Below are 70228 nucleotides of genomic sequence, written 5' to 3'. Positions count from 1 at the left end.
TTTAAATAGAAGGGTTGTGTTACGCACTATGGCATCTCCGACACCCATCCCACCAAATGTTTTGGATGCATGCACCACTTTCCACCTGACCAATGCCATACCATTCCTGCCATCCTCCTTACTCCATAGAAATCTTCTCTGTAAGGAAATCAGTTTATTTGCAATAGCCTTTGACATCTTATATAGACTTAAATAATATACAGGGAGGCTATTTAATACAGATTTAATGAGCACCAACTTACCGGCCTTATTGAGAACCTTGACTTTCCAGTTTTCATATGCTAAGTTTTTTCTCCACTTTGTCTATAATTAGTTTTCAAGTCCTCATCAATATCGGATTAGCTCCTAACAAGATTCCTAAATATTTAACTGAAAAAGAGGCCTCCTTACAGCCCAACACACTGCACATACGTTGTACCCACTAATCATCACAGTTAATTGGAATCAAACTAGATTATTAAAGTTAATACTTAACACCGACATCAATTCAAAACAACGAAGAATTCTCCTGTAATTCTTAACGGTTTCTTCCTCTAGAGGGTAGAATAGAATAGTATCATCCGCAAACTGAAGATGCGATAGCTCAATATGATCTCTACCAACCAGTAGCGGAGATATGCGCCCGTTTCTAACCGCCTCCCCAAATATCCTATGTAGAACATCAATGACAAGTACAAACAGAAATGGAGATAGTGGATCGCCTTGTCGTAGGCCCCTTTCCATCTTAAACGGTTTAGATGGCGAACCGTTTATTAATACTGACATAGAACACGAACTGACACACTCCATAACCCACCCCCTTCATCTTCGTCCAAACCTCATCTTCTATAACACCAGGTCCACAAACCTTCACTTGACTCTATCATATGCTTTCTGAAAGTCTAACTTTATTATCACCATTTTCTTCTTCCTCAGTTTAATCCATTGAACAGTTTCGCACGCAATAAGAGTCTCATCATGGATTAATATTAATTTATATATGCTTTTTTATTATATATTAATATAAATTTATAAAAAATAGTATCATTAAAATAAAAATAATAATATTTATTCTCAATATATATGGGTTCATTATTTATTTATTTATTTATTTATTTATTTATTTATTATTATTATTATTATTATTATTATTATTATTAGTGTACTAATTCATTCTTTTATTTTATTGTGTATTAAACTAATTAAGATGATAAGTAACTTATAATTTAATTAAAGGGTCATAGATTATTTAAGTATTGCAAATAGCAAAAAAATAATTTTTTTTATGAATTATATATATAATAAAGGATATTTTAGAAAAAAATCGGACACCAATTCATTTTACATTTTCATTATTATTATTATTATTATTATTATTATTATAAATCCAATTAATAGAAATAAAATTTATATTATTAGATATTAGATATTAATTTGAAGATTATTCTATGAGATGCCAACAATGCTTATAATGCCTGTAGAGTTGACTGTTCAAGCTAAGACATGTGGCAAAAAGGATTAGTGTTAATCATTTTTTCTGATATTCTAATTAAATGATATAGTAATATAAAAGAATGTGACCACATCCAATTATGAACAAGACAACTATAAAATGAAAAAGAAAATGGATAAAAGAAGAACTCTGGACCTGAAAATTGTGGTGAGAAACATGCGCAGTGCTATGGTGCGGAAAAGGTTTTTTTTCAGCAGGTGCTGAAGAGACGTGGTGAAAGCTGAATTTTACGCGTGTTAAGTTGATTGTCTTATGCCCAGACATATTCTGTGAAAGAGCAGAGATGCGACAGAAATGGTCTAATATATAGAAGTCATTATGTTAAATTAGTTGAAAAATTAATGTAGTGATTAGTTGTTGAACTTTTTTGGAGTTGACCAATAAATTTTTGGAAACGTTAATGGTTGGGTTGGGTTCTAAAGGTAGCCATAACTAGTCCATTTAATAATAATAATAATAATAATAATAATAATAATAATAATAATAATAGAAGCAAGTGGAAGGGTAATATTAATTGATGCGCCTGAGAGAGAGACATAGGGGTTTTTATCAAATTATTAATAATTTCGACTTCTAAAATTCATTCTGTTGCATTTGTTTATTTCAAATTCTGTATTTTTACACTAATAAATATTAGGCTTATTTTTCATTGCTTTTATGTATTTATAAAACTTTTTAAAATAAAAATAAAAATATTTTCATAAAATCAAATTAATTTACAAATTCTAAATCTTTAAAATTCTAAATTCTCAAGAATATATACTAAATATTTGTCAATCTTAAATTAATATTCATTAATTTTAAATTTATAAACTAATTTAAAAAATAAATAAATATACCTCACTAAATTTTAAATACTAAACTAAAAATCCTACACCTTTAACCTTTAAATCCTAACTTTTAAATACTAAACTTTCGAAAACATACCCTAAACCCAAATCCCAAAATATCCCAATCTTAATCTAATCCTAAAATATAACTCTAAATTACAAACTCTAAACACTCAATCCAAAATAAAAAATAATACTAAATAAATAACCCTTAAACCTTAGTAGTCCTTTTGTTTAACTTGTTTATTTAGAATTACTTATTTTAAAATATATCATGCAACGTTAATTACTAATAATTTTAAATTTAAGAATTTTAAATTAATTTTTTTCAAATTTTTATTAATTTCAAATTCTAAAATTCATTCTACTAGTTTTGTTTATTTCAATTTTTATAATTTTACACACCCTCCTAAATTATTTCTTCCTGGATTATTTTTTTTCTTTAAGTTCAAATTCGGTTTATTTAGTTTATGAGCTCAATTTCATACTTAAGTTCAGTTCATCAGCTCACGAGTTCAGCTTATCAAGTTTAGAATGAAAGTGTAATAACCTAAAAGCCTTTAATTAAATAAATGAGTTGTTTTTTGTAGCAAAGGAAGAAGAAAATTTGATATGCTAGGATTTACATGGTATATTTTAGATTTTTGAATTTACAATATAGGGTATACAATTTAGGTTGGGAATGTTAGTTGTGTAGGGTTTAGTAATTAGGTGCATTAGGATTTACAGTTTAAATTTGAGGGTTTATGGTTAAATTATTAAAGTTTTAGGATTTAAATTTAAAGGTTTATGGTTAAATTATTAAGATTTTAGGATTCGTGGTGAGAATTTAGTGTTTATGGCGTATGATTTAAAATAAAGGATAAAGGATTGTTTACAAAATTATAATTTTCGTTTTAATAACAAATGAGATGGAAAAAAATTTTCAGCAATATTAAAATTTAGTATCATAAATATTTTTGAATTAATTTAAAAAATAGAAACTCTAATATTTATTGATAAAAAAGCTTAAAAATTATTATTATTAAAATTTATAATGGATGAAGTCGGAATAGGACTTTATCACACTTTTGGAAAATAAAAACTCTAATACTTTTGAATTAATTTGAAAAATAAAAACCCTAATATTTATTAATAAAAAAATCTTAAAAATTATTGTTAAAATTTATAATGAATGAGTTAGTCGGAATAGAATTTATCACATTTTTGGAAAAATAATTATTTATGTTCACACAATGTAAACGTATGTCTAAATGAACGTTCAGCCAAATTTATATTAAACTGATCACTCAACCAATTCAAATTAGTTTATTATTATTATTATTATTATTATTATTATTATTATTATTTGAACTTTAAGTTTTTGATGGCCTAAAAATCTATTTACTAAATAATACAAAAATTTGCAATCAGTCCCATTATTACACCAAAAAGCGTCAATAGATAGAAAAAATTTCAACAAGATAATTATCACCATTAACCGAAAATTAATCTAATGTCGTTAAGTTATTTTTTAAAGACAAATTCTGCAAAATCTACTTTACCGCAGAATTTGTTTATCCATGTCCAATCAACATTAACACGTGTAGAGTCCATCCTTCACCACGTCTCTTCAGTACCTGCGGAAAAAAAAACTCTTCCGCACCATAGCACTGCCCGAGAAACATTCAACTTATTGTTGTAAGTTGCAACATGTAATAGACATGGAGAAAAATAGAAAGAAAATCATACATTTTATGCCATTTGGAGAAGTAATAATAAAAAAGAAACAATGATACTTGAATTTGAAGAGACAACAAAAAGAATAAGAGAGTTGTTTAGTTAAAGACACTTAAAATAATTTTTTTAAGATGTTTGATTTTTTTTTAATTAAAATTTCACATATATAACTGATTAAATTGTATTATTTTTGTTAAATTTGGATCGGATAAATCGATTTGATAGAAGAATTGATGGTGAACCAGATTTTGAATCAGTCTAAATTAGTATTTTCTTAGAAAATAATTACAATACTCTTATTATAAAAAATGATTAAAATATTCCTATATATTATATATATTATATTGAGTAAATAACTATTAAAGATTTGACTGTTGACAAAACTAACAAACTACAAAAAAAAATTCAATTGTCGTTGTACCCATAAAAGATTAGTATCGTTTGACAAAAATATCGAATCGTTAATTTAAAATTGACTCTATTAAAAATACCTTTTTTATCACCTTCTCCATTTTCACTACTATTCAACCACTTGTTAGAACAAGAACTAAAATCAAAACCAAAATCCACCTTAATAATTAAACATCATCAACAAATTAAATTAAACTAAGTTAGTAGCATTTCCTACCTACTTACTTGTGTCGTTGTGGTAGTCGTGGTGGAGGCATAATCGAATCCATCAATTGAATCCCATCAAAGAGTATAGAGCTGATTGATAATGAATTTTCAGTTTATGAGTCGTATTCACCATAACTGTTGTTATGGAAATTTGATTCTGATTATGATTCTAATTATTCTAATCGCACATCAATCGAATGTGAATGACTGTATCCATGAGTACTTGAAGGAGCACTTCACCGACCACTCCAGTGCTTTCTTCTTCCACGACGCGGCAGTGAGACCCTCTTCGCCTCCTTGTCCTCTTCGTCCACATATCACGGTGGTGATTGCTTTGAAGATATGAGAGATGGCAGTTTGGTACTTCGAGTATGCCCATTTGAATGCCATCGGAAGCAGGCCCATGGGGATTACATTGTGGGCCGTATAAGCTTGAGCACTGTGAAAAAGGCAGTGTCGTGGCTTCCACTGCTGATTGTGTCGATGGGGTATGGTGTCATGAGCTCGAAGTCGAGGATGATGATTGTTGTTGTACTTTACATTGTGGACTCCGAGGCTCTTCTTCTTATCGAGCATTTGAGCAACATTAACGACTTTTTCGGCAATGCTAAGCTTCTTTCTTGTGCTCTCTGTTGTTTGCCTTGATTCCTGCTTTATTTTCTGGATCTTCTCTTCTTTGTCCAACACCCTCGCGAAGCTACAGGTAATGTATTGGTTATTTTTAATTGCTAGATTTCAATTCTTATTCTAAAATATAGTTGAAGAATAGTGGAGATGGAGAAGGTGAGAAAAAAGATATTCTAGAAATTTCATAAAATTTTTAATGGAGTCAATTTTAAATTTAATGATTGAATATTTTTGTCAAATAATACTAATCTTTCATGGGTACAACATCAATTTAATTTTTTCATGGTTAGTTTTATCAGCGGTCAAATATTTGATGGTAAGAATATCTATTTACTCATAGGACCGATGCCAACTCATCTGCGCTTGAGCCTTTTCTTTGATCTAAACGCTTCTTCAGTCCCTTCAGGATGAATTTGTTCGCTGCCTATGCTTGTCCGTTACTCTGAGAGTATTCTACAGAGGAGAACTTTTTCTTGATGCAAAGGCCTGATAGAAACTCCACAAAATTCTTATCGAAGAACTGCGTTCTATTATCCAATATCACGACCTTAGGAGTTCCAAACCTTGGACCACCTGCCTCTATAAGAATTTTCGGTAGTTTACGAACGATATACTTGTCAAAGGCTCAGCTTCTACCCATTTGGTATAGTAGTCAATGGACATAATTAAGTATTTGACTTGTTTTGGAGCCATCAGGTTGTCCTTAATTGTGTTGTTCTAGGAAAAGGCATAAGTGGTAAGAATTGTTTATTTTGAAAAATGAATTGTTACACTAGTAGTTTATGAAGTGCATGCATTATGTTTGGTCTCATGTTCGCTGATTGATTTTTGCAGATGGCAAAATATTTCAATGAGAAATCAGGCTTAACTAGGAAAATTCCAAATGGAAGCTTCAATTCTATGTTCAATTTTAGTGGCTCTTACATAGTTGATGCAGCAGCTACAAACTACAAACTCCCTTGCCTGAGGGTATCAGTGTATTTATAATAGAATAGATACCTATATTTTAGAGTAGTTCTACCTTTGAGGGTGGGTGATCGTTCCTTTTTTGTAGGAAAGTTATTGAGATCTCTGATGCGTGATCATCTTTCCTATCTTTTCCTAGTGAATTTGCATTTAATTTATTGAGTTTAATCAAGAATTAATTATCTTTTAGCCACTATGGATGCTAATTTGAGTCTTGTGTATTTCTGTTTATTTTAGGTAGCGTTTAGTTGGATTTGATGGAGCTTCTACAGAAGAAGAGAAGAAGTCCATATAGTGCAGGAATGACTTAAAGGATAGAGAGAAAGCTTGTACAAATGGAATCAGCACAAGAATTAAAGAAGATAACAGCGATGGGCGACGCGTGCACGTACCTGACGCGTACGCGTGAAAAGCAAAGTTGCACAGCGACGCGTGCGCGTACCTGATGCGTACGCATGACACGTGAAGAAGACCATCGACGCGTATGTGTGAATGACGCGTACGCGTGACATGTGCCACATGCAGAAAACGCAGAAAACGCTGATGCCTATTAATTCTGATTTAAACTTTATTTTATTTAAAAATAGGAAAAGATATTATTTAGTTTTAGAAAATAGATTTTAAATTAATTAGGATTAGATATAAAAGAGAAAAGAAACTTCTCTTCTGGGGGGATTCCAACATTAGTTCACTTTTCATTCCACCTCAGTCCAATTTATAATCCTAGTTTTTCACTCTAAACCATGAGCAACTAAACCTCCACTGTTAAGGTTAGGAGCTCTGTCTATTGTATGGATTGATACTATTATTTTTCCATTTTAATTCATGTACTGATTTATATTTCAAGAATTGTTTTTGTTCTTTATTTTATGAATTTGGGTGGAACGAAAGTATGACCCTTTTTCTAATTGAGTTCTTGTATAACTTGGAAAAGCTCTTTACTTGAACAACAACTTGAAAATAATTTCTCCTAAATGTTAATTATCTGGACTTAACGGGATACGTAACATATAATCCTCTTATATTTGGGTAATTAGGATTTTTGTGGCATAATAACTAGAATTAAACTTCACCCCCTAATTGGAATTAATTAACCAAGGAATTGGTGGTTGATGAATTTTAGAGGAGACTAGAAAGGCCTAAGGAATTAGAGTCTAGTCACATATAGTTTGCCATGAATTAAATCTTGCATGATTAAAATAAATTAAGAAGAAAATTCAATCCGGAAAATAGATAACTCTAAAGCCTTAACTGCTTTCTCCATATTTTATTCCCAACTTATTTATTTGCCCGTCTTCTGTTTAATTTTTTTTGAACTCGCAAACACTATTTTTTGTTTGTCTAACTAAGTAAATCATTTAACCATTGTTTCTTAATCCATAAATCCTCGTGGGATCGACCCTCACTCACCTGAAGTATTACTTGGTACGACCCGGTGCACTTGCCGGTTAGTTTGTGGTTGTAAATTCTGCACTAAGTTTTTGGCGCCGTTGCCGGGGATTCATAGTGATTAACAACTATCAGTTGTTTGATTGCTTAGATTAGGCATTTTAGTTTTAATTTTACTTTAATTTTGCTTAGTATTTTTGAAAAAAAATTAAATAAATAAATAGCACTAATATTTTTCCTTAATTTCTGAAATTAAGTTTGGTGTCACCTAGTTAATTTTATTTTAATTTTCTCGTTTATTTTCCCTGTTAATTTTCAAAGTTTTTTTTGTTTTATTTATTTAGTATTTCTATTTTATTATTTTACACATTTACCTCACTGGGAGTTCTCTGCACTCTGACGTAGAGAATCCCATCTTTTCTCATTTTCTGTCTGTTTATGTGCAGGAACAGAGACAAGGAACCTCTTTTAGACTTTGATCCTAAACCTGAAAAGACTTTCAGGCGGCGTTTGCAACAAGCGAGACTTTACAAGGCTGCAGAATCCACTATGGATCCTAATAATGCTGTTAATGCCAATGTGGCAAATCCGAATGGGGATGATCAACAAAAGAGAGTGCTTGGCTCTTACTCTGCTCCTACTGCAGATCTTTATGAAAAAAGCATTGTGGTGCCTACTATAGCTGCGAACAACTTTGAGTTGAAGTCACAATTGGTCACCTTGGTGCAACAAAACTGCCAGTATCGTGGTCTTCTCCACGAAGACCCAAATCAATTTATTTCTAATTTTTTGCAGATTTGTGATACTGTGAAGACAAATGGAGTGAACCCAGAGGTGTACAAACTCATACTCTTCCCGTTTGCTCTGAGGGATGGAGCTAAGCTATGGCTAGATTCCCAATCCAAGGAGAGTTTGGATACGTGGGACAAGGTTGTTACTGAGTTTCTTACTAAATTTTTCCAACCAAAGAAGCTGACTAAGTTTAGGGTGGAGGTTCAGACCTTTAGGCAGAAGGATGGTGAAACTCTTTATGAAGTTTAGGAAAGGTACAAGCTACTGACTAGGCAATGCCCTCCGGACATGTTCTCCAAATGGACTCAACTAGATATCTTTTATGAAAGCTTGGGTGAAATGTCCAAGATGTGCTTAGATAATTCTGCAGGTGGTTCATTGTACAAGAAGAAGACACCGGAAGAGACTATTGAGCTGATTGAATTGGTTGCTAGCAACCAATATTTATACTCATCTAACAGGAATCCTGTGAACTCAAAGACTTCTCAGAAGAGAGGTGTGTTGGAAATGGAAGCTGTTAATGCTATTCTTGCTCATAACAAGCTTATGTCTTAGCAAATAAATCTACTTACTCAGCGGATGGATGGCATGCAAGTCTCAGCTATCAACATCCAAAATCCACCTCAAGAGGTCTCTTATGACATGACAGGTAATTTTGTGTAAAATGATAATTATGATTATGCTCAATCCTTTTCTGAACAGGTCAATTACATGGGGAGTGCTCCTAGAAATCTCAATAATGATCCCTATTCTCAGACCTACAATCAGGGGTGGAGAAATCACCCAAATTTTAGGTGGAGGGACCAACCGCAGAAACCTCAGAATTTCAACAATAATTCTCAGGGTGGCTTCCAACAGAACAATCATAATAACTGCCAATTTCAATCTCATCAACAACAACCACCTCCGCAGACTAATTCTAAATCCCAAGAGGATTCTAATTGGGAGATGATGAGGAGTTTTATGCAAGAAACCAGAGCAGCAATCAAGAATTTGGAGATTCAGATGGGTCAAATAGCCATAAGAGTTAATGAAATTGATTAGAGGACCACTAATAGCCTTCCGGGTAACACAATTCCAAATCCAAAAGAGGAATGCAAGGCTATTACCTTGATAAGTGGAAAAGTGGCAAGTATTAAAGCACAAGTTAATGAGGAGCCAGTTGAAAAAGAAGATTGCAAGGTTATTCAATTGAGAAGTGGTAAAGTAGCTGGCTCTGAGACCAAGGTCAATGGAGAGTTAGTTGAAAAAGAAGCTCCGAAAGAGAAGAAGGAAGAAGTAGAGCACGTCCCTCCAAAGCGTGCAGACAACCCATTCCCAGACTCTCTTAACACTTATCCTACATTGCCAAAGGCTGCTGAGTACAAGCCTAAAATACCATATCCTCAGAGACTTAAAAAGGAGACCAAGGACAAGCAGTTTTCAAAGTTCTTGGAAGTCTTCAGAAAGTTACAAATCAATATTCCTTTTGCTGAAGTATTGGAGCAAATGACTCTCTATGTCAAGTTCATAAAAGAGTTATTGTCGAAGAAGAAGCCTTTAAAGGGAGATGAGACAGTGGTCCTGACTAAAGAATGCAGTGCCATCATTCAGAATAACTTGCCAAGGAAGATGCCGGATCCAGGGAGCTTTCAAATTCCATGCACCATTGGGAGCACAACCTTTGAGAAAGCCCTATGTGATCTAGGGGCAAGCATAAATCTAATGCCCTTATCTGTGATGAAGAAGTTGCAAATCCAAGAGGCACAACTGGTGCAGAATTTATAACCCACAAACTTACCGGCAAGTGCACCGGGTCGTACCAAATAATACCTTACGTGAGTAATGGTCGATCCCACGATGATTGATGGATTAAGCAACAATAGTGTTTGATAGTATTAGTTAGACAAGCAGAAAATAGTGTTTGGAAGTTTAAAAGCATTAAAAAATAAAGAAGAGTTTGAAGACAGGCAGGTGAATAGATGAGGAATAAAATATGAAGAAACAGTTAAGGTTTCAGAGTTATCTATTTTCCGGATTGACTTTTCTTATTATTTTATTTTAATCATGTAAGATCTAATTTATGGCAACTATATGTGACTAGACCCTAATCCCTTAGACCTTTCTAGTCTCCTCTAAAATTCATTAACAGCCAATTCCTTGGTCAATTAATTCTAATTAGGGGGTGAAGTTCAATTCTAGTTATATGCCACAGAAATCCTAATTACCCAAACATAAAAGGATTATATGTCACGTATCCTATTAAATCTAGATAAATTAGAAATTTAGGAGAATATGTTTTCAAGCTGTTGTTCAAGTAAAGAGCTTTTCCAAGTTATACAAGAACGCATTTAGAAAGAGGGTCATACTTCCGTTCCACCCAAATTCATAAAATAAAGAACGCAAACAATTCTTAAATATAAATCAAAACATGAATTAAAATAGAAAAATAATAGTATCAATCCATACAATAGACAGAGCTTCTAACCTTAACAGTGGAGGTTTAGTTGCTCATGGTTCAAAAAAAATACGGATTGTAAATTGGGATGGAATGGGATCCTCCCCGGGACCTCTCCAAAGGAAGGAAAGTTTCTCCCTTTTATAACTAATCCTAATAAATTTAGAATCTAATTTTCAAAATTAAAATAATATCTTTTCCTAGAATTCAAATTTGAATTTAAATTCGAATTAATTTAAATAATCACGTCTTTAATGGATGGATGGGAATCACTTGTTTCGTCCATTCTGCAGCTTATAATCTGTATTTTCTGGGTTGAAAACTGGGTCAAAACAGCCCAGAAATTGCCCCCAGCATTTTTCAACGTTTCTTGCACGTGGCGCATGTCATGCGTACGTGTCAGTCACGCGTACGCGTCATTGGTCCTTTTCGCGAGTCATGCGGACGCGTCGGTCACGCGCTCGCGTTGCTGAGTAAATCTTCAATTCATGCGTACGCGTCGCTCCTCGCTGCCATCTCCTTTGATTCTTGTGCTGCAGAAACTCCATCAAATTCCACCGAATGCTACCTAAAATAAACAGTATTGCACAAAACTCAAAATAGCATCCATAGTGGCTAAAATATAATTAATTCTTAATTAAACTCAACAAATTACATGCAAATTCACTAGGAAAAGATAGGAAAGATGTTCACGCATCACAACACCAAACTTGAACTGTTGCTTGTCCTCAAGCAACCAAAACTAATATAAGCTTAGGAGGTGAATTTGCATGAGAATGAGAGTTCGATTAAGCCCATGTCTCTTCTTATAGTGGGGTTTACAACTGCAATCCTGAACAGTTTTGGCATCTCACTTTATCCTTTGAAGTCCATAATGATTGGCATCCATAGGAACTCAGAATTCAGATAGTGTTATTGATTCTCCTAGTTCAGTATGTTGATTTTTGAACACAGCTACTTTATGAGTCTTGGTCGTGACCCTAAGCATTTTGTTTTCCAGTATTACCACCGGATACATAAATGCCACAGACACATAACTGGGTGAACCTTTTCAGATTGTGACTCAGCTTTGCTAGAGTCCCCAGTTAGAGGTACCCAGAGTTCTTAAGCATACTCTTTTTGCTTTGGATCACAACTTTAACCGCTCAGTCTCAAGCTTTTCATTTGACACCTTCACGCCACAAGCACATGGTTAGGGACAGCTTGATTTAGCCGCTTAGGCCAGGATTTTATTCCTTTGGGCCCTCCTATCTATTAATGCTCAAAAGCCTTGGATCCTTTTTACCCTTTGCCTTTTAGTTTAAAGGGTTATTGGCTTTTTCTGCTTGCTCTCTCTCTCTTTTTTTTCTTTTTTCTTTATTTTATTTTTTTCTTTTCTCCATTTTTTTCGCAAGCTTTGTGTTTTTCACTGCTTTTTCTTGCTTCAAGAATCAATTTTATGATTTTTCAGATTATCAATAACATTTCTCTTTTTTTTCATCATTCTTTCAAGAGCCAACAATTTTAACATTCATAAACTTCACTATAAAAAATATGCAATGTTCATGTCATACATTCAGAATCACAGAAAATACCACCATATTTAAGTAAATAAGACTACTCTAAAAATTAAATTCAAATTCTTATGCACTACATCTGTTCTTCTTTCTTTTTTATTTCAAGCTTAGTGGGCAATACATGAGACATCTTTCAGAATTAAAGCACTTAACAGAAAAATTAAACTAGAACTTATGAATCTACTAATAAAGGATAATGCAGCAAACAAAGCAAAATAGCAGAAAACCGGAACATACATAATAAAAGCGGGAGGGAATAAAAATGAAAGAAACTCAACCACCTTAGTTATCTGAGCAGTCATTTTATTCTTCAGGTTGTGCTCCTCAGTGAAGATGATTCGCCTCCCTTTGGTGCCATAAGAATAAACAGAAAATCCTTAAACGAAGCGTCAACACCAAACTTAAAGGTTTGCTTGTCCTCAAGCAAATAAGAACTGAAAATAGAAGAGATAAATATTAAGATGAAAGAAAAATAAAAGGATAAGAGAATAAGAGAGAATTATGATTGGGAGAGAGAGAAAGAAAGAAAACTGGGCGGCGCAAGCGACGCGTTCGCATACGGCACGCGTTCGCGTGGGTCGCGAATTTTTCATAATGACGCGTAAGCGTTAGGCACGCGTCCGCGTGTTCTGGGTTTTGAGCGATTTGCGCGAAGCCAGCCACGCGCCTGCGCGACTTTCTGTCCGCATGGCTTGGGCACCAAATTTTCATTCGACGCGCGCGCGTCATGCACGCGTTCGCGTGGATGGCCATATGTGCAACTGATGCGAACGCGTCAGTCACGCGTCTGCGTGACCAAATTTATGCTTTTAGCACACTTCTTGCCCCAAGCCAGCACAACTCTCTGCTCAAACATTCTTTTACGTCGAATTTGTAGGTCACGCGTTCGCGTCGGTGATGCGCTCGCGTGAATGGCGAAAATAACAAACGACACAAATGCGTGGGATCATTTTTGCTAAAGGCATGAGTCCAGCGCCACTCCCGCGCAACTCTCTGTCAATTTTCATTTTTCAAGCACACATGATTGACGCGTTCGCGTCAATGACGCTTGCGCGTCGTGTGCCTCCCCTGCCTTCTTTTTTTTTTTTGAAATATAGCTTGAGGTGTTCAGTTCCTGGAAGAACATAGCTGCATGATCAGAAAATTAGTAAGAACTGAATAAAAATAAAATAACTAAGAAAACTACTACTACGAAAAATAGCTAAGGATGAAAAAGAACGATCATACCACGGTGGGTTGTCTCCCACCAAGCACTTTTAGTTAAAGTCCTTAAGTTGGACATGTGGTGAGCTCCTTGTCATGGTGGCTTGTGCTTGTACTGATCCAAGAGTCTCCACCAATGTTTGTTAATCAAATGGCCACTGGGATTCCAAACTAGGCGCATAACTCCTTCGAGCAAGTTGAAGCAAGTGACAAGGCCCCAATAGTGTTGATTGTGAGAATGAATTCCAGGGTCCCAAACCTTGCTTTTACACCCGTCTTCTTGTGGATCACCATTGTTCCCACCGGGTGGCAATTGATCTAAATTCTCACAAAGACATCCAAACAACCTTCTAGACCCATTCAATTGAGCTCTACACCAATTCTTGCACTTCAATTTGGAGCATGCAACCATATTGAACCTTGCTTGAAAACTCTTACCACTAACCATCTTCCTCTTACTCTTAATGCCACAAAGAGCTCTAAGTTGACCATCCGTCTCCAGTAGCCCATATTTTCAAGTGGAAACATAAAGGTTAAGGATAGGAATTTCACCCACTTGAATGTTGTATTGGATGGTGATGCTTTGGGAGAGGTCTTGCAAGCTCCACTCCCTTGTGTTCTTCTTTAAATTCTTCCACTTCTTTGCAAGCTTCCTCAATTTCAACCTCTTCCTCTTGGTAGTTGTCTTCTAATTCAATCTCTTCTTCATTGCTTACCAAGGGCATGTGAGGTTATGCATCTTTCTCCTTTGTGGGTGCATCTTCCTCCTTTGTTTTTGCATCTTTCTCTTCTTCTATGTGTGAGGATGGAAAGTTCTCTAGTTCACTGGAGTATAAACTCTTTTAATTGATTTCTTCACTTTCTTCTATAGGATCTTGTATTATATTTCTTGGGAAGGAATTTGCTTGCTCCTCTTCCTGTGACTTGATAATCGACTACACATGCTTCTCTATATTTTTGACATTTGTCTTTATATCCTGTAAGAATTCTTTCACGAGAGGCTCAAGATCTGATGGTATTTGAAATGAATAAAGAGGAGGTGATGGTTCTTGATAAGTGTAAAAAGATGATGGGTCTTGGTATGGATAGGGAGATAGTGGCTCCTGGTATGGGTAGAAAGATGATGGTTCTTGATATGGATAGAGAGGTGGTGGTTCTTGGTATGAATATGGAGATGGTGGTTTTTGATAGTTGGAATATGGAGCACTGAAGTTTCTTTGGTTTTGACTTTGCCAACCAAAATTTGGGTAGTTCCCCCATTCATAACGATATGAATCACTACTCGGGTGTGAGTAGTAACCATATGATCTCTCTCCATTATTTTTTCTTAGCACAAAACACTAAAAAAGATTAAACACACCATGTGGTAAACAGGAAAGCAAGGAAGAAAGAACAGAATTCTAAGAATTAAAATAAGAAAAAAAAAAAACTAACTAGGAAACAACAAATTTAATTTCAGAAATTAAGAAAAATATTAGTGCTATTTTATTTATTTAATTTTTTTTAAAATTTAAAGACAAAAATAAAACAAAACTAATAGAATATATAAAAAAATAAAAAAAAGTAATGGAAGGAAACGGAAAAAAAACAAAAATAAAATGGAAATAAAATAAAAATAGAATAAAATAAAAAAATAAAAACGGACTAAAAAAATAAAACTAAACAGGAGAGGGAACGAAAAAAAGAAAACAAGGAAATTTTTTTATTTTAAATTTTTTTATTTTTTTAAAATAAAATTTAAACAAAAATTAAAGCTAAAACGCTTAATCTAAGCAATCAAACAACTAATAGTTGTTAATCACAGTCAATCCCTGACAACGGCGACAAAAACTTGGTGCGAAATTTATAACCCACAAACTTACCAGCAAGTGCACCGAGTCGTACCAAGTAATAACTTACGTGAGTAAGGGTCAATCCCACGAGGATTGATGGATTAAGCAACAATAGTGTTTGATAGGATTAGTTAGACAAGCAGAAAATAGTGTTTGGAAGCTTAAAAGCATTAAAAAATAAAGAAGAGTTTGAAGACAGGCAGGTGAATAGGTGAGGAATAAAATATGAAGAAACATTTAAGGTTTCAGAGTTATCTATTTTCCGGATTGACTTTTCTTATTATTTTATTTTAATCATGTAAGATCTAATTTATGGCAACTATATGTGACTAGACCCTAATTCCTTAGACCTTTCTAGTCTCCTCTAAAATTCATTAATAGTCAATTCCTTGGTCAATTAATTCTAATTAGGGGGTGAAGTTCAATTCTAGTTATATGCCACAGAAATCCTAATTACCCAAACATAAAAGGATTATATGTCACGTATCCTATTAAATCCAGATAAATTAGAAATTTAGGAGAATATGTTTTCAAGCTGTTGTTCAAGTAAAGAGCTTTTCCAAGTTATACAAGAACGCATTTAGAAAGAGGATCATACTTCCGTTCCACCCAAATTCATAAAATAAAGAACAAAAACAATTCTTAAATATAAATCAAAATATGAATTAAAATAGAAAAATAATAGTATCAATCCATACAATAGACAGAGCTCCTAACCTTAACAGTGGAGGTTTAGTTGCTCATGGTTAAGAGAAAATACGGATTGTAAATTGGGATGGAATGGGATCCTCCCCGGGACCTCTCCAAAGGAAGGAAAGTTTCTCCCTTTTATAACTAATTCTAATAAATTTATAATCTAATTTTCAAAATTAAAATAATATCTTTTCCTAGAATTCAAATTTGAATTTAAATTCGAATTAATTTAAATAATCAAGTCTTCAATGGATGGATAGGGACCACTTGTTTCGTCCATTTTGCAGCTTCTAATCTGTATTTTCTAGGCTAAAAACTGGGTCAAAACAGCCCATAAATCGCCCCCAGCGTTTTTCTGCGTTTCTTGCACGTGGCGCATGTCACGCGTACGCGTCAGTCACGCGTACGCGTCGTTGGTCCTTTTCGCGAGTCATGCGGACACGTCAGTCACGCGCTCGCATCGCTGAGTAAATCTTCAATTCATGCGTACGCGTCGCTCCTTGCTGCCATCTCCTTTTATTCTTGTGCTGCAGAAACTCCATCAAATTTCGCCGAATGCTACCTAAAATAAACAGTATTGCACAAAACTCAAAATAGCATCCATAGTGGCTAAAATATAATTAATTCTTAATTAAACTCAACAAATTACATGCAAATTCACTAGGAAAAGATAGGAAAGATGCTCACATATCAACAACCCACAAAGATAACATTATAGATGGCAGACAAATCTATGAAGCCTGCATACGGATTAGTGGAGAATATCTTGATCAAAGTGGGTAAATTCTTCCTCCCAGCAGATTTTGTGATTCTTGACACAGGGAAGGATGAGAATGCCTCTATAATCCTAGGAAGACCTTTTCTAGCCATTGGGAGAGCTCTAATTGATGTAGAAGTGGGTGAATTAGTGCTTAGAGTGCATAATGAGCAACTGGACTTTCATGTCTTCAAATATATACATTCAGCAGGTGAAGAAGAGAGGTGCATGCAGACTGAGCTTATTGATCCAAACCTTCAAGAATCCCCTGATGACGGACAGCAGAATCTGCAGCTCAAATCTCCTTTGGTGACAATAAATAAAATTCCTCTTGACATCAAACCTAAGTTTGGTGTCGGGAATGCATCATCCACCAAGGAGGAGGTTCCCAAAAAGAAGAAAGTACCCAGATGATGGAGAAACAAAAAGATCTCCACTGAAGGTTTCTCCCCAGGAATGAAAGTGGTGTTGACTAGCAATCTAGTGTGGATTTATACAGTAAACAGAATCCTCTCTCTGGAGCATATTGAGCTACTTTATGGAGACACAGGAAAGAAGTTCAAAGTAAGGGGTGGAGAGCTGAGCCCCTATGATCCTTCTCCTTAGAGGAGCTAACCGTCAAGCTAGTGACGGTAAAGAAGTGCTTGTCGGGAGGCAACCCGATAATTTCGTATCCTTAGTTAATTTTCGTAGTAGTAATTTTCTTACTTATTTGATTTTTATTGAGTTTTTACTATTTTTCTGATCATACAGCTATTTTAGAACAGAAACCAAACACTTCGGAAAAAAAAAATGAGCACACAACGCGCAAGCGTCGCTGACGCGTACGCGTCATATGTGTGTGCGAGAAAAATAAAATTAAACAGAGAGTTGGGCAAGAGTGGTGCTGGTGGCGTGCCAAGTGCACAAGCGAGCTCACGCGTATGCGTCATTCATACGTGCGCGTCGCTTGCATTTTCACCAGTCCACGCGTACGCGTCCCCCACGCGTATGCGTGACCTTACCAATCGGCATAAATGAGTGTTTGGACAGAGAGTTATGATGGTGTGGGGCTGGAACTGTGCTGGGCGCACACGCCCCATCACACGTACGCGTCCCTGACGCATACGCGTCATTTTCTCATCCTAGCCATCCACGCGTACGCGTCGCATGCGACGCCCAAATTAAACCCCTCAGCGCCTGATTTCAAATCATCCACCCCCCAATCCTAATTCTCTCTTGTTCTTTTATCCTTTTATTCTTCTTTCAGCATACTATTTTTTTATGTCTTTTTTTATGCCCCTCTCTGTTTTCAGTTCTTCTTTGCTTGAGGATAAGCAAACCTTTAAGTTTGGTGTTGTCGCTTCGCTTATGGCTTTTCTATGGGACCAAAGGGAGGCAAATCATCTTTACGGAGGAGCACGACCACTAGGATAACTGAGGTGGTTGAATTCCTTTCATTCTATATTCCCTCCCGCTCTTACTATGTTATGTTCCGGTTTTATGCTATTTTGTCTCGTTTATTGCATGATCCTTTATTAGTTAGATTCATAGGTTCTAGTTTAGTTCTGTTATTTTCAAAATTTCTATTAGTTGCTTTAATTCTGAAAGATGTCTCATTTACCCACTGAGCTTGAAATAAATTAAAAAAGAAGAAAAATGGGATGTAATGCATGGGAAATTGAGTTTAATTTTTTTTAGAGTAGTCTCATTTATTCAAATGTGGTGGTATTTTCTGTGACTCTGAATGCATGACATGAATAGGGTATATTTAAATTTGAATCAAAGAATGTTGATGTATAAGGAACAGGAATTTATAGAATTATTATGACTTCTCTGAAATAAACAAAAATTTAATCTTTGAAGCAAAAGAAACAGCAAAAAAAAAAGGATACAAAAAGCAAGGTCCAAGGCTCTGAGCATCAATGACTAGGGAGGTCAGACATGATTAAAAGCTCAAAGAGTTGTTTCCCTAGTCATATGCTTGTGGTGTTCTTGTGTCAAGTAATCCTTGAGACAAAACATTTAGAGTCGAGATAAATTACAATTAGCAGAGTATGCCAAAGGCTTTGAGCACCACTGTCTAGGAGTAGCTGAAAGAAAAATCAAAACTTCAAAAGAGTTTCCCAGTTAAGTGCTTGTGGTGTTTCTGTGTCAAGTGAAGCTTGAGACAAAACATTTAAAGCCACGGCTAGGCTCAAGGTGCAAAGTACCAAAGAAAAGAGAATCAAAGAAAATTTGTTGTGTTCAAGGGTTAAATTGAGTCACAAAAGATCAGAGAATTCATAATATTATCTGGATTCTAATTCCGAATGACATTGACATTCCTCTGATTCAAAGGAGAGTGAGATGCCAAAACTATTCAAGATTGCAGCTGTAAACCCCACTATAAGAAGAGACATGAGCTTAATCGAACTCTCATTCTCATGCAAATTCACATCCTAAGCCTATATTAGTTTGGTTGCTTGAGGACAAGCAACAATTCAAGTTTGGTGTTGTGATGCGTGAGCATCTTTCCTATCTTTTTCTAGTGAATTTGCATTTAATTTATTGAGTTTAATCAAGAATTAATTATCTTTTAGCCACTATGGATGCTACTTTGAGTCTTGTATAATTCTGTTTATTTTAGGTAGCATTTAGTTGGATTTGATGGAGCTTCCACAGAAAAAGAGAAGAAGACCATATAGGGCAGGAATGGCTTAAAGGATGGAGAGGAAGCTTGCACAAATGGAATCAGCACAAGAATTAAAGGAGATGACAGCGAGGAGCGACGCGTGTGCGTACCTGACGCGTGCGCGTGATTTGGAGCTTTCCATGGTGACGCGTGCGCGTACCTGACGCATACGCGTGAAAAGCGAAGTTGCACAGCGACGCGTACGCGTGACATGCGCCACATGCAGAAAATGCAGAAAATGCTGATGCCTATTAATTCTGATTTAAATTTTATTTTATTTAAAAATAGGAAAAGATATTATTTAGTTTTAGAAAATAGATTTTAAATTAATTAGGATTAGATATAAAAGAGAAAAGAAACTTCTCTTCTGGGGGGATTCCAACATTAGTTCACTTTTCATTCTACCTCAACCCAATTTACAATCCTAGTTTTCCACTCTGAACCATGAGCAACTAAACCTCCACTGTTAAGGTTAGGAGCTCTGTCTATTGTATGGATTAATACTATTATTTTTCCATTTTAATTCATGTACTAATTTATATTTCACGAATTATTTTCGTTCTTTATTTTATGAATTTGGGTGGAACGGAAGTATGACCCTTTTTCTAATTAAGTTCTTGTATAACTTGGAAAAGCTCTTCACTGAACAACAGCTTGAAAACAATTTCTCCTAAATGTTAATTATCTGGACTTAACGGGATACGTGACACATAATCCTCTTATATTTGGGTAATTAGAATTTTTGTGGCATAATAACTAGAATTAAACTTCACCCCCTAATCGGAATTAATTGACCAAGGAATTGGTGGTTAATAAATTTTAGAGGAGACTAGAAAGGTCTAAGGAATTAGGGTCTAGTCACATATAGTTTGCCATGAATTAAATCTTGCATGATTAAAATAAATTAAGAAGAAAATTCAATCTGAAAATAGATAACTCTGAAGTCTTAACTGCTTTCTCCATATTTTATTCCCAACTTATTTATTTGTCTGTCTTCTGTTTAATGTTTTTTTGAACTCTCAAACACTATTTTCTGTTTGTCTAACTAAGTAAATCATTTAACCATTGTTGCTTAATCCATCAATCCTCATGGAATCGACCCTCACTCACCTGAGGTATTACTTGGTACGACCCGGTGCACTTGCCGGTTAGTTTGTGGTTGTAAATTCCGCACCAATCTCCTTTCTAAATGAGTAGGAGATATATCAGGGGTTAGTTATTTATAAAGATAAGTAGGGCTAGACTCACGTTGCCGTCCTGATCTCCAAAAGGTCGAGTAGGTGTATACTCTCTTCCTTTTGAACTCGAACATTTCCTACTTTATCGTAGAATATCATCCTTGGTGATTCTTCATTGACTTCTATAAAGATCGTGGCTTCTATGCTGTAAGCAAGTTGAAAAGGAGATTCTCTAGTTGTTGAGTGGGGAGTTATCCGATATACCCACAAGACTTGAGGGGGTTCTTTTGCCCATGCTCTCTTTGCATCTTGTAGTCGTCACTTCAATCCAGCCAATATGAATTTATTTGCAGCTTCTGCTTGTCTGTTGGCCTGAGAGTACTCTACCAACGTAAATCGGTTCTTAATTTTAAGATTTGCCACCAAACTTCGGAATCGTGAGTCGGTAAACTGAGTTCCATTTTCTGTGGTGATGGAATGTGGAATTCCAGACTAGGTGACGATGTTCTTGAAGAAATTCCGACTTCTTTGAGCTGTAATAGTTGCCAGAGGTTCTGCCTCGATCCACTTGGTGAAATAATCAATTTCTACTATAAGGTATTTTACTTGTCGTAGATGTGGGAATGGTCCGAGGAGGTCTAAACTCTATTTTGCAAATGGCTAAGGTGAAGTGATGCTAATGAGCTCTTTTGGAGGTGCCACATGAAAATTAGCATGCTTTTGGCGAGGCGAGCATTTTTTGACGTAGTTAGCTGCTTCCCTTCTGCTTCTCTTTATAAGATCGGTCAAATGAAGCCAGCTTTAATCACTTTCTTGGCTAGTGACCATGTTCTTAGGTGGTTTTCGCATATGCTGCTGTAGACTTCCTCTAAGATTTCATTAGTCATGGAGGTAGGGACGCACTTTAATAAAGGTGTAGATACTCCTCTTTTATATAAACATTGTGAACCAATGTGTAGTTTTGTGCTTCTCTTATAAGCCTCCTTACTTTCCTTTCTTCTTTTGGGATGATATCGAATTTGAGATATTCGATAATAGGGGCCATCCAACCTAAGTTTAGATTGGAGATAACCAGTGTGTCCGACTTATTGACTTTCTTGGCCACTGATAGTGCGTGGAGAGTTTCTTGGATGAAGCTCTTATTGTTGCTCCCTAACTTGGTGCTGGCCAATTTGGAGACGGCATCAGCTCGGATATTGGATTTTTGAACTATGTGTCGGACCTCTACATCTGGGAAATAAGTTAATTGTTCAAGTATTTCTTCTAAGTATTTTTTCATGTTAGGATCTTTAGCTTGGTAAGTCCCATTCACTTGAGAAGTTATTACTTAAGAATCACTGAACACTATTAATTTTACTACTCCGACTTCTTTGGCCAGCTTTAAGCTAGCAAGCATGGCTTCACACTCTACTTGATTATTGGAAGTCAGAAACTCAAATTTCAATGAAAGCTCTATCCAAGTTCCTTCTTCATTTTCCAGAATGATTCCTGCCTCACTTCCATCTTTGTTGAATGATCCATCTACATATAAGTTCTAAGCCGTAGGGTTCCCTAGTGCTTCCGTGTATTCTGCCAAAAATTTGGCCAGGTATTGGAATTTAATTGTCATTTGAGTTTCATACTTTAAGTCAAACTTGGACAACTCTATTTCCCGTTGTAGCATCCGACCTGCAATATCCGTCTTCTGGAGGATATGCTTCATGGGATGATTAGTTTGAACTTTTATGGTATGAGCCTGGAAATAAGCTCAGAGCCTTCTAGAGGTGAGGACAACCACATACGCGAACTTCTCTATCTTTTGATAGTTTAGCTATGTCCCTGCAGGATTTTGCTGAAAAAATAAATCGGTTGCTGTCTGTTTTCATCTTCTCGGACGAGAGCAAAATCTATAGCCTTACTTGCAACTGCCAAATACAATATGAGCTCTTCTCTTGGGACAGGGCGGGTGAGGATTGGCGGCTGACTCAGAAATTTTTTATAGTCTTGAAAGGCTTGCTCACACTCCTAAGTCTATTTAAATGACAACCTTTCTTGAGTATTGAGAATAGGGGTAGAGACTTTAGGGCCGACCCTGCCAAGGACCTGGATAAGGCTGCTAGCCTTCCATTTAATTATTGAACTTCTTTGAGACAAGTCAGGCTTTTCATCTCAAGTATTGTTTTGTATTTGTCCGGGTTTGCCTCAATGCCCTTTTGGGTGAGCCTGAAACTTGAGAGCTTTTCGGCTTTTACTGCGAAGGTGCACTTTGAGGGATTCAGTCTCATCCCGTGCTCTCTGATTGTGTTGAATACCTCAGCTAAGTCTGTCAAAAGGTGGACGTCCTCTTTGGTTTTGACAAGTACGTACACTTCCATTAATTTTTCAAGGTGAGAGAAAAATACCTTGTTCATCAACCGTTGATATGTAGCTCCAACATTTTTCAATCCAAAAGGCATCATCACATAGTAACAGTTGGCTTTTAGGGTGATGAAAGAGGTCTTCTCTTGGTTCGACTTCTACATCAGGATTTGGTTGTATCTCGAATACGCATCCATAAAGGACAAGTATTTGTAGCCTGAAGTTGAGTCTACCAGTGCATCAATGCTGGGCTTATTTTTTATGGGACGAGGAGATGGAAGCTTTTTGGTGTGGCAGATCTCCTTGTAGATGTCAACAAGAAAAACTCGCAAAGGAGTATAATTATGATACCTTATAGGTTTGTCCGAACTGCACTCGTCTTTTTTCTTTGTCTTCTTCTCCTTGTCCCGAAATTGATAAGGTAAATTTTGTCTTGGAATTAATTCTCTAAGTAAGGATTTCTCTTTCATGTTGGTGTATTTTTCTGTTCACTCCTATACTTCGTACACGAAATTCGGATGTTGCTTTGATTAGATTGGAAAAACGGGCCTTCTCGGAGGCCGTTGACTAGTCCCATTATTACAGCTTTTCTAGGTAGACTATGAATTTTCAAGCAAGCTTTGTTGAATCTTTCCATATAAGCTCGAAGAGTTTTTTCGACTTCTTGTTTGACCCCCAGGAGACCAGGGGCGTGCTTGATATTGTCCTTCTGAATTGAAAATTGAGTGAGGAACTTTCTTACAAGATCGTCAAAACAAGTCACCTACCTAGGTGGTAAGCTATCAAACCATTTCATCGCCGCTTTGGTTAGCGTCATCGGAAAAGCTTTGCAATTGGTCGTATCGGACGCATTAGCCTGATACATCCGACTTTTAAAGTTACTGAGATGGTGTCTCGGGTCGGTCGTTCCATCAAAGAGTTCTATGTCGGGACTTTTAAGTTCCTAGGAACCTTAGCGCGCATGATCTCGTCTATGAATGGATCTTTTTCTCAAAAAAGACTTTCCTCTCGATCCGCATGGTTGCTCCGATTTCGAAGGTCGGCTTCTAATTTCAGCAATTTTTCCTCTAATTCTTTTCGTTGTCGCACTTCCCTTCGCAAATCATTTTTGCTTCTCTTTGTCGCTTTATCTCCTGCTCAAGTTGCTCTAATTGGCCGTGATGCCCGTGTATAAGCCCATAATTTCTGTTGGGTGCACGGATTCCTCATTTTCTGGTGGATGTATTTCTGAATTGATTCTTTTGGGTTGAGAGTTTTCCGATGTCCCTTCCCCATTAGGGTCACTTGATCTATCATGTCTTGGAGGAATCATGAGTGCTCGGTCATTGTTGTGAGGTTTTGGTTCTAATTCAGATGTTGTATGTCCGTGTTCAAGATGCTCGTCTGCCATAATAAGGTGTAGACTTTCAGGTTCGCAACAACAATGCCAATGTTTTGAGTGTTACCTGAAACTGAATTGCTTTAGACCTGAACGTGAGGTCTAAGCTCCTTTTGGGTAGCATCTGACTTCTATTAGTGCCAAGGTGCCGCCGTTCAAATTTCTCGTAAGGAGGTGTGAGTAGTACCTGCAAGGGACTCCGATACTTAAGTTAGCAAGGGTTTTTAGTAAATTGGGTTCGAAATTTATCAAAAGGTGTCAGTGTATTTATAGTAGAATATATAACCACCTTTTAGAGTAGTTTCACCTTTGAGGGTAGGTAGCAGTTCCCTTTTTCTAGAAAAATTGTTGAGATCTCCCTTCTAGATGAGTGGAAGATATCTTATGGGTTAGTTATTTATTAAAATAAGTAGGGCTAGACTCATGTTGCCATCCCGATCTCCAAAAGGTTGGGTAAGTGTAGATCATACCCCACTAGGTTTTATTTGTTTTGTGTCTGACTATGTTTTTGGGTCAGGGTATGAATACATACCTTTTTTTAGGATAAAATACTATTTTGGTCTCCAATATTTGAAACAAATCTTAGTTTAGTCTCTAAGGTAATGTTTGGAAAAGAGACAAAAATTGAGAGACTGAGACTGAGAGACAAAGACTGAGAGATAAAGGTTGAAATAAGTCTCAGTATTGTGTTTGGTGTAAAGTGGGAGACAGATACTAAAATAATAATGAAACTCTAATTTAATTTGCACAAATAATAAAGTTGAAATAATTAATTTTAATAGGGGTATTTTAGGTATAAAATGTTATTAAAGTTTTAGTTTTTGTTTCCAAAAATTTCATTTTTCTGTATTTTCATTTTTTGGAGGTATTGAAATACTGAAATTTAGAGACAGAGACTAAAATTTTAGTACCAATTTCTGGATCAACAAACATATTATGAGTCCTAGTCTCTCAGTCTTTGTCCTAGTACATAAAAACAAACGCTACCGAAGGTAATGTTTATTTTTAGAGACTGAGACTGAAATTGGAAGAGTAGAACTCATTATTATGTTTGGTAGCCAGAGACTAGAACTAAAAAATTTTAGCTTTGAGACACAAAATTTTAGTCACTTCAGTACCTCCAAAAAGTGAAAACATTGGAGACTAAAATTTTTTAAGACAGAAACTAAAACCTTAATAAATTTTTTTCTCAAAAATACCTTCATTTAGCTTTTCAAATTTCAAATCTACCCTTCAATCTCCATATTTATCTTAAACCAAACATAATACTAAGACACAACTCAATCTAGTACATTTTGCACCAAACACAATATAGAGACTTAATTTAGTCTCAATCTCAGTTTATCTTTTAAATGTAACCTAATGTTTCAAACATCTTATTTTAACCTCAAAAAATTTAAAACGAATTCAATGTTGTCTTATCATTAAATTTTTAGCTTGAATAATTAATAAATTTTTATATTTCTGATTATTGGTAAGTCAATTTTACTTACGTATTAAAATTAAATATTATATTAATTTTTAAATATATGAATTGTTTATGTCAAATTTAATTGTGAGACAATATTAAACTCGTTTAAAATATTTTGAGACTAAAATAAAACATTTAAAATGTTAAACAATAAATTAAAATTTAATTCAAAATATTAATGACGAAAGTAATACTTTATCGTATGTTTAATTTCAAAATGTAAAATATTGTAAAACAAAGCCTTATGTTAATGGATGACGATGGCAGAACCAACATAATTTGCGAATCCAATTCAACTTTTTAATATTCAATGATCAAGTTGATTGGTTATTGGAAACATAAAGATTAAATTGAGTCTTATGACATCTCAAGAAGTCAACAGGTAAAGGGAAATAGAAATAGGTTTACAAAGTCAATCATCAAGTGAAGAGTTTTAATCATTTTACTATTTAATTTTGCTTTTTCTCGTGTTGTATTCTTCTTTTCTTGTTTTCACTTGTATAGATTAACATTAACACGAGCGACTCGTTCGTGTGCCACGATTTCGAAACACGTTCGTCTTCGCACACTCGGCACGAGCGAGCGAGCGGGAGAAACCCTAGTTTCCTGTGCACACCTCGCATGCTTTTGCTCGCACGCGCGGCACCTCTTCACTCGCTCGCCGGAAAATTCACTGCCGGGAACGCCACTGTCGTCTTCTTTCCCTTCGATCTGATCCTTCCTGATCCTGATTCCCTCCTTTCTCCTTCGATCCACACCGGAAACCCGCGGTGGCCGCCGGCGATTTTTGTACGCGGCGGGGTTCTGACGAAATTTGGCGCGCAGAAGACGGATTTGCCAGAGTTTTGTTGATCGAGCTGTGATTTCGAGATGGAAGGTAAAATCGTGCTGGAATTCGTGAAATTAACGCGAAATTTCGTAGATATGTATTTAAAAAAAGGGGATAATTGTTTGCTGCTGAGCTGAGGAATGGAATTGGTGAATTAAGTGTAATGTGTGATTGTGTTTGCGGTTTTATTTTTTATTTTTACTGTGATATGAAGTAATTTAAATTTTACAATTGTAGACATAGGGAGACTTGGTTGTTGTTGTTGTTCTTTGTATTAGTATGAAGTATGAACTAATAAGGCTTAAAGAGGAGGGAAATTTGCTACGTGTTTAGTACTGCTGGTGAAGTGCTAATGCTGATTTTGTCTTTTTGCAGAATGTGGAATTCCCAATGTCATAGATTTTGAACTGGATGTAATTCGTGATTCTTGATTGCATTGGCAATCAACAAGTCAGTAAGATAATTGAATTGAGATACTGAAGGTTCAGTGGGATTATGGCAACTGATATGCAGAGGCTTATTGGAACCAGCGAAGATGATGATGAAGAAATAGAGATGGATGTGAAAGAAGAGGATGATGAGGATGGAGATGAAGAGGAAAATGGAGGTGATCATGGAAATGCTTCGGAGATGGTAGGGATTGATGGTGGGAATGGTTTAGTTACTGCTGGTGGTGACAACAGTTTTCAACAGCAACAGCAGTTTCAAGAACAAGTTGGAACCCCAGGTGGATCTGCTCGAAGATGTAGACCACTAGAAGAGAAAGAACGGACAAAGCTAAGAGAGAGGCGCCGGAGGGCTATCACCGCTAAGATCTTGGCAGGGCTTCGCAGGCATGGCAACTACAATCTTAGAGTTAGAGCAGACATAAATGATGTTATTGCTGCTTTAGCAAGAGAAGCTGGGTGGGTGGTTCTTCCTGATGGCACTACTTTTCCTCCAAGATCCCAGGTGAGACCTGAACTAGACTTTTTTATTCTGAAGGAGTTTGATTTGGTGTATATTTGTGTGGTTTCCATGATAAATGAGTGGACTATGGCCTGAGTATTGTTTATCCTTCAAATCTCCTTGTGACCGTTATGTTTTGAAGGACTTTATTACTGAGAACTATTATACAACCAAACATTGACACTTATACTTAGTACTTGTACCTTAGTTGTTTTCTTGGCTATGACAAGCTAAAAGTACTTGATGTTTTAAAATCTTATTACTGTTGTTGTATCTGCAAATTTCAGTTTTAACAAATCTCAGAAAACACCCAAATTGGACCTTTTCTTCTCAACCTTACAGGGTCAAAGGCCAACTGGTGGTAATTCTGCAGTTGTCACTCCATCTTCTCCAGTGCCTTCACAACCAACTCCATCTGCTTCCATCAGGGGAGTTGCTTCTGGCTATAGGAGCTCATTAGAGTATAATACATGTCAAACAAAAGGTGTTTTCATGCCAACTCCATCTCCTTATGATCTATCCTCAAGTTCCCGGTCTCAAACATCCATGGTGGGGGATGGAGAGTTACAGAGAGACAATCAACCTTTGGTTGGCAGTGGTTCAATGGATACTGTTCATGAGAAGCAGGTATATGGTAATTATGTGGCCAATATATAATTATCCTAAAAGGCATAGTCATCCCTTTAGTTTTGCCTATAAATTCAACATGGTGGCTTTAGCTGGTAAATCTGTTGGCATTGATTTTACAATTTACACCATTTTCTTTGCAGATTATTGACTTGCCCTGCAGATTATCAGAGCGTGATCTGGCCGGTACTCCATATGTTCCAGTGTATGTGATGCTACCGGTAAGCTAATTTTTCTCTTTCTTTCCCACATTATTTCATCAAATTTCTGCATCATGGTTTCTTCATATGCTTGTAGTGAGTAGTTCCTACTGCATACTGCATTTTGTGTATATTGTTTTGGGAAATTTATGTAACTATTATGGGAGAGGAAACAAAAATATCTTCCTTTTTCCTAATTCAGAAATTCTTAATTTAATGTTTAGTAAGCATTTTCTCTCTACATTGTTGACAGTTAGGAGTGATCAATATAAAGTGTGAGCTTGTTGATCCGGATGGTCTACTAAAGCAGCTGAAAGTATTGAAATCAATAAACGTTGATGGTGTTACAGTTAATTGTTGGTGGGGAATAGTAGAAGCACATGCTCCACAAGAGTATAATTGGAATGGTTACAAGAGACTCTTTCAGATGGTGCATGAGCTGAAGCTTAAGCTGCAGGTGAGTTTCATTAGCAACTTGAATCATTGTAAGTTTCTATCTTGCTGCAATCTGGCTCAGGTAGTAACTTGTCTTTGTTGAAACTTGGCCAGGTTGTGATGTCGTTTCATGAATGTGGAGGCAATTTTGGTGATGATGTTTGCATTCCTTTGCCCCATTGGGTTGCAGAAATTGGTAGGACCAATCCTGATATCTTCTTCACTGACAGAGAGGGAAGACACAACCCTGAATGTCTTTCTTGGGGAGTAGATAAGGAACGGGTATTAAGAGGTCGGACTGCTTTAGAGGTAATAACGACATTGACATGACAATCATCATTACTATTTCTTTTTTCTTTCTTCTATTATTAGCATATTGGCAGCATCAGTTGATCCATGTAGTTGACCCTGGTCCATGGGGAGCCATTTGTTGTTAGTGACCACAATTAGTAAGAAATAACTAATATATGTTTAATGACAGGGTACATCTCTATAGACATTGTCAACCAGATTTGAAGTAATTATTAAATCATGTCATTTTAAGTGTGAAGGCATTGCATAGTATTTTAAATAAAACATTTTTTAGCGAGTCAAGTCTGTCTAAGTTATTTGGATCATGTTTGGGAAAAGTATGAGGCAGAGTCTCCATTTTACGATATGCTTATAAAATTAAGGTATATAACTTTCATATCTAACATTTTTGTAGGTCTATTTTGATTTCATGAGAAGTTTCCGGGTAGAATTTGATGAGTATTTTGAGGATAGTTTCATCTCTATGATTGAAGTTGGACTTGGTCCGTGCGGAGAGCTAAGATATCCATCTTGTCCTGTAAAACATGGTTGGAGATATCCTGGTGTTGGTGAGTTCCAGGTAATTATTTTCGTAAGTATACTATATTTTCATGTATTTAGTCTTCCCATTTTTGGCTTAAATTTTCGTTACATATGCTTTATTTGCTCAAATATCTTTGGCTGTTGTAAGCAAATTATATTCTATTCAATATATTGAACTTCCTTCCTCCCCCCACCCCCAAACAATCCGAACCAGTTGAGAGAGTGAATCGATTATGATACCGGATAAGATTTTTTTTGTTATTGTAGATGTAGATAATTCATGGCTCAAAAGAAATGGTTTCAGCTATATGTAGTATCCTTAATTATTCTTGTCCACATGTTTTTCTGACATTTTCTTTAGGGCCTTTCAACCTCCATTGACATAGAGGACGAGTTTTAGTTTGTTGATTTTAAGAGAATGAGGAGAAATCTGGGCATGTTCCTACTTCCTAGGAACGAAAATTCTTAGAATAGGCTAAGATTATAAGCAATGTTTAGTTTGTGCTATTCTATGTTGTCTTTCATTGGAAAGAAATTCTTAAATTTTAATGGTCACTTCATCTTCAGAAAACATCTTGCCACAACATATTATACATGGCCTGTGATTGTGGTTGTCCTCTCCTATTCACCTACTGTTGTTGACATCCTTTCGGTGATGCGTGTTATGTATCGTTTTCACCACTTTGCTCATCATTTTTTCTTACTTCATGGGCAGTGCTATGATCAATACATGTTGAAAAGTCTCAAGAAAGCAGCTGAAGCACGGGGACACTCTATTTGGGATAGGGGACCAGATAATGCGGGTACCTATAATTCTCAGCCACACGAAACAGGTTTCTTTTGCGATGGGGGTGATTATGATGGCTTCTATGGCAGGTTTTTCCTTAATTGGTATTCTAAGGTTTTAGTTGATCATGGAAACGGGGTACTTTCTCTGGCAAAATTAGCTTTCGAGGGATCCTGCATTGCTGCAAAGGTAAGTTAAGGAAAATGAAACTTTTCATAAAATGTGGAAGAACTTGTAATCTAGGTTCTCTTTAAGCAGAATTGTAATCTAAGTTTTAAAAAAGTTTCGTTGACCATTATGTATCAGAATGTTTTTGTCTTAAAACATAAGGAATCACATGATTGATATGGTTATAGTTTTATCTGTGAGGTATTTAATTTGCAATGCTTTTAAGCATCCCACTTTACACATGAACATAACATGATTTCTGACAACCCATTTTCATCTCACAGCATATCCAGAAAATATAACTTTCTCAGAAAGTCTTTCCAAGAAGCAACGCTCTCACCATTTGTGCACAATGTTGCATTAATTCTTGCCAATTACTTCACCCTACCACTGACCAAAAAAGTATGTTTTATGGACCGATATTGCTATGTATAAATTTTCATCTACAGCCACCAGAAAACAATAGTGTGCCAATCACCAGAAAATGAGATGAGAGGGAAAAAGGAAGTGGAGGGAAAGAATTCTTTCTGTGCAATTAACTGAACATTAATGCTTGTCCATTTGTAGGGTTATTCTTTTAGTTTTTGTGGGTTTGATTGTGTTTTGTGGATTGTGTCCTTGTAGTCTGTCCTGATATATATCTTATTTCTTTACAGTTGGCAAATATTTACTGGTGGTACAAGACTGCTAGTCATGCTGCTGAATTAACTGCTGGGTATTATAACCCATGTAATCGCGATGGCTATGTGGCTATTATGGAAATGTTAAAGAGCAATGGAGTTAGCTTGAACATTGCTTGTGCCGACTTAAACACATTGAACCAGCTTGAGGTCTTTCCAAAGGCATTCGCTGACCCTGAGGGATTAGTCTGGCAAGTACGAGTTAGCAATTTTTTCTCTCTCTCTTTTGTTTTTCTTATGCTAGTACAGTAGTACGTATAAGCAATTTCTTCGTGAATATAAAGAATATTTATGATTACTTGCTTGTGTTTAGAACTATGTTTTAGTGCTTAAGATTTATCGCAGTTCACAAACCCTAATCTGTATGTCTTATCGTGCATTGCAGGTATTGAATGCAGGTTGGGATCTTGGCTTACCAGTTGCCGGTGAGAATGCACTTCCTTGCCTAAACAGAGTTACCTATAACAAGGCTTTGGATAGTGCCAAACCCATGAATGATCCAGATGGAAGGCACTTTTCTTCCTTCACTTACCTAAGGCTTAGTCCATTACTTATGGAACAGCAAAACCTACGAGAGTTTGAACGATTTGTCAAGAGGATGCATGGTAAGTTTGACGAAAAAAATTTCACATTTAGCTTGTTGCTGACAAGAATCAAGTTTATTTAAAAGAGTGGATTTAGTTACATGCTGACAAGTGTGCACATACAACACTCAAATTCATAGCATGAGACTCTTTTCTGACTGGAATCATTTTAATTTTGCAATAGAACATGAAATGAGTCTAAGTAGCTGCCGAAGTAGTTGTCATTGCTCACTGATTGCATTTTAATTAGGGTTCATGACGCCTTATATATATTTCCTGCAGGGGAAGCTGTTCTTGATCTTCAGGTATAACCGCAAGTAAGCAAGGAAGAGACTCCGGTGGAATGTGTACAGTGTATTATTTTCCCATGTGAAAATGTTGGAGTAGCCAGTTACATAAGCATAGAAGGGTAAAGATAGTCATTTGCTACCACAGATACTAGTTGATGCCCAAGTAGCTGTAGAAATAGATTAAAATAAGCTATTTTTCTTTATTCATTTTCTTGTATTTTATCAAAGAAACATCCGTTAATACCGGGATGTAAAATTTGTGCATACATCATTGTGCAAACTCACTGAGCTTGTGTTAGCTACAGTGAACTATTATTTTCGTACATGCTACTTTATGATGTATACAAGTTTATATGCTAGGTTATCATTTTATATTTCGCTGGAGTTATGAAATTAAAATTTGGGATGGGAACTAAAATTTTATCAAATATGCATATTTGGAGATGCGAATAAAAATTGTAAAAATTTTAAAAATTATTCTTAAAAATTTATTTAAAACTTTAACAAATATAAAATAATATATTTTTATTAATAATTTTAGATAATAAATTAATTTGCTTTGGAAACAAACGCACTAAACATACCAGAACAATGAAATTGTCGTTAGCGTTTAGCATTGCAAGCATAAACATTAACTAGAATGAGATGCGCGGACGGTAAATTAATAGTAAATTAATAATAGTATATAATAAATTTTGTAAATTTAAATTAAATATATGTAAATTAAAGTTAAATTTAAAAGCTATTTTGTTTAAAATTGGATGTTGGAGTTGTATAAAGTGATATTTTTATTTGGTGATTTGATTTTTGTATTTGTTTTAGTTGAAATCAATTGTCTTTTTGTTTGGTGATATTGTCCAAATAATGATACTCCATTGAGTAAGTTTGAAATGTTGTGTAGTTCGAAAATAGATTTTTCTTGGGAATAGTGATTGGAAACTTATATAATTAGTTGAAATAGTATGAAATTTGAATATTTGTAACGTAAAATTTATTATGATTATTAATATTATTATTACAATATGAATGTTTATTATATTTAATGAGTTATTTATAGAAATTAACAAATTAATTATTGGAGTTATAAATTTATTGTGTTATTTATAACGGTGAGATATAATAAATATATGGATATGGATTGAATGTTTTTGTAGGTTACAAATTTTATTACAAATTTTTGTATTTTTTTTTTGCTGACTTGAAAATAATAGTCGATTTTGACAAAAATTGAGTGGTTGATTCTAATATTTTGCCAAGTAAACGATGCTGTTGATATGACATTAGTAAAAAGAAAAAGATGTTTTAAAAGTAATGTGGATAAACTTATATATCTACTTTTATATATTAAGAATAAATTCGATGTAATTGAATTCTTGTACGATAAATTTATTTTTCGATACATTTTTAATTAATTCTTATACATTAATTTTTTTTTCAATACCTGTATAATTTTCTTTTCTAGAATGATGAGTGTGATGGACAAAATAAAATAGGATTTACATATCTTGTACTTTAGGGTATATATTAAGTTTACAAATTAAAATTTTTTTTATTAAAAATATAAAAAATTAAATTTTTAATATATTTATTTTGTATTTATTGAATAAATTTTTAAATTTTTTTATTACTGACAAGTTTATTATGTACTATTATTTTTAGGACAGATGTTAACTAAATTCAATAAAATATTATTCCTTATTTATTAGTTATTACATAAACAATTTAGTTCCAAATCCATTATCTAATGCATGATGGTGTACAGCCATAAATAAAATATTACAAACGCAGAAATTATAATTCACGTGTTTAATACATAATTTTCAAATGTCAAATAAAGTTTCAGTGACAGTAAGAAAAGGTGATCAATTTTGACCGTACACTGCCAAAGACACTGATCTTCACACTTTCGCAGTGTGTAAGTAACTTTCTCTCTTTCTCTCTACCTTTAGGTTCATTGGCTGAGCTCAATGGCCAAGGAAGAACAAGGTATGTGACTCTCTCACCAAATTCTATTCATCTTCTTCGATTTCGATGCTGAGAATATTCTAATTTGCGCGTTTCGTTTGATCTTAGCAGTGTTTGAGTTCCTCGGGTGTGTTCCTCTGCTACAGAGACTTCCTAGCTCCTCCGTCAGGAAGATTTCTCAGCTTGTGATTGTTAAGCACTATGGTAATAATTATCCTTGATTTTGAGTTTTTGAAAAGTTAGAACTTGTTTGATTGATGGATTAGAACTCCCTGCTAATGAATCATGTTGAAATTTTGTTGGGTAAACTACTAAATGGTATATCTGAAAGTTCATGTAGCCACAAAAGCATCTAGTAAAGATATGAACTTCAATTGCAAATGACTTGTGCATTTAATCCAAAATTTTTGGAACATCTGAATAACTATTTAAAAGGTATAGGCAAAAATCGAAGCAAAATTTTTCCTTTTATATAAAATTCTCGATCATTCAAAAACAAATCACAAAATAATTCACTTGGACTAAAATAACCAAATTTTATATGAAAAGATCATATTTTCCTAATTATGTTTACAAAAAAAACCATGTCACAATCCGATCTCTAAAGTACTGTCTATAATGCCTGGTTATTTTTGTCACATTTTTAAATCTTTTGCCTTATTTGTCGTTGGTATCTTTGAAGATATTTTCATAAAACTATAAATTTCAAGTATCATTTTGGTAATTTACCCAATTTTGTTTATAGCATGGAACTTTAATTTTTTCCTTTTGGAGTAATATAACAACCTTGATACATGGTTTGTGTGTGTAGTTAAACCACTAGAAACTGAATCTTACTTTGATAAGCCAATGATTGCCTAGTTTCTATCTGGTCATGTCTTTTAATATGGTTAACCAACATGTTAATTAATCAATTACAATGAATTGGAACTGTTGTTGCTTTTGTTTCTATATTACATGAATGGTTTTGTCAATCTTGATCTTCCTTTACCATTTGTTATCAGGTGCCGCTCTATCTTATATAACCTTCTTGAAACGATGACTGTATATTTATGTTGAATTTTAAACACATGGGCAGGGCTTATACTACTTTTGATAAGATGACTAACATAGTCATTCCTTTTACTGGGTGTTTTTACTATCAGGACAGCTCAATATTGTCCAAGTAGACTACATAGTCGACACTATAATAGACTTGTAGTGTTATGTTACAAATTATGTTTATATTAAAACTATTAAAATGCAAATTTCCTTTAATGGGTTCATTTATGGATTTTTAGATCTTCTAGTTATTGAATTACCTCCATCTTTACTCTCATTACAATGGCTTCTATAGGCCATTCCGCTGCATGCCAAAATTTTCATAATAGGTGCTACAGCAGCTGACTAGCTAAAATATTCATTCCTAATCTAGTTCTGTATATCTACAATCTACTTATGCAACTAAGATTCTTGACAGTATTGAGCCTTTTTTATGGTTGGCTTTTCACCTCTCAACTTCAAAATTTATTTAAAAAAGAACTATTCAAAGATAATTTATGAAATACTGAATTTCAATAATCTATTCGAACTTGGACGGATGTTTCATTCGAAGGAAATTGGTTGGTGTTCCAATAGATACATTGATTTTATGCTTTCGATTGATGAATGATGGGTTATCATTGCGTAGAGCCTGGAGAGTATGTTGTTCGTGAGGGGGAACCTGCAGATGGGCTTTACTTCATATTTGAAGGAGAGGTATGCTTCTTTTACATGCTGTATTATAGAATTGAAAACTGCTAGGATGTTCAAAATTTAGAGAAACAATGCCAATATACAACATTCATTGGATTGCTTTTAGTGATTTAAGGGTAAAAGCTACTGATGGATAAAGGGGTAGTGAATAATTTTTTTAATTACAAGTAATTTTGGATTTGACAGTTTTGTGCTGAAAGTCGGCTTCTTGTCTTGCAGGCTGAAGTTATTGGATCGGATAGAACTGATGATGAAAATCATCCAGAATTTCTATTAAAAAGATATGACTATTTTGGTTATGGTAATCAACTTCATTCTTATAGTTTCATTGTTTTATTCTCTTAATATGCTTATTACAGATATTCCCTTAAATTGATGCATAACTATATTGTGAGAACACTAATATGATCTACAACTTGCAGGTCTAGCAAATGCTGTTCATCAAGCTGATGTCATAGCTCTGACTAAGGTGCCTTTTTAGTTTCTCATTCTGTTGCTCTTCAATGCAACAGCTCAGTATGCAATGACAAGTACAAGAGATACATTCTTAATTAAAATGGATTTTTTAATTCAGTTTATTATTTTTCTTTGTTTGCTGTTGCAGTTGTCATGTTTATTGCTGCTTCATGAGCACTCAGCACTGCTACAGCCAAATTCTATTTGGAGTGAAGAAAAACCTGTTGATACATGCTCGCTAGTGGAGCATATATTGCATTTGGAGCCTATAGAGGTGTGTTTTATGTATATGCTAGAAGAGGAGATAGAAACTAGTCAGATGTGATTGTCCTGGTTTATCTTTGGTTGTACAAAGTAACATGCTATATATTCATAATTCAGCTCATGTCTTTCTGTTGTTTATCATTGAAGGTAGATATCTTCCGAGGAATCACCCCTCCAAAGGCTCCAAAATTCGGGAAGGTGTTTGGTGGACAGACAGTTGGACAGGTATGGTAAAACTACTTTATCTTCTTTCTATGCTACTCGTGCCAGTAGCAGCCTCTACTGATAAACTGCTGACATAATATGTAACATGCAGGCACTGGCTGCAGCATCAAAATCTGTTGATTGTCTTAAAGTTGTTCATAGCTTGCATGCCTATTTTCTTCTTGTTGGGGATTTTAACAGTAAGCATGTGTGATCCCTGAATTTTGTTGACAAAGTTTGGTGTAACTATCTTCTCTGTTTCTTCATACTGCTTTTTCCTTACTTGAAGGATTCATTTTCTTTTCTTGACCACATGTTATGTTGTTTTATGCAAGCAAGTTTTCTCCTATTTTATTAATGACCTATATTACCCTTATCTTTCTTAGTTGGCAATCAAATGTCTCCCTTCTTGATAAATCCTATTCTATCTTTTCAACCCCACCCTTGATTCTGTGTGTGTGTGTGTGTGTGTGTGTGCATACGAGAACTCCCCTTCTTCCCTTTACTAGTTTGCGTGATGATAGAATGTCTTCAACTTTGTCTCCTTTGCTCAAAATGCTTATCTCTATTATGATAAGATTAGTTCATTAGCTAATCCAAGAGAAATAAATATAAGTGATAATTTGAATGGTTATATTTTTGACACATCCCTTCATACAAGACTCAAGAGTCCTCTTTTGAGATTGGATGAATTTATATAGGCTTTTTTTCCTTCTCTTTTTTTGTTTGTTTTATGCTAATTCTTTTCGTTTGGGGGGTAATAAAGATTGAACTGACTTTTAGGTCATAAAAGCTCTAATACCATGTCATGAAACCATTTCTCCCAAAAGCATAAGATAGATCATAGTCATCTAACGATTTCAAATAACCATAATGATTTCAAGTAACTTATATTCCGTTCTCAATATTTATTAAGAAAAAGTTTCTTTATAGTTTAGGAATTTCGGTTTCATTATCGTTTTCTAGTTTCTATACTTTAAGAAGTTTTTTTTTTCCTTGTAAGATGACACTTTGTATTTAAGTAAATCATGTAATATTTTCTTCATACTTGGAAAATCAGATATGCATATATGCATGTATGCTGCTAATTTATTTGCTCAGTAGCTAATAATAGTAATATTAAGGACAATATATTTTATACATAGTCCAAACTTCTCTTTTCCAGTGCCAATTATATATCAAGTTCATAGACTCCGTGAAGGGAAGAGCTTTGCCACGAGGAGAGTGGATGCAATTCAAAAGGGAAATATCATTTTCACTTTGATGGCTTCATTTCAAGTAATACTAATTTTCTTGACTTGGAATAATATAATTGTCCCTTCAAAATGATGACATTGTGTGCTCTAATAGTTGTAGACCATTTGGTCATAGAGACTTTAATACTATTTACTTTGTTTATTGCATCATATAAATTCTAACTTTGCTGGAATGGGTAAAATTCATGAAATAGCAACTCTGCATTTAGGTTTTTGTTTCTTGGCTAATACATGTTCTATAACATATGTCTCTAACTCTAGTTCAGGAATTCTGCTCTAAATTAGCACATGCTTAGTTATTTCCTTAACTTCACAGAAAGAAGAAATTGGGTTTGAACACCAGGAAGTGACTATGCCATCTGTCCCTAATCCAGATGAGGCAAGTACCAAGCTTACAGTGATCAAGAATTTTCAAATTGATATCTGGATTTTACATTATTTAATTTTGATATCTGTTATAGCTTCTTTCAATGGAAGAGTTACGGGAACAACGTCTTACTGACCCTCGTCTCCCAAGGTAAGGTTTATTATTCCCACATAGTCCTATATTTGCTTACTTGATGCAACATAGTCCTATATGCTTGCTTTAACTTTTTCAGGCTCTAGATAGTATATTTGATCATTTTATGTGCCATAATGATAAGTTTGTTGCTTCAGAACTTACCGTAACAAGGTTGCTACATCCGAGTTCATTCCCTGGCCCATAGAGATAAGGTTCTGTGAGCCTAAAACTAAAACAACTCAGACCAAATCTCCTCCCAGGTTAGCATTATGCTATATGCACCTTTTCCCTTACATTTATACTGGTCTTTTATGATATTTTTATAAGATTTAGAATGCCAATGGGTGTACCACTCCTACACATTTATATTTGCCTTCCTAGCTCTTAAAACATCTTCCACCAAATAGAGCCTTAATGTCTAGAACTTCTTATGCTAATTGCTAAACATAGTGTAATTTTATTTATTTTTAAAATTTCCTTTTTGGTCTTTGTTAAAAATAAATTGTGTGCAGTTTGAGATACTGGTTTAGAGCAAAGGGGAAACTTTCAGATGATCAGGCCTTGCATAGGTAAATGTCTTTTGTTTCTTATTTGATACGTCTGCTTTTGGTTTAGCGATTTTGGCACCAAGGCTTTGGGTCTAAAACAATGCCATTGCACAAACTCATTTTCCTTATGCCAAAATTCAAACGCTTCATAGAACAACGCAACTAACAACCTACACATGTGGTTTTTGTTGTAGGTGTGTGGTGGCATATGCTTCTGATCTGATATTTCTTCAAGTTAGCTTAAACCCTCATCGTCGAAAGGGCTTCAAGGCCCGGGCTGTTAGCCTAGACCACTCGTAAGTACAAGTTCCACTGTTTGTTGTGTAATAAGTATTAACATTTGTGCCATATCTAACATGTGTCAAGCTACTAAATGCTTTTCAATTTTTATTTCAGGATGTGGTTTCATCGCCCTCTAAGAGCTGATGACTGGGTTCTATTTGTGGTTAGTGTCATAAGTGTTCCATTGTTATTATCTTTTTCCTCTAGTGATTAATTTTTTGAGAAAATTGAAAAATTATTAGTGAAAACTTCTCCTTTTAGAAAAATCAACAACTCTGCTAGTTAGAGTCAATACATTCTACTTGTCAACCACTCTAAAGTTATCATCAACTAATCGAGCAGTACCTAATTTGAACTATACATACCGAAAACTTCTTAATTTGTAATTTTGTTTTGTTTGATGTTAATGTCTTGGTAAACTTGATTTGTTCTATAGATCTTTTCTCCTAGTACCTCCAATGCGCGTGGCTATGTCTCAGGCCAAATGTTCAATCAGAAGGGAGAAGTAAGGGATTTTGTGTTACTATTTTTCCTTTTTCATCCTAACCTCTTTCCCTGATTCAACTGTTTCTTACTGTATTACTTTCAGCACCTTGTATCATTGGTTCAAGAAGGTCTAATGAGGAAAGTTAGTACTCCAAATTCAGCCATCAAATCTAAGTTGTGAGGTAGCTGAAAATGCAGGCGAACATGTGGTTCCTGTTCAGGGAAATCCCTTTATTCTAATAAGTGTTGTAAGTGCTTGTTGTTTGATCTATTGATCTTTATTCGTTTCAAACCTTGTAAAGGATGCTAAATGCATAAATAATATGGTAATGTTATCTTTTATTGATGTGCTAATCTTATCCTAAATTCACAAATAATATGGAGTATTGGTTCAATCAATTTTCATTCTGGTTATGTTTAACGAATTTTTTACTCGTTAAAGATTTAAAAATAGTAAATTTCATATATTTATTGTTATTTGAAACTTAAAACTTACTTTTTCTATAAAGACGTACCATTTTTAACTCGGTAATGAGTAAGCAAAACCCAATAAAATATTTTTTTACTTTAACTTTCTTTTAATTATATTAGTATCAACGCAAATGTTTAAGGAACAAAGAACTTAGCTTATGTTTTTACTCTTATACCTTGAAGGTTACTTCTACTAAAAAAAATATATAAAAGATTGTGTGTATCTCGAAAGAAAATCCAAATAAAATTTCTAGAGATTTAATATGAAATTCTCAATGCTAACAAGTAGTTATATTCATAAACCAGAAAATTATTAACATCATTCGTCTGGGTGGTGTAGTTGGTTATCACGCTAGTCTCACACACTAGAGGTCCCCGGTTCGAACCCGGGCTCAGACATTTTTTCTTACTTTACAAGTGATTGTAGTTCATATATTGTACTAAAGCATCTCTATTTTTTTTTTTTTGGTTAAATCAACAAGTATTTTCCTATTTTTCCTATTAGAGTCAATTTTAGTCGTATAATAGAAGAGATTCTGTAGGGTGCATGCTTTTTCTAATAGTGAATTTTCATACCCAACAGAATTTGATTTTAACATCATTGGTTAAGAAGAAAAGATATCTATCTATTGGTTTTGAAGTATGTTATGCAAGTTGATTGTAATTTACGGATTACTAATTCCTTAGTCAGCATAGTTCAATCATTCAGCTCAATTCTTTTTGGCTACCTGCCAGTCTTGGTCAAAGAGCAACATAAGATACATGGATTTTCTTTTCTTTTTCCAGAGTATTTTAATCGGAAAAATAATAATTCTGGACTCAGATTAATCCAACTCAGCAAAAAACAATGTTACAGCACATGTGCCATGCCTCTTGGAAAATTTTAGATGTCAATTGCAAAAAACTAAATGATATAAATGTTCTATGTAAACCTCTTCTACACTGTACTTGTGGATGAGGATTTTCAGCACCCTCTATCAATGAATGAAACTACTTTTGTTAAGCCCTGGAGACACAGCACTACTGAGTCCTCACTTGTGTCGATCGAAATTGTTCCTTTGTCCTACCATAATAGACAGCTTCCTTCCCTGAAAAGGTGATGAAATTCCAGCCGAATGCCGATCCACCAACTACATATGTCCCTTGACCTTCTTCAGCCAGTGCCGTAACCTTAATTTCAGATGATGCCCTTGAGGTGAATGATTTCTCAACTTGAATCTGCTCCGGAGACTTCATATGTTGAGGCTGCTGCTCTTGCTGTGTTTGGCCATCTTGCTTATACTTTGCCAACGAAACTGCTTCCACTTTCATATCATCGTATAACTTCACAACAATCTTCAATTCTGCAAGCACAAGTTGAAGTCAGAAAGCATGTTTCAACCAATCACATACAAGATAAAACATTTATTTTTGGAGGACAAATCCGAATATAAATAGATATAAATCCAATTGATGAGAAATTTCCATTGAGTCATAGCTGTTATATGGGCATTTGCATTCTAAATTTATTATGTCATCAGCTATGTAATAAATAGAATTTCATCTGGATGTTCTTACGTTCTCGAATTTCTCGGGATTCTTTGCTATTTTTGTAGTCTGGAGTTCGGATAACCTTCAAGATGAAACAGCAATGGTCAGGCACTTCATATAGCATTTCAAGCAGCAGAAGCTACCACAACTTAAAGAAGATAGAAGTATTCGATTTACTCAACTCATCATAACTATTAGGAACAAAGTCTTATTAACTTCAATTTATCTAGGCAATTGCATGCTTCATCCTAACAGACTAATTAAAATTTCATAGGTTATGGTAACAAATTAACGTAACAAACTGGTTGAATATATAACTAAACAAATCTTCACAAAAAAGAGAGCAGGAGCAGATAAGAAGGAACTAAGAAACAAATAGATGGCATTAACATAATCTTATACATGAGAACATGGGAGTTGACAGAAAGATAACCAAAGGAAACAATAGTCAGTAAGAAAAATAAACATGCCGCTATGATGATCGAAGCAAAGTGCAATGAGGCTAAGAAGTTACGTCAAAAAAGTTTAAGAGTTTTCTTACCAATTTTAAAGATAGCATTGTACTATTCCTAGAGAGCAGAATGTAATTGTAATCTTTCGACTAGGGTTTATATTGAGTTGGGTGAAACGCAAAAGTTTGTACTCATCACTGATAGATCCCGCCTATAAGTTCAATACTTAGTTCATGGTCCACATATAAGAATAATTTGTAACTATATTCAATCAGAAAATCAAAACAATATTACACAAAACAATTCTCTTTGGCCGTAAGTCGCAACATACTTTCCAAACAGACTTCAGGAATAACTACCCCTCGTCCTACTAAACAGGGTGGACCACAAAAAGATGAAATGAAACCATAGTGTTCCAACTTCATTCATAAATCATATTTTCATTTAGGCCATTAGTATAATCTCTTTTAATAATTTTGCATATGGTTTTTCTAGGTCTCCTCCCTATAGCTCTAACTGTTGGATTACTTCCCATCTCATCCACTTCTTCTAAATAAAGCCTCCAGAGGTCTTTTCGGCACACGTTTAAAACACATAAGACGATATTCTATCATCTTCTCTAAAATAGGTGCTACCCCACTTTCCTCTCCAAATGCTTATTTTTAATGCTACCTATATTATCTATGCAGAGTTACCCTTCAAGAAGAATTATCCTACTAATTGTATAGAGGTTCTGTAATTTAGATCTTGTACTCAATTTCATCACTCATTACCTAATTATTTCAGACACCTATTAAAAATTCCCTCGAAAACCCTAGCAAAATGAATCATACTTTATAGAAAAAAGAAAGTACTAAAATTACTAAAAGAAAGCAAACACAATTTTTCTCCAAATTCATCCACAACTTTATCCCTCTTTTTCGAAAAGAACAGAAAACGAAATCAAATCCTCACCAAGTTTATAAATTCAAACACTTTAAGGAACAACAATTTCACCACATAATTTAATTTTCTTAAAACTAACTTCAAAAAATAAAAATAAAAACTTGGACTAAAACACATAGCAAGATGGGCAATGCAGCATAGCTCATACCATTGTGAAAGAAAAATAAAGAAAATAAAAACCAACCCAGATACGAAAATCAGATTGAGAGTTATATCGGAGGAAAAAGCAGAAATTTTGAGACAAGTTTGGGGTGTACCTGGATGAAATGGGGGCGAAGGTCTCGAATAAGTGCGCGAATCTTGTAGTAGTTGGAATAAGAATCAGATTCGAGAGGCCTCTTCTTCGTTGAAGAAGGAATAGCAGCACCACTCGTTGTTGTTGTTGTTGGTGGTGGTGAAGGAGGAGGAAGTTGTGAACTTTGAGTTGTTGTCGGTGCAGAAGAAGCAGCGGCAGAAGAAGGAGAAGGAGAAGTTTCAGGTGCTTTTGGTTCTTCCATTGATGTTGTTGCCCTTCTTTGCACTCTTCTCTTCTGCAACCAGCCAACCACAATTGCGAAATTGGATTCCTTTCTTTGATGGATTCAAGGAAAATTGAAATTCAAAGGTTCCAGCTTTCAACTTTATTGGTATATTAAATATTAGAATAAAAGACAAATACGTCCTCACTTTTGTTTGACGTGGACATTTTAATAATATTAAAAAATACATTTAAATTTTTCACCTTATAAAATGTGAGACAATTATACTCCTCTGTGAAGTTAGAGTTTAAAATGGCAACGAAAAATACTGACCTCGAGATAACATGATGAGATATCTGTTTTTGTTGATAATGTGGATGGTGAGCAAATTATTGATGGACAAATCCATTCTTATGTATCAGAACGATGCTGTCACATCAGAGAGACTAGAACGTCTTTTCTCAACCGATTGCGGACCCTGCACCTCCTCGATTGCTTCATATTCAGGGTTACCATTGCAAGGGAAGATCCTCTTGGCAATAGTATCGCACAACAACGTTGATCGGTCAAAAGAAGAATCAACCAAAGGGCACCACTTTGCTGCAAGACTGATATTGGTCAACGCACCGAAATTTAAAATCTGAAGATCATTTTGCAAACAATCGGCGAAGTGATCTGAGACGCTATTGTGGAGGAGCCGAAAATTCTTATCGCTGTTGTAACGATCAAGGAGTTTCTTGGTCATGGCGAGTTTCCTCTCTTCCCTCAAATCATGGGCATTCTCTTTCTCCGCCACAGGGTCCGAAACCTTCTTTAAGGGCTTTGATTTGAATGGCCTCCTCTTTAACCTGTTTCTCTTGCTAGATCGTTTAACGCTAAGCCCCTGCGGCTTCTAGTTCTTGTGGACATCGGAACCTTCTAGAAGCTTGTAGAGTATCTCGGGAAGGTCTTTGAAATATCCAAAATCGGTGAGGGATGGGACGTTGGCTACGAGTGTTTTAGGGTGGTTAGAGAATAGCCACGTGGCAGCAGCGTAGAATCCATTGCGATCGGACCTGCCGGTGCCACGGACGCCTTAGAGGTTACAAATTAGTTTGAGTGTGGTGAGGGGGTTGTGGGCCTATGCCACGTAGAGCCTCTTTCTGACGGAGTCCGGGGGAGTGTCGGGGACGACATGGAAGAAGAAGTCGAGGCATGGGTTGTCGAATGACAAGAAGGTTGCAGAGAATTTTTCGGTGAATCCCATTGGTGGTTATGGTGTTGAATTTTGAAACCATTACGTCAATGAAGGGATTAGAGGGTGCGATTGGGGTTATGATGGTGTCAGCATTGTTGGCGGCGGTGGCAGTGGAGGTGGGGGGTTAGGAAGGATTGTGGTTTAGGATGGTAGATATTAGGTGGACCTAGGAAAGTGACCATGATGAAATTCAGGCTTGTTGCTGCTGTGTAGGTTGAAATGAAATGGTGACGAAGACAGGCGAAAGGCCACCGTCGATGCGAAACTTGGGAAACTGAGCGAAAATGGTAGGATGGTTGTTTTGAGCGAAGAGGTTCGGTGCAATTTTATAAGAAAAATTAGAGGGCGGAGACAGGAGAAGCAAGCCTTCCATAGAATAGCAACCTAATGCATAAGGATGGATTTGTCCATCAATAATTTGCTCACCATCCACATCATCAACAAAAACGGACATCTCATCATCGTTATCTCCAAGTCAGCATTTTTCGTTGTCATTTTGAACCCCAACTCCACGGAGGGGTATAATTGTCACGCGTTTTATAAGGTGAGGAATTTAAATGTATTTTTCAATCTTGAGGGATTAAAATGTCTGCGTTTAAAAAGGTGAGGCACCTATTTGTCTTTTATTCTAAATATTAAATGTGAAGTATCTTATTCCACACTTTAGCAATTATTTTTTAAAGATACACTTAACATGAATTTAATCTTTTATAAAAAAAAAATTAGGCGTATATTAAAATCAGTCACCAAGATAGAATGTGAATTGGAATATAAAATACATAATAAAAATAAAATAAACTATGTATATATTTTGTTCATATCCTAACCCGCAATTTAAAGCGAGACCTAAAATAACTAAAGTCCACTTTAGAGTCCAAAACCATTTTCTCTACATGCACGACCTCATTTGTATGACTTGACTTGCAGAATCTTGAATGCACCTACAAATATGCTTATATATTTAAATATGAGATCTCAACAACCCCTAAATAAAAGTAGAGAATAACTACTCACCATGATAGATGGATAAGTTATAGAAAAATAACAAACTTATCTTTCCTACTATATAAATACCTCATCAAGTTCAGGTATTTTTCAACTCTAATCCACTAAAAAATATACCTAAAAATCCTTACTAACTTAAGTATCAGAGTCTCTTGTAAGTACCACATCCAATTTCTTTGAAGAGCTCGGACGATATCACTTTGTCAAAGGAGATGCCGGAACATCTCATTAAAAAGAACTTGGATCTCACGTTCAAGCCTAATAGCATATTGGTTTCAGATAAGTCTCGGAACATTGACACCATTGTTGGAGACTTGGAGTTTGACACATAACCTCTGATTCAAAACCCATGAGGAAGAACATCATAATGATGATCCGGCAATTGTCATACCCACACGATCAGAAAGAGGGAAGGGTATTGGTGAAGATGAAAATAGAAACATATAAGGGCGGAGAATCGGCTTTGAAATTCACAAGCTTGGAGGATTGAGAGACAAAGATCCAACCGAACTCATAGGCCTAGTTCATAGACACCAAGGTCGTTTAGAACAGCTCAAAATTGAATTGGAATGACAACGTGAATCTGACCAAGCCTAACGAAGAGAAGTACGACGACGCAGGAAATTAGAAGAAAAATTGGAGAGATTGGAGTCCGATCTCAAAAGAAGAAAACCTCCCGCTGGTTGAGAAGCCACACCTTTGGAAAGTGAAGATCCATTCTCAGAAGAAATCATGAGAGTTAAAGTTCCTAGAAATTTCAAGATTCTGGACATGGACCTTTACGATGGGACGACCGACCCCATCATCACCTAATAAGCAACTTCAAGAGTCATATGTATCTAGTTGACGTCTCTGATGCAACTCGGTGTAAAGCCTTCTCGACTACGTTAACCAAGGCTACAATAAAGTGGTTTTACAGTCTCCCTCCCAGTCACTTGTTTCGACGACTTGGCAAGGAGTTTTCTCACCAGGTTTTCTATTCAAAAGGACAAAACCAAGCGCGCTCCAAGCCTCTTGGGCGTCAAACAAGAGATCGGAGAGTCTCTCATAGCGTACATGGAAAGGTTCAACAAGACCTGCTTAGAAACCAAAGCATGCCCACTGAAGCAGCTATCATGGGGCTAGTAAATGACTTCAGAGAAAGTCTGTTCTTACAATCCATATCAAAGAGGCACACGACCTTTTTGTATGAAGTTCAAGAGTGAGGCAAGAAGTACATCAATATGGAAAAAACCACACAATTGAGGAAACCTACATTGGGACAAAGCAGTCAACATCAGTCTCGAGAAAAAGAGAATCAATCAAAGAAGAAAGAAAATTACAACTCGGACAAGCCTATGAGGTACCACTCCTACACTTCGTTACGAGTTTTCTTGGTCGATGTCTAAAGAGAGATATGCCATACTGAAAAATACCACCTCCTAAGCCCATTCGAAGTAAGAAAGGAGGAAATTATTCAGAATATTGTAAATACCATAAAATTTATGTCCATTCAACCAATAATTTCTATGATTTAAAGAATGTGATTGAAAAGCTTGCCTGAGAAGGACAACTGGATAAATACCTTGCTGGGAGATCAGATGAAACCAGTAAGAGGAAAAGTGATGAGGAAGATAGAGGATGGTGAGAGCGACCACAAAGAACCCCCCGAGAGACATATCCACATGATCGCTAGTGGGTTCGTGGGGGAGGGGGAGGAATAACAAAGTCCTGTCGCAAAAGACACTTGAAGGAGGTCTACCAAGTCGGAGAAGATGAAGAAATGCCAGACCTGCCTACATTAGCTTTCACAAAGAAAGATGTCCGAGGTATAGTACCTGGGCATGATGATCCAATTGTGATAACAATGATTCTGGCCAATGCAAACCTTCACAGAACTATGGGTGGCAGGAGTACCCGAACCTGCGGGTACCCGACCTGCCCCAACCCGATCGAGGTGGGTTTAAACCCGACCCGAAGCGGGGCGAGTTTTGATCGGGGCGGGTAGATGAGCGGGGTCAGGCTAAACCCGCCCCTATCCGCCCCCGGAGTACATGTATATATACACAATTTTAAGTTTCTAGGGTTCCTAATCCTCACAGCGACACAGCCACTCCTCATATTCATTAACGCGTCCCTTTAGCCCCAACCCTAGCAGAGAAGAGGGAAGGAAAGTCACTTCCTCTTCTCCCTAGTCACTTCCTCTTCTCCCCAGTACAACATCAGATCTGGTCACCTTCACTGCGCTGTCGACTCTTCCGCCGAGCTTGTCGCCGTCGTTGCGCTGCCGTCCTGCCGAGCCCGTCGCCGAGTCACTGCCACTGCGCTGTCGTCCTGTTGACGCCGTGTCGCTGCTGCCGAACGCTCGAACCTACTCATCATTGCTGCACTACCGAAGCTACTGAGTACTGAACCAGTGAACCCTTCTTTTTCGCCGTCTTCCTCCAACACGTAAGTTCCCCTGTCTCTAAGTCTCTTGCACTGCCCTTTTTTATCAGATTAAATCAACATCCAAAAAGGTTAATATCTATGAATCATGAAGTATATATATATATATATATGAGATAAAATATAGAAAATTAATTTTTTTAACTAGTTAAGTATAATCAATTTTTTATTGTAATAGTCATTTTAGTCGTACCAATTTTTTTTCCTTCACAGATTGCATGTATGAGTTTATTTTTTCTTAGATCATTAGATGAAGAATTTTTCCTTCACAGTATGTGTATTAGTGTATACGATTGCTTGCCAAATTAGTTATTATATATGGCATTATTATAAAAGATATATGTACCTCAGCATTTCCCAAATCATCCCAAAGCCAAAGAATAGTTGCCGAAGAAGAAATTATATCTGTAGCTTCAATTATTTTTAATTTCATAGTTCTGGTTAGAGTTTGACTAATTAGAGTTTTTATTCTCTTGTGTTGTTGATGTTTTGATTGTGTGCATTCTGATTTTTTATTTTGAATTGTTGATGCTTTGATTTTGTCAAACTAGACTCATAATATTGTTTATTCAAACAAGCAAAACATTCATTTCGTCTGCAACATTTTTCTTTTTATTTGAATGCAACCTGCAGTTTTGCAAAAATAATTTTGCTGTGCATACAAGTAGATATAGTAGCACCATGAATGAATGATAATGAATTGATCATGTGATGAAGGACTCGCTTCCAAGTTGTCTTACGGTGGTTTCGCTCAAACTCACATGTCGGCCCCCAAAGATTTATATTGACCAAGATAAGTCCCTCCTTTGATGAATGGTTGAAGTTACTGGCTGCCGTGGACCAACTCTAATTTCAATTTTTAATTTAGTTTAGACCACGTTCCTTTAACAACTAACTAGCAAATTAGTTAAACAAGAATGAAGAACCACCCTAATTTGTTTTTGGCTTTACTTTTAAAAAGATTGACTTGGAACTTGGAACCAGTCTTGTAGAGTTTGCATTTGGTCTTTCGATATAATTGAGAAATTTTTGCTGGGGTAATACTTGAATGGTTGTGGTTAACAGGTAAAGAGTGGTGAGATTGGTTAATATGACTCATTTTTTATATATTCTTAGCATGAGGCATTACTAAGATTGGTTTTTTTATTTATTATTTTACAGAATTAGAGTTAGAGTAAATATTTCTACATAATTATATAGTAATTTTTAATTGCATCATCATTAGAGTTATTTTATTGGTTGACCATGGAAACTCTATGCAAATTATTCAATTCTGAAATAAGTGTTGGCTGCTTCTATTTTTGTTACCTTTGCTTTGGAATTTTAATTTGGTATTGCTTTCTTCTCAATGGTATTGCATTTATTTCTGAAAAATTATTTCACTTTTTTTTTTTTAAAATGGTGCCAAGTTATTTGGTAAAACTTTGTGTTTGCTGTTTACTAATCATAATGCTTAACTTAACTAGTTTATATGTTGTGTTTTCAATGTAGGTTTGTTAAATGGTGGAAGAACAAGAATAATAATTGAAGACTCTTTTGATGCAATTTCTTTATTATATTGTTAAATTTGTAGTAATTAAACATTAATCTTTTTTTAATTTCAAGTTATTTGACATTGTATGAATCTTATGTTTGTATTTTAATTTAGTTATGAATTTTAAGTTTTTATCTTAATTTATATATGAATGTGTAAAAGTTAAAATGCTATTTAATTTTTATAGGGGCGGGTAGGGGTGGGGCGAGTACCCGTGGGGGCAGGTAGGGGTGGGGGCGGGTACCCGTGGGGGCGGGTTAGGGTAGAGCAGCCTACTATCCGCGGGTAGAGGTGGGACGGGTAGTAGTGGAGTGCAAGGACGGCGGAGCGGGGTTGGGTAGGGCAAAAACCCGCCCCTACCCGCCCCACTGCCACCCCTACACAGAACCCTAGTAGATTAGGGAAGCTCATTTGATATTCTATTTAAGCCAGCGTTTGATAAGCTAGGATTGGAAGAGAAAGACTTGAAGGCATACCCAGATACCCTCTTTGGTCTGGGAGATGCCCCTATCCGATCTCTAGGGTTCATATCCCTTTACATCACCTTCAGCAAGGGTATGAAGACAAGAACCCTAAGCATAGACTATATTTTGGTAGATGTCGCATTAGCATGCAGTTCTCTGATAGGTCGGTCAACCTTAAATCGACTTGCTACAATGGTGCCAACTCTTCATCTTTGCATAAAGTTTCCTACCCCAAAGGGAACAACAACTATAAGGAAAGATCAGAAATTGGCCAGAAAATACTACAATAAAAGTTTGAGTCTACGTGGTTGTACAAAGAAAAAAGAGGTTAATTCGATAGAAGGCAGTGTCTGAGTTTGTGAAAAATTGAGACCTCAACTTGAAGAAAAAATTGAAGAGTTGTAAATAGGAGAAAAAGTCAAAAAAATCACAAATGTGGGGGCCAATTTAGGTCAAAAGCCGAAGCAATAGCTCGTCAAACTCCTGCAAGACAATTCCAACCTCTTCGCTTGAAAAGTCTCTGACATACTAGGCATCCACCCCGATCTCATGTGCCACAAGTTGGTTGTGTACCCAGGGTTATGACCTATACAACAGAGATGACGAAAGCTCAGTCTTGAAAGAGCACAAGTCGTGGATGAGCAAATACAAGGACTATTAGAAGCCGGATTCATAAGGAAAGTAAAATACCCCTATAGCTAGCCAATATTGTGCTCATAAAGAAGCAAAATAGAAGTGGAGGATATGTATTGACTACACCGACCTCAACAATTCTTGTCCGAAAGATCCCTACCCTCTACTTAGCATTGATGCTTTGGTAGATTCAGTTTCAAGATACAAGTTTTTCTCTTTCATGGATGCCTACTTGGGATATAATCAAATTCCAATATATGGACCGAACCAGGAGAAGACGTCCTTCATCACCCATAAGGCTACTTATTGCTATGTAGTCATGCCCTTTGGATTGAAAAACGCTGCAGCTACATATAAACGACAGATGAACAATGTGTTCTTTCCCCACTTGGAAAAACTAATGGAGTTCTACGTAAATGATATGCTCGCAAAGACTAAGGACGAAAGCCATCCTACTACCCGACTTGTCAGAAGTGTTTACACCATAAAGTAGCATGGGATGAGATTAAATCCCACTAAGTATACCTTCGCAGTAGAGGAAGAAAAATTCCTAAGATTCATGCTCACCATAAGGGGTATTGAAGCTAACCCAGAAAAATGCAAGACAATCATGGAGATACAAAGCCCAACTTATTTGGAGGAGGTCCAATAATTAAATGGTAGGCTGATATATTTATCTAGATTCCTGGCCGATTCAGTATTGAAGTTATTGCCACTGTTTGCAATCCTCAAAAAGGGGCACGATTTTCAATGGACTCAAGAATGCGAATAAGTTTTTCAGGAATTCAAAAAATTCTTAAGTAAAGCCCCCATACTGACCCGACCTATAGTAGGATTAGAGCTCGTATTGTACCTAGCTGTTGCTGATAAGGCTATAGCCACAACCCTTATTCGAGAAGACGAAGAGGCAAGGTTGTCAAACTCACGAGTCTAGGTAAACTCATGGAGCTGACCTAGACTTGTACGAGTTTACTTGTTATAATTTTTTTGTATATATATATATTTAGGCATTCAAACTTAACAATTTTAACATCAAAACATATAATAAACTAAAAATACTACAATTATAATAAGTACTCTAGAACACACATTCAAATCCTACACAAGTATGTATCTAGTTCAACATAGAATGTACAGTCACACACAATCAAAGCTTCATATAACACAGCTGAACAAAAAAGAAAACATCAAAGCAACAGTTAAATGTTCTAATAAACTAAAAGCCTAAAACTGAAATCCTCCAATATCTTCATCTTCCATGGCATCGACATCATCTCTTCACCATCTTCATTAGAAACATCATTTCTGAACCAACATTCTCAGATATTTTGTTCCTAAATAAACAAATCAACAATACCAAATAATTAATTTAGTAAGGTTATAAATTCAAAGTTCAGCAGTGCCTGTAACAACTAATTTAGAATTCTGCAGTAACAAGTAACAACTAACAAATGTCATAATTTTAGAATTCAGCAGTAAGCCAGTAACATCTAACAAAGGTCATAAATTCAGAATTTACACATTCAAGTATTCAACATGACACACTAACACTAACAACAAACAACTACAAAATGCAGTAACTCAGTAACGCAAAATCACAAACGAACATACCTGAATGGAGTGAACGAACGAACCAAGGACAAAAACAACGAGCGGCGGTTGCACAACGACCAGCAAAGGACACGACAAATGGAAGTAACGCGACAAACGATGCATCGTGGTGGACGGCAGAGGCTCTATGGGAATCAAACAAAACAGAGGAACATGGACGAATTGTGGTAACCAAAATAAGAGAGTGACAGTGAGAAAGCGGCGGACGGGCAGAGAGACACAAACGAGTGAGTGACGAGATGAACGGCAGGGATGCAGGTGATCAGCGATGAACGGTGGCAAAGGACGGAAAAAAATGAGACTATGAGAGAATGAGAGTGAGAGAACGATAGGGAGAAAAGTGGGTCACGAGCCACATTAGGGATTAGGGTTCCATGATTTCATCAACGTTATTCTCCTCTCTTTTTATGGCCCAAAACGACACCATTTTGGCGAAAATGGGCACCTAACACAAACTTGCTAACTCGCGCTTAAACTTGCGATTTTGATCGAGTTTATCCGAGTCTACTCAGAAAAGAATTTATGTATGAGTTAACTCGATTTCACTACCTAAACTTGTACAAGTTTACGAGTTAAACTTGTGAGTTTGACAAAAATGCGAAGAAGGACAAAAATCTGTCTACTTTACAAGCAAGGCATTGCAAGGGGTAGAGTTGAACTATCAAAGAATAGAAAATTTGGCTACGGTCTTGTCTTGGCCTTTACGAGATTGCGAGCTTACTTCCAAACTCATAATATCAAAGTCCAAACTAATCAATCCATGAAGCATATCTTATAAAAGAACAAATATTGTGGGATAAATGCTACAGTGAACTGTGGAGTTGTTTGAGTTCGACTTAAAATATAAAGCTCGGATGGCTATCAAGTCATAATACCTGGCCAACTTCCTAGAAGAGTATACCGGGAACAACAAGGGAGTTCAACCACTTGAAATTTGTATGTAGATGGATCATCAAACAAAGCTAATAGTGGGGTAGGGGTCATCCTTGAGATTTGAGAAGAAACTCGGATAGAGCTCGCACTGAAGTTCAACTTCCCAGCATCTAATAACCAAGTTGAGTATGAAGTTGTGCTTCCTGGTCTTCGAATAGCCAAAGAGGTCGGTGCCTTGAAAGTCTTCATATTTAGTGACTCACAAGTAATAACCTCACAAATTAATGGTGACTATCAAACCAAAGTTTCCAACATGAAGTGGTACTTGGAGAAGAGTCTAGGCAAGTACCTCGAAAATTGAATGGTGACTATTAACTGGCCAAGTTTCAGGAAGCCGAGATCAAACCTATAACTCAAAAATTAAATGGTTGAGCTGATGTCCTCTCCAAACTGGCCAACACTGAGCCAGGGGATAATAATAAAAGTTTAATTCAGAAAATCCTATAATCATCATTAGTAGCAAAAAAAGTTGACAAGTCATATACTTTGATAGTCTCTAATATAAACTTGGGATGAATAACTCCTACCATCAAATACCTTAAGTTTGATATCCTACCTCACGAAGAAAGAGAAGTAAGAAGATTGCTAAGAGAAACTTAGAACTACACACCAGTTCATAATATCCTCTAAAGAAGAGGAATAACCACACTTTTGATGAAATGTGTTCCGAACTCGAAGACAAAAGAAGTTTTAGATGAAATCCACAGTAAAATTTGTAGAAATCATCTAGAGGCAAGGTCACTAGCAAAGAAAATGCTACAAGCTGATTTTTATTGGCTAACGTTACAAAGACACGCGATAGACTTCGTCAAAAAGTGGCTGCCTTATCAACTGCATGCAAACTTCCATATGGTACCACCAGAAGAGCTCATCAGTATCACTTTTCTATGACTTTTTACAAAATGAAAATTAGATTTACTTGAACCATTTTCTCAAGTTCCTAGACAGGTAAAATGTATGAAACATTTATATACAAAATACATGGTAGTTATTGATAGCTAATTTTAATGTATAAATAATATTTGTTTAAAAAATTATAATAATTTATTTTAGAAAAAAAGTAGCTATGACATCATTTTGACCATTAATTTTGGTTTTTCAATTTAAGGGGAAAATAACTATAAAATATCTCACTTGAATTTAGTTCTGAATTCTAATGATAACATTGCATAAATTATTATTTTTTTACAATGTAAAATTTAAATGTTAATAATTTTAATGAAAATAGATAATTTGATAAAAATTATATCAAGAAATTATTGCTCCAAAGATTTTAAAAAATAAAAAGAACGATTTCGTTACACATCTAAGCATTTTTGTTAACTAAGTCTAATCACACACTTCTTTTTTCTTTTTCTTTGTACGTTTTCTCTTTATCGTCATTTTTTTGTTGTTACTATTGTGGCTACGATATTTTTCTTTTCCTCCTCCTCTTCACATTTTATTATTTCTTCTTCTTTTTCTTTGATTTTTTTCTTCTCTTTTTCTTGTTTTTATTTTTGTTAAAATGGTGAAATAGGAATAATTGTAAGTAGATGAAACAAAGAAAAAGATGAAGAAAAAGAAAAGATAAAGATGATGAAGAAGAAGAAGAGAAGGATGAAAAAATTTGAATTGTATAATTTATCCAGAAAAATAGCATCGAAATATTTTAACCATCACACAATATATTTCTTAATTTTGACAACAAAATTTCTTAACTGTCACATAAATTCTTGTTAAAATGGTGAAATGAGAAAAATTATGAGAATGTGAAATAAAATGATGATGATGATGATGATGATGATGATGATGATGATGATGATGATGATGATGATGATGATGATGATGATGATGATGATGACGAGAAAAGAGAGTCTCACAGAATTTATTACAAATAATATCAATAACTTTTTAACTATGATGACATAAGCTTTTGTTAAGAGGGTGAAATAAGAAGAAGAGTAAAGTATCGTTTTTGTCCCTAATATTTCGAGTAAGTCTCAAAGTTGTCTCTAACGTTTCAATTATCATATTTAAGTCCCTAACGTTTTAAAATTGACTCAATATTGTCCTATCATTAGGGATCCGTTAACAGAATTGACGGCGGGACAAAATTGAGACGATTTTAAAACGTTAGGGACTTAAATAGGACAAAAACGTTGGGGACAAAAACTATACATAAAAATAAATTTTAATTTTATCCTTCAATAATATCAATTTTTTATTATACATAGTATTCAATTATTTTTTATTCACATCTAAGTAAATTACACTTAATCATATTACTTTCATTCTAAATAAATTAATTTTTTTTATAATTTTACTCTTAAAGATTTTTAGTTATCATGAAATGTTTGTAGAATGACTAGTATATAAACTTGCGGAAAAGAAAAAAAATAATATATATACAATAAAATATAAATTATACTTTTTGTCTCTAATGTATCAAAATTCTTTAAAATTATAAAAAAATAAATTTATTTAAAATGAAAGTAATGTAATTAAGTATAATTTACTTAGATGTAATTAAAAAATAATAGAATACTATGCACAGTAAAAAATTTATATTATTAAAAAATAAAATAAAATTAAAATTTATTTTCATGTATCATTTTTTGCCCTAACGTTTTCGTCCTATTTAAGTCTCTAACGTTTCAAAATCGTCTCAATTTTGTCCCGCCGTCAATTCTGTTAACGGATCCCTAACGGCAAGACAACATTGAGTCAATTTTAAAACATCAGGGACTTAAATAGAACGATTGAAACGTTAGGAACAACTTTGGGACTTACCCAAACGTTGGGGACAAAAACGATACTTTTCCCTAAGAAGAGTTACGAGAATGGGAAACAAGAAGAAAAAGATGATGATGAGAAAGAGGAAGAAGAAAAGAAATTTTGAATTGTGAAGAGTTTATTAGAAAATAGCATAGAAATTTTTTAACTATGAGTCTATGACACGTAAAGTTTCTTAATTTTGACACCGAAATTTCTTAACTACAACATAAAAAAAATTAACCAATTTTTTTTTATTGTTGAACTAATTAAATGATATTAAACTCATATATAAGATATTTAATCATTTTTATATCATTTGTAATAAATTATTGTATTTTTTTATTTCAAAATACATTTGAATATATTTTATTGATTGAGTGAGTTAAAATTTTAGATCTGTAATTTTTTTAAAAAATTTTGTATTATTTATAAAAAATTTTAGTGTTATTTTTATATTATTTTTATTATTCTTAAACTAATAGTGTGATATTGAATTAACTAAGAAGAAGATAATAATGATAATGATGGTGGTAAGGATGATAACCACCATGATAACGAAGGTGGAGGGAAAAAAAAAAATCAAACGACAAATGTATACTTAATATGGTTGTTTACTTTTTTTTATGCCACATACACAAAAGTCAAAAGAAAAATCATGCTTCTTCTGAAACCTTCTAGGCTTCTAAGTTTCTTCCAGTTTCTGGGCGTCCTCTACAAAAGTAGAACCGCACTTTCACAAAAATAACTCCTTGCATGAACACAGTGAGCTAAGAAAAAGCATGGTTAAGAATCCACAAGCTGACAAGGTTGTTAGAACAGTATCCATGGTGGCAGCTATAACTGCTTCTTATTTCCTCTTAACTGCTGATTATGATTGTGATCCTCAACCCAATGTTCTTGAGCCTGTAAGCTCTCTTCTCTTCCTCCTTTTTCATTTTCTTTTATTACAAATTTAGAACCTTTGTTGGGTTGGTCTTTTTGTTTGCTCTATGAATTGCAGCAAAAAGGTAATCAACTGTAGTGATCATGTCATCTGTCTCGGAGCATCAAAAAGATAGGAAGATAGATGAGTGATCATTCCACAATCTTCAATCAATATCCATTTCTCTATAGAATAATGTGTGATTTTCTTATGGTATTTGTCAAGGATAAGAGTTCAAGGAAGAATTAATAAAAAATAGAGTCTAAAACGAGCAAAAGTAGTTACTTACTAACAGAAAACGGTTATAGGTAGTTAGACTTGCTGCTGAGCTATCTGGTTTTGACATGGTGTATAAATAGCTTAGTAGAAGGCTTGTAATTGATTCTTTTTCCGCAGAATCAATTAACAAAAATTTAGTTATAATACTCAATTCATCTGTGCAACCTTTTCTTGTTCTTCACATTCTTGTCAGTATTGTTTTGGTTCTCAAGACCCTAACTGATGCAAGTTTTGTGCCTTTAAACGCCTTAAAAGTGCGTTTGTGAGTTGGGATCTTAGGGGAGAAATTCCCTCAGAAATCTCAACTCACAAATCTCAATACTGATTTGCATCGCATTCGTTTCATTTTTTCAATCTCAAATTTCAAAGAGCCAGAGAAAATGGACCTAGATTGTGAACTTTAAAAGGTTTCCACTTTGTAAATAGAAACGGTTCTGTATAGCACTCATCCGAAAGTCTATGATCCGTTTATGGTGACGAGTCGCACTCCACCCTATGATAAGTACATGGAAAATAAGTCATCTATCACACTCGATTGCTTTGTTTCTGATTCCAGTTACTAAAGATGAACAAATTGAATGCTTTGCACATTTCATTTTTGCAGGTTAAGAAGGGAATATTTTCAGCAGAAAGTACCGTGAAAGAGTACTTTTTTGGATCCAAGAAAGAATTTCAAGATAACCAAATAGAGAAATTGGACAGCAACAAGGAGCATCCATAATAAGTTCACGGTCGTGCCATTTTATACAAGAACATCAATGCTGATTCAAGCTTTTATTTTAGCCTTTTGAACCTGCTGAGTTTCTGTATGATCCATTGTTATGATTGATGAATATGATACTGGCACACTTGCAATGGAAGATTGTTGAAATCAGATTTGTCATTCATGGTATAAAATCATTGAAATGGAAGTGTGAAATTTCAGGTTGTGCATAATTTGATGTGTGAAAAAAAAAAAAAAAGTCCAATTCATGGATGAACTTTCTATTGTGGCTTTCAGCGCGTTAATTTTGAAAAATAGTTGTATTATCTGTCGTTATTCGCCTTTTGATAGTGAGCCAACTCATTTTGTGTAGAACTCAATGAATACAAAATTTTCTCTCTATTAAATTACGGTAAACTACTTACGATGAAAATAACTCTAAATAAAAATTCAAGCACAAAGTGACGCAAGAAAAATTTAAAATAAAATGCCAAAAGTAATCATATATTCTCAAAAAGATTTTAAAAATTATATTCTATTGTGACCTTTTACAAATATAATTATAAAAGGAAGACATTTTATTGTCCAAATAAACTTCGAATACTATTTTAGTAATTTACCAGAGAAAATAAATGACAAATGGTTCCTATCTACCAATTTTTTGAGATATTATGGTCTTCTTAATCCCGAATTGATGGAAGAGCATGGCTTATTTTCATCTTTCCAATTACTCTTCTTTTAATTCTTAATCCACACTTCTACAACACATGCAGTTTCCAGTTTCATTCATTAATACTACCTCAATTACACTGCTACAATAATCATGATGATATATACAAGATGTAAGATAAAATCATGTTCAAAACAAGGGGAAAAACAAATTCAAGTCCTGCTGCACATAATCGTACTGATGCTCAACATACCAGAATCAAATCTAAACAGTTGCAATAACTAACTCGAGCACTGAGACTTGACAAAAATGCTTATTTTTTTCTTCATGAAAACAAAGCTTAAACAAGAGGCTAAGTGATGCATCCTGCTAAGCCTGAAGACAGTATCAGAAAAGAAATGTTCCCAGATTGGGAAGCCTAAAGCACTAATGATACAGCTTTCAGATGGATCTAATATTATCCATCATCATGGCTCTTCTATCAACTCTGTGTGACATTGTCATGAGCTTTATTGCTACTGGCAGAAGAACTTTTAGGAGGAGGTGGTTCAGAACATGCCCTCAGGACAGCTTCATTCTTCAAAGATAAAAGACACATAACATGACATTAGACATTGATGATAGAAACAGTCACAAGTTCACTACTACTCTTGTTATTCTCTCGAAACAAAAAATACATATACAAGAAATCGATGCAGATGGAACAAAACAAAACACAATAGGCGTGCCACGGGAAGTTACTTGAAGGAAGTTACTGGAAACAGCAACTAGCCAAGGCTAAGGTTATTCAAGCCAGAGCCAGAGCCACACCCAAGCTTGGCAAGCTTGGATCAGGTACATGCCCCATTATGAGACATATTACCCACCAGTTTGCATGTACCAATCACACTTCTTCTAGGTACCATAGCGCCATGGGTATACTTCTCGCAGAACATATTTTACATGTTAGCTCACTTCCAAAGTACAGTATCCGTTTCGTTTCGTTTAAAATAATTATGTAAATGAAAGAGATGTTAGCTCATACTCCAGTGTATTAAGTTAGCTATAGTTAGTTAAATCAGAAATACTAATGTGCAGCAGAGCAGTAGTATATATATATCACTATACATACAATAATCACACTTTTGGAATCAATGACAGAGTACGTACTCCATTTTCTCTCTCAGTACTCACTCCTCTAACTAGAGATGGCTTATGTAAAATGAAGCAACAAATAAACACCACTAAGCATTCAGTCCAAGATACTGAATATGCCCAATATGAAATCGGGGATATAACTACACTATGTAAACCGTCAAAGTTAGGAACTTAGTTTGCAGCAGCTATACATATTAAGCACCCTATTCCCAAAATGCGGTAAACCTTAAACCCTAAATTTTAAATCCTAAATCTTAAACAGTAAGAGATATAGTTTAAGCTGTAAATAATAGGAATGGGTATGGCAGATACCTGCCAAACGCGGAGGAGACGCTTCTTGGCGTTGGCTTTACGGGTAGTAGTGAGCTTAATTCTCTTCCAAACGAGGCCTCCAGAATCATGTTTCTTCACAATCTCCAAAACCCTAGTCCCCCAAAATACACCCATCCTCGTATCTTAGCTTGCAACTGCTGCAATGATTAAAGATCAACATAATTCAAATTTCAGGTACAATTAAGTATCAAACATCAAGAGTAGATAAGATCACGTATAACCCTCTCACTAATTCGCACACAACACAAACAAGAACAAATACCGAACCGCAAAATGGTGGGTCAGACAGGGCGAGGGGCGAGGGGCGAGGGGCGAGTGGCAAGCGGGAGAGTGAGTCTCTTTGTGCTGTTAGGGTTTCTCTTCTGTGTCTTGGGGTTGGGGAGTAGGACTTCTTTTAAATTATTATTATTATTATTATTATTATTATTATTATTTCCTGTGTGCAGGTTAAAATATTTAAGAAAATTATCAATGGTTAAAATCCTTTTTTTTTATATCAAGTAATTATTAAAATGATATTAAAAAATTTGTATTAATAATAAAAAAAATTGAAAGATATGAATCAACAAATAAATTTTTAAAAAATTAAAAAATAATAATAAATTATATTTTTCATAAATAAAAAATAATTTTTGTATTTAATAAATAACTTATATATTTAATTCGAATATTTGAATTACTAAAGTTTTGTTTGTTTGAATGGAAAATAAAAGAAAAGAAAAGAAAAGAAAAGAAGTCGAAAGAAAAATTATTATTTTTTATTTAAAAAAATATTAAAAAAATTAAATAGTATAAAAAAATTAATGAGACCTATTAATTTTTTTAATATTGGATGAAAAAATGATAGAAAATTTACTATATTATTTTATTCCAATATTGTTCCTATTTTTTTTAATATATTTTATAATAAAAGAGTAACATTATTTATTTTATAAATTTTTTTTTTCAACAAAACATATCTAAGGAAAATAAATATTCGTTCAACTTCTTTTCTTCTATAATTCAATGTAGATATTTTTTTTCATATTTTAAAAAAAAACTTCAGCAATTCACAAAAGAAATTACTAATATTTTATTCAAAAATACTCCTAACGTTTAATTGTATTTAATTATATTCTTAATGTTTTTAATTTGTATCAAAATTATTGTTAGATGTTAATTCTATCTGAAATTTTGGGGACAAAACTGAAAATATTTAGGAATAGTTTTTAAACAAATCAAAAACGTTAAGGACAAGATTAAATAAATAGAAAATGTTAGAAACAAAATTGAATAAAATTAAATATTAAAGATAATTTTAAAAAGGTGAGTTCTACCTAACTCCTCTAAAACATGTAAATTACCTTCTACGATGTGACACATTTTAATCGAATGTTTAGTTTTAGTTTGAGTTAATTTAATCCACTAAGAGTTAATATTTTAACTAAAGTAGGACCATTTTGTAATTAAATAGTTTTATAAGATGGATGATTATATAATTTCTGTAAATATTAAAAAGTAAATTTATATTTTTTTTTATCATTATTCTGAACCCAATGCACCACAGCCCCATTCCTCTCTGAAATTGAAAGAAAAAATCAACCTACCCACCCATTGACCCAGCCCCGCCGCCCGCAGCCTCCGCATCCCCGCAGCCACGCCAACCTCTGCAGCTACCTCAATCCCGCAGTCCCGCATTAGCTTTATGAAGGTATGGTGTTTGATATAAGTAATAAAAAGTTACTGTTGAATAAAAGATCACTATTGCTGCTATTTTTCTCATTGGTTTTTTGGTGCCATTTTTTCCTTTCTATAGGACATATGTAATTGGTGAAAGAGTTGGAAACGTTAGATGTTTCAGGGTCTTTTAGCTCTAAGATGTCTGATGATCTACAAGTAACCAATAAAGCAAAAGAGTATGATTCAAGAAGATTGAATGAGTCCAATGAAATGGCAAGTATGCTGTGGCCAACAAGCTTTCTGATAAATGGTCCAAAAAAAAAGGGGAAAGCCACTGGAAGCATGATTTGGGGGAAGAAGAAAAGATTCAATTTTTAGTATTGTAGTAAATTATACAATTACCTATTTTAGGATATAATATAATTTTAAAATAGGTTAACCATAGTTAATATAACAATCAATTAAAGAGTGACATATCATAAACGATAATTTACATGTTATTATAAGAAAGGTAGAATAAAATTTATCTTTTAAAAATAATTATAAATTTTAGAGATAAAAAATATACTTTACGCTTCCAAAATAAAATGTTACTAATCTTTTTTGAACTTTAAAATTGAGTTTTAATGTATTTACATATACCTTAATCACTTCTTTTTCCACCGAATCCATCTGAATTCAGACAAAAGACAAATAAAAGCACGTTTTGAACATAAAAATAGAATCGAAGAACAAGCTTCAATTACTTATCAACATATGATTTAAATAGACATTTGGATCGTTTGGAAAGACACTTTTTTGCCATCGACTTGCTTAAATGCAAATTTCAGCTAAAGAACTCATGGTCAGACCAAAGGGGAAGACAACATAACAACCCGTGGAAATATGAGGTTAAATCTACTACATATATCGATGTCCTCTTTTTTTTCTGGTGACTATATCGATGCCCATTTATTTTCTCTAAAATACTCCTTTTCATATATTAAAATTTTTTTTTATTTCTAAAATTTGAATCCAAATTCCAAAACCATTAGTTTAAAAAAAAAGGTATTTCCTATCTTTAACCAGTTCCAATTATTACACAGAGTTGAATGAAAAAACTAGAATTAATAGACATGCCTATTAATCCACCAGTTAACTATATTCACAGAAGAGAATAACCAAAAGGAGTATTTACAGATTTGAAAGTAAGCAAAACTTGACCTACGCTGAATTTGCCAGGTCAAAAACGGACGGGGCTATCTTCAGACTCTGGAATTAAATCTGCACAAACGTTAACACCTGCACCCAAAGCAAATATTGGCATCAACAGTTTTCAGATAAGATTTCTTATAAGATTCTAGCACTGAATAACCAAAACTATAATTTTCATTTCAACCATTTGGAACGAATTTCTGTGACTACAGGCTTTGAATTTAATAACTTTTCTTACTATCTGGCACTGTGGCACATCAAGTACACTACATAACCTGCAACATAAAGTGAAAATTCTGCACCCTATTCGAGACATGTAACCCAGCAATGGGTAAGATGGCAAAACGATTCCTACATGTATAACGGTTTCTAGTCCATTTAAAATCATATGCTAGTTTATGTTAAACATAGAACTTTGTCAACAGGTTAGTTATTCCCCGCAGTAGCACTTCAGATATATTAACCCTCATCTCGATTTTATTTAAACTAGGAAAACTGAGACAGAGGCATAGCATTTATATTTTATCACTAAAACTAAACTCTTTCCCCTCTGTCTGAGAGTCCGACATTCATATACCCAGAAAATAGAAATAAGAAATAGAGCAAACAAAAAGAAATCAGATTTAGAAATTACCTCCGGTCGAAACGCATAGAGCAAAGTCTTATCCATCTTACTGCCAATTATTAGATAATGTTACTGGTGTCAGAGGAGGAGAAGCGATATCCCTTGATATAGATGATCTGTGAGACGTCTGCAGTGCCCTTGACCCCTGTAATGCTGCACCTCGAGCACCACTAGAAGGTATGGAGAAACTACGAGGCATGGCCTGAGGTGGCATTGGCAATGGAGATGCTGCATGTGATGCAACCAAATTACTCGGAGGAACCATTTGATTTTGACCTCTGGAAAACAACGGCCCTGAATGAGCCACCAAATCTAAAAGCCTTGAATTGGATGGGGAACTAGTTGGAGGCCTAGGAAGTTCATGAAGCTCACTGATTTTGGGTGAAGACATAAGTCTAGGAGAAGCACTAGGAGAGACTTTAGGAGAGGATGAGGGAGGCTTTGGCATTGGGGTTGGCAAAAGAGGTCCAGATAACAATTTAACAGTTTCTACTGATATAGGTTTGGTAGGCCAAGGATTACTTGTCAACGGACCAGAAAAGGCATGTCTCTTAATCTTTTTGGAGTAAGCAGAAACATAACCATCTTTTTTAGAGGATAAAATTCCATCTACCGAAGGAGGCAGCAATCTGGTGGAGGTAGTATTGCTGTTACTCTCCTTGAGTACAGAGACAGCATTTTTTCCTGTAGGACCAGGAACCTCATCTACAAGAACTTTTTCATTTTTCTTTTGTTCAAGAGGGGAGGAATGCCACATTTTCTTTGTAGGCTCATTTAAATTTGTCAGCATTTTAGAAGGTGCTTGGTTAATGGGCCCTGAAGAGGTTGAACTCTTTGTCTCAACTGGTGTGGGTAGCACATACGAACTAAACTTCCGTGATAAAGATGGGCGCATCTGTCTTAATTTTTCGCTGGGATCAGGTTTGCTATCAGCAAAAAGTGGGGCAGATTGGCTCCCTGTCGTAACCCTGAAGGTAAACAAATTCCTTTGAAGCCTATCAAAGTCTTCCTGCAAATAGAACAACAGAGAATCAATATGTATACATTAACTTTTCTTTATGCATCTTAATTCTTCATTAGAAAGGAAACTAAAGAATTATATATCTAAATTTATCAACAGGCTTATTGAGTTATTGTGCCTAAGGAAGTTTCTTCTATCAACTCATGAATATCGATAATCTCTTTTAAGTTTAACTTCTAACCTTAGTGGCATCAGCTGTTAAACCTTTGGAAAATGTAGGCTCCACCTGGTCCAACTGGAAGGATACATACACAAGTGAGTACAATGTTTATTATAGCAATTTTGAACTAATTTAAGCTTATTCCTTATAGACTTAAAATTAGAAACAAAAATTCCAACATATTCATAATAAAAAATTCATCATAAGAATATTTCCATAGCACTTTCATAATTTAGTGCATTGACCAAGGGAAGTTTCATCAACAGGTTCTTACTCAATCCATCAATCTAGCAAATAAGGATGTGAACTTTCATTGCTTAAGACAACTTTCGTTTCTATGTCTGATTGTGGAAGTAGCTTCTCAATCTTCAATAGACATCCATTTCTAAGTTTGACTAACATGGAAAAACAGAATTTGGAGAAACATTACGAAACTCCGTGTCATATAAGGTTGTTACCTCCATTGAGTTTTGTGATGTAGAAACATCTTGTTCTTGTTCATTTTGTCCATAGTCAAAACTCAACTCTCCATCATCATTCTCATCATTTTCACTGTCGTCATCATAATTTCCATCTTCTTCATACCCATTCTCCTCTTCAAGACCACTGAATTGGTAATCAATGTGCTGCCGTTCAGTTACTGATTTTACATGTGGTTCTACTGTCTCGAGGGACTTGACTGCTTTCTCGAAGAAACACAACTGTTGAGGCATATCAGGAAGTAATGATAATCATCAGAATTATAAAGTTGGAAATGCGTACTCTAAGAACAAATAGCGGGAATCAGAAAAACCTGAGCGGCATGGTGACGTGCTGCCTGTGTTAAAAGACTGCGGGACTGTCCTTGCTTTAGTGATTTCAATCGGAAAACAAATAGTGTAGCCTCCTGGTCATATTCATCACGAGCATTCTGCAACTGCTGCAATGTAAAAGTTTCCCCTTTCCCACCTTTAGACCTACCTCTTTCCTTATATTTGGTTACCATATACTCATAAACATCTCTGCAAAATCATACAACTAAACAATAAGTCATAGCCATGTATCACAATCAAAGACAAATCAGGATTCAATACATTACATACCTTTTCTCCTCACATTGTCGCTTCATTTCCTGTTCCAACATTGAGAACATCCAAAAAATATATCAAATCAAAATAAATAAATATCCTTCATGAAGAATAGAACAGAAAAATGTTCTAAAAATAGATTATTAGCCACAGCTCCTAAAGTTGTGAATTAAAATAAACCTGCTATACCAATAATAAAAAGTTGTAAATTTGTAATTTTAACCAGCATTGACATTTACACAACTTGAAAGCATATAATATGTATGAAGCATCCTAAGTTTGTCAATCTTCTATGTCTGTATCCTAATTGTTCATGTCTCCATACCCCCCATAAAATGAACCTACAAATTAAGAAACAAAGAAGAACAACTAAATTGCAACTAGGTCCTGCTTTCTTTTTTCTGGTACCATATATCCTGATTGTGCTCTACATAGATTCAGAAGAAGAAAGAACTTGTGTAGATGTCTTAAAAGTAATTGCATTTTGTGATTAAGATCCACCATTCATTTCATCTGTGTATAAAATGATGCCGGTTTACAGCCATTCTTTCCAATACTCAAGGTTCTAGTTTCATATATTGATATAAAAGAAGCTCATGGGATGGCTCCCTATCTGATGCCTCATTACTAATCTAATCAAACACCTAGTTGCAAGCCCTTCATGTATGATTATGAACCGTTCGTTGCCATTGTTTATAAGACCAAAATAAATCTTGAGAAGAATGCCTATGCACACTTAAAAACACATTGATATGGCAGCACAATGAAGACAGTGAAGGACAACTGGACAAGATAGAACAGAGGAGACAAGAATAGAAAATGCAGGTGGAACTATATGCAACAAACCTCCACAATTCGAAGTTCATTCAGAAGAGACTCTGAGGGGGTGGTAATTGTCTGGAATACATGAGAACGCTGAAATTGAAGAGCGAAGGATTACTGAAAAAGTAAAAGCAGAAAACATTGAAAATGAAAATAAAAACGTTTCCTCAGACACCAAACGGAGCCCTAAGGGAGTGGAATGAGACAAGGAGTTACATAGTTATCAATGAGCTTCTGGAGTTTAAACTGCATTTTGCCAAGCATAAGGAGGACTTTTCCTGCATGAATAATAAGGCAGCATGTAAGTTATATGACAGCTTGCTTGATTTGATACATATGAAGTGGGATAAAGGGCAGAACAAATGAGTACCAGTGTCATCTTCATGATCAGTCAAGGCAGTTTTCTCGAGAAGGCAAGAGCCCATATCACGCAATGACTCCGCGAATTCTGTGAATCAGCAGAGCAGAACATTAACAAGTGAGTAGAAGATATCACAAACAGCACGGAACCAGAGCAATAACAAGGGGGTTAATGCTCAAAATGGTCTCTTAATTAAGACTTATGCTTTCACAAGGTATGTTTCAAAAAATTAAGCCGTGAATGGATCCTTGCAATTTTCTTGTAAACTGTGACCTCTTACTATATATTCTTTAAGTGAGACCCAGAGAAAACATGTGAGAGAAGGACATTGAATGGTGAGAGATCGCACTTCACAAGAAAATTGAGAGAAAAGAAAAAGTTGAGAGGATCCATTTCCAAATTTAAGTCTATAAAATTAACAGGCTACATAAGCATAAGAAACCATATGACCTATATTTCAATCTTGAGCATTAACACAAACAAGAAATGAACATAGAATACCAAAAGCACTGCTGGCAGTTGCTGCAGCTGCGGAAAGTAAGGTATCGTAGCAGTCCTTCATGTCCTCCAAGTCCTGCAAATACAAAATTCAAATACAATCCTCCAAAACAAACCCTAATCCTATTTTATTGCTGTTGTATTTCTCTTGTGTTGTGTTGTTATCTTCTCCGATCTGAGAAATGAAATTAGAAACAAAAAGGAGAAAAAAACAAAGGAAAAAGCATACCTGAGCAGCCTGAGCAAGCTCGTCAACGTTGGGAAGCGGAAGAACAGCTCTGGCGGCGGGGCGGCGTTCCTTGTGGTTGTGAAGCGCCAACCCGCGCAACTTGTTCAGAGAGCTCTTCATGGATAACAACAACAATCTCAAATTCTCAATCGATTTCTTGAACTTGTACGGATTCCTCTCTTCTCCTCTGCTTACGCCAACAACTCCTCCTCCTTCGAATCAAGCTCCTTCCCTGCGACTTGAAATTTCGCTTCGCTTGCCTCTTCCTTTATTGACTTCTTCTTCTTCTCCGCCTTCCCTCCTCTTTTTATTGTTATTTACTTGTGCTTTGACCTGACTCTTAATCCACCATTTACTACGATTTAATTTTAGTCTACAGTCAAATAAGTAACTATCAACAATTTATTAAACATGGAGAAATTGACTATTTAAATACAAGATATCATTATTATTTACTGCATTTCTTTTTTATTAATAAAAGTAATTATTATTATTCTATTATATTTATATTCTTTCGGTCTTTTTCTCCTTGACAAGAAACTTAGGATGCAAACACAATGCCTTTTTAAATCCAATTTTAAATTTGAATTTGAATTTAAATTTTTATTTATTAGTTTAAAAGAATTTTATACAGACAACTAATGATATATTATTACATCAACAAAAATGTTAATTGTTAAATTTACTATTTAAATATATAAATCTAATTAAAATAATCTCATTTATTCCGGTGAATACATTAAAATTAAAACATTTTAATTTACCACTTATTAGTCAATGGATGGAAAACAAATGTCCATGTGTCATGGACTCATGGTAATATTGAGAAGTTAGTTAGAATGGTAATAAAACTATGATATAAATTTTGTCCCTCCATAACGGGTTGACCGTTAGACCAAAATGAAAAGCATAAATATGATTCGAGTCAGACCAAAAAATAAATGGGATTTGAGAAAATTAGAAACTGAATGACAATTAGATTATTAAAATTTTTCTTCTTTATTATATAATATATACACACGCAAAATAGAGCTATCAAAAAATTATTGTTTTTCCTTTGTTCAACGTCAACGAGACGTGTTTTGACCTTTAGAGTTATCCAACTCAAAACTTCAGGCATGACAATTGAATGCAATGCCCTGGGAATATAATAGTTGGTTCGACAAGGAAATAATATACTAATGCTCTCACTATTTGTATAAAATTTTAATTTTGTTATCAATTTAAAACGTTTTGTTTCTCCCACATTTCTAGAATATTTTAGATTTCCCTTTTTGTTAAAATTGTCAACCATTAGACCATTTTTTTTCAATTAGACAAATAAAATTGAAATTGAAATCTTTTAGAACAGATAGAACATCCAGTGCACCAAATTAATTTATGAGTCAGCTCAAGTTCGACTCCTTAACAATTTGATCAATTGAGTTCTTTAAACTTGAATTTGAATAATCTTGACTATTTGATTCATAAACTAGTTCAATTATATTGAGGGGTCTATTATCAAAGGCCAAAATTTTCGTCACTACGCTCTTCATCGTCTGTTTTCATCTTTGTGTTGAGTTGTTTTCGTCTGTTTACCTTCGTGGGGGTGGCGTAGTATATTGAAAGGGTGAAAGGTTGTTGAATATGGGCTGGTTTGACGAGTTGGTGATGAGTCCAGTATCCGAATTTTTACCGATCCTTGGCTTGCTCCTCCACATCCTTGTGTTGTCCCTACATTTGAACTTTCAATATGTAAAATCAACTTCTATTGATGGTAAGACTTAGGGCCTGTTTGGGAAGTTTCAAAAGTAACTTTTTTGAACTTTTAACTTATGAAAAGTATTAGTATTAATATCTGGTGTAATTTTCAAAATCAAATTACAGCTTTCTAAGAAGTTATTTAAGAGCTTATAGAAAAGTTTAAAAAAAATGACTTCTCTCATAATAAAAAGTTTTTTTTATTATATTGCTTTTAAAATAAGTACTTTTAGAACTAAAAATTCAAAAATAAAAGAACTTATTTATAAGCTACTTTTAATATAATCATTTATTGTTTAAGCTATTTTTCAAAAGTAGCTTAATTAAGTTGTTTACCCAAATTG

The 70228-nt window shown here is 34.8% G+C and overlaps 6 protein-coding genes, 1 non-coding gene and 1 pseudogene across 12 annotated transcripts; 4 read left to right on the top strand and 4 right to left on the bottom strand.

The window, feature by feature from the left end:
- The first annotated feature begins 26262 nt into the window (after positions 1-26262).
- BAM7 (beta-amylase 7) lies at positions 26263-32684 on the top strand. 2 transcript variants are annotated; one of them, XM_016338357.3, is made up of 11 exons: positions 26263-26805; positions 27133-27708; positions 28048-28332; positions 28476-28553; positions 28786-28989; positions 29082-29276; positions 29674-29838; positions 30517-30777; positions 31413-31631; positions 31822-32041; positions 32303-32684. In XM_016338357.3, exons 2-11 carry the CDS (start codon positions 27253-27255, stop codon positions 32329-32331), a joined length of 2112 nt encoding a protein of 703 aa, XP_016193843.1. In that variant the 5' UTR covers positions 26263-26805; positions 27133-27252; the 3' UTR covers positions 32332-32684. The 2 variants fall into 2 exon arrangements, with proteins under 2 accessions (XP_016193843.1, XP_088339255.1); XM_088483129.1 differs by having other exon boundaries at positions 26290-26805; positions 27993-28332.
- A 1412-nt stretch (positions 32685-34096) lies between these two features.
- On the top strand, positions 34097-40361 carry LOC107634997 (acyl-CoA hydrolase 2). Its single transcript, XM_016338353.3, has 17 exons — positions 34097-34296; positions 34387-34479; positions 35945-36012; positions 36229-36310; positions 36432-36478; positions 36614-36739; positions 36877-36954; positions 37046-37133; positions 38099-38211; positions 38506-38568; positions 38651-38706; positions 38847-38951; positions 39204-39260; positions 39434-39535; positions 39636-39684; positions 39958-40026; positions 40111-40361. Exons 1-17 carry the CDS (start codon positions 34278-34280, stop codon positions 40186-40188), a joined length of 1293 nt encoding a protein of 430 aa, XP_016193839.1. The 5' UTR covers positions 34097-34277; the 3' UTR covers positions 40189-40361.
- A 442-nt stretch (positions 40362-40803) lies between these two features.
- On the top strand, positions 40804-40877 carry TRNAV-CAC (transfer RNA valine (anticodon CAC)). The gene has a single exon. It is a non-coding gene; the product is annotated as a tRNA-Val (tRNA).
- Positions 40878-40930: 53 nt separating this feature from the next.
- On the bottom strand, positions 40931-68521 carry LOC107634994 (uncharacterized protein At2g33490). 2 transcript variants are annotated; one of them, XR_015880600.1, is made up of 12 exons: positions 68145-68519; positions 67919-67991; positions 67427-67504; positions 67273-67334; positions 67081-67149; positions 66250-66278; positions 65961-66168; positions 65626-65868; positions 65189-65242; positions 63996-64995; positions 63233-63448; positions 40931-40976 (listed from the first exon to the last, which is right to left on the bottom strand). XR_015880600.1 is itself a non-coding variant. In XM_016338344.3 (11 exons), the coding sequence occupies exons 1-10, from the start codon at positions 68262-68264 to the stop codon at positions 64033-64035; spliced, it is 1899 nt and encodes a 632-aa protein (XP_016193830.1). In that variant the 5' UTR covers positions 68265-68521; the 3' UTR covers positions 63202-63448; positions 63996-64032. The 2 variants fall into 2 exon arrangements, 1 of the variants encoding a protein (XP_016193830.1); XM_016338344.3 differs by lacking the exon at positions 40931-40976 and having other exon boundaries at positions 63202-63448; positions 68145-68521.
- LOC107634996 (uncharacterized) lies at positions 41251-44198 on the bottom strand. The gene is made up of 3 exons (XM_016338352.3): positions 43663-44198; positions 42036-42090; positions 41251-41821 (listed from the first exon to the last, which is right to left on the bottom strand). Exons 1-3 carry the CDS (start codon positions 43900-43902, stop codon positions 41499-41501), a joined length of 618 nt encoding a protein of 205 aa, XP_016193838.1. The 5' UTR covers positions 43903-44198; the 3' UTR covers positions 41251-41498.
- LOC148569279 (uncharacterized) lies at positions 44296-45282 on the bottom strand (annotated as a pseudogene).
- LOC107638052 (uncharacterized) lies at positions 57105-58627 on the top strand. The gene is made up of 2 exons (XM_016341239.3): positions 57105-57369; positions 58270-58627. The coding sequence occupies exons 1-2, from the start codon at positions 57244-57246 to the stop codon at positions 58384-58386; spliced, it is 243 nt and encodes an 80-aa protein (XP_016196725.1). The 5' UTR covers positions 57105-57243; the 3' UTR covers positions 58387-58627.
- Positions 59179-60883, bottom strand: LOC107634995 (uncharacterized). 4 transcript variants are annotated; one of them, XM_016338346.3, is made up of 3 exons: positions 60776-60883; positions 60488-60645; positions 59179-59615 (listed from the first exon to the last, which is right to left on the bottom strand). In XM_016338346.3, exons 2-3 carry the CDS (start codon positions 60620-60622, stop codon positions 59520-59522), a joined length of 231 nt encoding a protein of 76 aa, XP_016193832.1. In that variant the 5' UTR covers positions 60623-60645; positions 60776-60883; the 3' UTR covers positions 59179-59519. The 4 variants fall into 4 exon arrangements, with proteins under 4 accessions (XP_016193832.1, XP_016193831.1, XP_016193837.1 ...); XM_016338345.3 differs by having other exon boundaries at positions 60771-60875; XM_016338351.3 differs by having other exon boundaries at positions 60488-60642; positions 60771-60869.
- Positions 68522-70228: the final 1707 nt, after the last annotated feature.

Source organism: Arachis ipaensis, chromosome B4, assembly GCF_059453495.1.
Source record: "Arachis ipaensis isolate K30076 ecotype BB chromosome B4, ASM5945349v1, whole genome shotgun sequence".
In the NCBI taxonomy this organism is placed as follows: domain Eukaryota; kingdom Viridiplantae; phylum Streptophyta; class Magnoliopsida; order Fabales; family Fabaceae; genus Arachis; species Arachis ipaensis.
Note: the sequence above shows the minus strand (reverse complement) of the source record. Positions and strands in the feature narration are given on the sequence as shown.

What these genes read in the sequence shown, in the direction of transcription:
- BAM7 (XM_016338357.3), top strand. Translation starts at nt 27,253, where the DNA reads ATGGCAACTGATATGCAGAGGCTTATTGGAACCAGCGAAGATGATGAT. An exon ending in CTGGTGTTGGTGAGTTCCAG is followed by an intron (nt 29,839 to 30,516) that starts GTAATTATTTTC and finishes CTTCATGGGCAG; the next exon opens with TGCTATGATCAATACATGTT. An exon ending in GATCCTGCATTGCTGCAAAG is followed by an intron (nt 30,778 to 31,412) that starts GTAAGTTAAGGA and finishes ATTTCTTTACAG; the next exon opens with TTGGCAAATATTTACTGGTG.
- LOC107634995 (XM_016338346.3), bottom strand. Translation starts at nt 60,622, where the DNA reads ATGGGTGTATTTTGGGGGACTAGGGTTTTGGAGATTGTGAAGAAACAT. An exon ending in GTCTCCTCCGCGTTTGGCAG is followed by an intron (nt 59,616 to 60,487) that starts GTATCTGCCATA and finishes TTATCTTTGAAG; the next exon opens with AATGAAGCTGTCCTGAGGGC.
- LOC107634997 (XM_016338353.3), top strand. An exon ending in TGTGATTGTTAAGCACTATG is followed by an intron (nt 34,480 to 35,944) that starts GTAATAATTATC and finishes ATCATTGCGTAG; the next exon opens with AGCCTGGAGAGTATGTTGTT. An exon ending in CTTTGATGGCTTCATTTCAA is followed by an intron (nt 38,212 to 38,505) that starts GTAATACTAATT and finishes TTAACTTCACAG; the next exon opens with AAAGAAGAAATTGGGTTTGA.
- LOC107634994 (XM_016338344.3), bottom strand. Translation starts at nt 68,264, where the DNA reads ATGAAGAGCTCTCTGAACAAGTTGCGCGGGTTGGCGCTTCACAACCAC. An exon ending in AGCTTGCTCAGGCTGCTCAG is followed by an intron (nt 67,992 to 68,144) that starts GTATGCTTTTTC and finishes TTGTATTTGCAG; the next exon opens with GACTTGGAGGACATGAAGGA. An exon ending in ATGAACTTCGAATTGTGGAG is followed by an intron (nt 66,279 to 67,080) that starts GTTTGTTGCATA and finishes ATGTTGGAACAG; the next exon opens with GAAATGAAGCGACAATGTGA.
- LOC107634996 (XM_016338352.3), bottom strand. Translation starts at nt 43,902, where the DNA reads ATGGAAGAACCAAAAGCACCTGAAACTTCTCCTTCTCCTTCTTCTGCC. An exon ending in TTCGCCCCCATTTCATCCAG is followed by an intron (nt 42,091 to 43,662) that starts GTACACCCCAAA and finishes TTCATCTTGAAG; the next exon opens with GTTATCCGAACTCCAGACTA. An exon ending in ATCCCGAGAAATTCGAGAAC is followed by an intron (nt 41,822 to 42,035) that starts GTAAGAACATCC and finishes TTGTGCTTGCAG; the next exon opens with AATTGAAGATTGTTGTGAAG.
- LOC107638052 (XM_016341239.3), top strand. Translation starts at nt 57,244, where the DNA reads ATGGTTAAGAATCCACAAGCTGACAAGGTTGTTAGAACAGTATCCATG. An exon ending in AACCCAATGTTCTTGAGCCT is followed by an intron (nt 57,370 to 58,269) that starts GTAAGCTCTCTT and finishes TCATTTTTGCAG; the next exon opens with GTTAAGAAGGGAATATTTTC.